This window comes from Topomyia yanbarensis, chromosome 3 (assembly GCF_030247195.1).
Source record: "Topomyia yanbarensis strain Yona2022 chromosome 3, ASM3024719v1, whole genome shotgun sequence".
Lineage (NCBI taxonomy): Eukaryota > Metazoa > Arthropoda > Insecta > Diptera > Culicidae > Topomyia > Topomyia yanbarensis.
This window is the reverse complement of record NC_080672.1, coordinates 405,065,146-405,137,234: the sequence shown is the minus strand read 5'-3', so window position 1 is coordinate 405,137,234 and position 72,089 is coordinate 405,065,146. Positions and strand designations below refer to the sequence as shown.

Genomic DNA, 72,089 nt, shown 5'->3' with positions numbered 1-72,089 from the left:
GGCAAAACCTGGTGCTTTTGAACCATGGTGGTCCATTGTCCATTAGTATGTACTAGAAGAATTTCCGGTTCTTTTGATAAATAAAGAACCTTGATTGGGCAACTCTATCTAGATATTCTAGAAAATTCTGCTAAAATCCAAACCCGACCGTTTAGGTGTTTATGTCGTCGTGGTCGTGTCTTGTACACAACCCTTTAATTTTAGAAGTAGAGTACTTCCAACGTTTCAAAATTTTCTGCTGAGATATTTTCCCAATATTTAAATGCGAATAACTTTCGCTGTACTTAACGAAATCATAATATTTTTGCACTATATCATCGGAAAAATGTGCACGTGTTCTTTATTCAATTTTGAAAAATGTACGACTGCTATAAATAAAGTAAAAACGGATTTTTCAGAACATCTCTATTTCGGGCAGAGCCGTCAAAAGGGAGCATCTAAGCGTTTTATCACATACGGGAAGGTTATTTATATAGGTCCCGCGAGCTACATGTTGACTGTATCGTCCGGACGGTACCACAAGCGGTAGATGCTATAGATTTTCAGCAACATTAGAATTTGCAAACGCTAACACCTAAGTGACCCAATCGAATATTGATAGTTTATAAATAGAAGTGCCGTGTGTTCGTTTCAATCGTTCGTCGCTCGCATGTCAAACGAGCAACATCATGACTATATCGTCCGGTGCAATCGTTCGTGTACATGCAACGATTCGGTTCGTGCGGCGAGGTGAGTAGCGTACGATAGACTGCATACAGCAGGGAAACGGGTTAAGTTCTATATTGTTTAACTGTGTTCGAGGTGACATCGCTGCTGCCGAAAATTTATGTCGTCTACTATGGGGTTTCGGCAGTAACGAAATTGACTAGCATACATTTGTTGGACTGTGTGGGGCTTGCATGTTTTTGATTTGCAACATTTTTTAGATTGCGTTCAACACTGCACGGTGCGACGTGTGTGTGTTGCGTTGTGATAAATCAATATTATTTTTCAGCTATAGGGGGCGGGCATAGCGTAGTTGGTGAATCGTTTGCCTTGTACGCAGCTCAACTGGGTTCGATTCCCAACCCCGTACATAGGGTTAGAGATTTTTCCAAGAGATTTCTCCAAGCCGAAAAGAGGCAAAATTTAAAAAAAAATATATTTTTCGGCTTGTGTGTTCGTTTGGTTGATACGGGAGAAATCCTCATGCCAACATGTTTTCGGCGGTTTGTGGGTGCCTAGGGTAATGAGCCCGTTGACACACACACGTTTCATATTTCGCATAAGCGGTTTCCTTTTTTTTATCAAAGAAGCATCTGACAACATGCTTTTGTAGGTAATTCGAAAGCACGGGCGGACTGAACTGGATTTGCTAATCTAAACACGTTTAGAGCTCTGCTTTTAATTTATAAAGAGCATTCAGCACATACGCTCAGGCTCAATGTAATGGGGACAAATAATTTCGAATCAAGAAACAACCTAAGAGCATGTTCTGGAGTGGTTGATTTTTAGATTTATAATTTTGACAGTTCTATAACATCAATCTGAAAATTTTAAAACTAGACCTTTCTCCTCTCAGCTTGAGCAGGCGTTCTTTTTAGTTCAAAATTTATCCCACGTCGTGTCTTAAACGTTACTGGACTCAAAACTGATTTTCCTCAGTTTATCCAGTCTGAATATCTTTACTGATTGTTTTCTACAAAGCTGCTGTTTGTGATCGATTAAGGCTAAAAGATTGTTGAATGATTGAAATAATAGATTAGTTTAAAAGAAATGGCAGAGTTAGTTTAAAAGTATTGTACTTGGATTTTGAATTTTGTTACATATGAGAGCAGGACAGTAGACTATAACAAGACGTAGCATGTTTCACTGAAGATTATTTAGTCTTCAGACCGGCTCCAGTCGATGGTTTGGAAGATTGAGATTCTTTCGCGAATTATATTGCATGCTCTTGAAAGCCCGCACATAGGGTTAGAGATTTTGCTTAAAGAGATTTTCATAATTCAAAAAAGAGGTTTTAAGGATAAAAACTCGATAATCGAAACAAAAAAAAACTGAAATACAAACAATAACCGACTGCTGTTTAGGATATAATGATAACTGCCAAAGCCGCATCCAGTACCTCAAAATCAACAGTAAGTACCATCAACGAACAAGCAATTGCGACATATGCCGGGTTTTCACCAGGAATGCCATCATGGAAGATAAATCTAACACAGCCATAGTTTTTACACCTTCTAGCCAAAAGACAAACCTCTCTTTCTGCCAGATTTTTAAATTATAGAAGTTCTTACACACAAATTTTGGTTATATTTGCGAATTGATGCACGCTCTATAAAGACTAAAATATCGAATTTCGATGACTTTGAGGTCGCTGTCAAGTGACACATTTTGCCAGATATTTTTAGTTGAACAGCAAGATAAAATAAATTAATCAAAACATAGTGGCAAACCTGGTTCTCACTCGTGACTTGTATGTGCAAAAAGCATGAACATCTGATCGCAAACATCAAGGCAGCATTAACGCTGACAGCATCGACGTGTACGAGAACGTGAGAGATATGCACGACGCCGAACATGCAGTTGACGACGTAACACATACTTCCACGATGCAAAAAAGTCTCCATATCCGTTTTACTTGTTTTCATTTGGCAAATATATAAACAATCCCGGCTCCAGCAGGATAGCTCACTGAACCAAGCCGGGAAAATGAATTATATAAAATATGGTTAAATTTAAACGGCTGAATCTGTGCAGTATTCTTAATCAATGTTCAAATAAGAAGTCATCCATAGTAAAGCCCGTCCGTAACTTAAGCTTCGGGGTCCAACGCAGCTCTCGACGGCCCTGGCAGCAGCAGTCCGGAAACTTTAGAAAAATAAAAAAACCTTAAAATGGATGTTTCATTTTGGTTAAACTATTTAATTTAATTGTTTACGAAAATACGAGAATAATGGTAGGCACACTTTGGCTGCCCTGTAACTTAGGGTCTACCGGGCAGGTAACAATAAGAACCTGAGCAGTGGGTAAAATAAATTTACAGTATAAGACACATTTTACTGTATGGAGTTGACTGTTGCAAGCTCATTATTTTTCACAAATACTATGATATTTGTTCTAAAATGACAATAATGTTTCGATTTAATCCTCTGTCTTGGAAATACAAGACAGAGGATTAATTCGAAAAATTAACAAATGGATTTGCCATGTAATTATATTACGGTCCAAAGATTGGAGCCAACCGTATTTGTCAACTCCGACAATAACGCACTACAATTGTGCTGCAGATGAGCTGTAATTTAAAAACACCAAGAAAGGTATCTCTCTCAATCTTTTTGCTCACAGTTTCAATTCATTACAATACGCTGACACCCTCATATGCCTTAGCGCATATTAAATAAAAATATCTTACGTATTGTTCAATTCCAACACTCAATAACAACTTGTGTTTCATCTTGATCTTATTTTTCAACCAGAGTATTAACATGTGCAAGAAATGAGTTCTTAAAAGTTTAATTAGTTACGGCACGAGAATATGTGCCCATCAAGTTTAAATTCGTTAGCACTGAATAACACACTTGAAAACTTTTGATCTAGCAAGGAATCTGAAGCCGCTGACGAAAAATTAAGATTTTTCAAACAAGCAAAACTATGGATGTGAAGAAGTACCGCGGAGCAGAGTTGCATTTGTTCATTATTAATGATTAATTTTGCAAGCTAGAAACCAACACTCTGCAATAAACAAATGTTATCATTGTCTAGATCTTGCATACATAGCCTCAATGATGTTCTGTAATTAGCACACAAACAAAGACACATCCACGGTATCAAAAGTGTGTAAGTAACAATCTGCTCAATCGCTTTGTCGTTAATTCTACTCTGTTTGAATTTTGATAACAATTAGCATTCTGCCCAAAGCTTGCTTATCATCCAGCCAAATGCAGCTCTCATGGTGACAGAATGTCACCCCTAGTGGACTAGAAGCGATCAACACACACCCACACGTTCTAGCTTCCGTGCATCACATCGTCGCCTCGGTTGACATGCGGCTCTATGAAAACTAATTTTGTTTATGTTTTTGTTTGCATCAGTCATCCGCCCGCCTGCTCGTACACTCACCACAATTTAACTGACCGACCTTTTCTTACGCATCGTCACGATACTGTCACGACACGGAAAGGCTTCTATTTGAACACTCATCATGGGTAAACCATCCCTCGTCATCCTCCATCGAGAACAGCCCATATTCATACATTATAATCGTTTTATGAATTATGTAAATATTTGCGGTTTGAAAATTTCAACGCTCCATCACATGACACGTACGAGCCGGCGGACCGAGGCTGCTCTTGCTGATCTATCGGAATGAATTTCGTTGTGGAAACGATTCCAGGATCTGAGTTTTATAGCCATCGAAGTGAAATACCATGTCAATCTAGTGGTGGAAGCAGTAGTATCACTTTTTTTCTCAACTTAATATAGAACCATCCTCGCCGGAAAAGCTGACCAAAAATGCGAATGACACATACAGACAAACACACACATACATACACACAAAGCATACAAGCCGACAAAATTTTTCGAATAAACAACTTTCAACAAAAGTAAGTTCTGCCCACAATCCCATTCTCGGCGTTAGATGATACCGGTCCTGTCACAGGAAAAAGAGGGCAACCAAGTTCGTTAGTGATATGTCTGCTTTGTGAAAAAATAAACTTTTAACCAACAACGAAATTTGTACGACAGGAAAGCACCTTAAATTATCTTGGTATCGTCACAAATTATTTCCGCAACCCTGATTTCCAGAGTACCCGCCCTAATTTACCGTTCCTTTTTTCATGAACCAAGATTATCGATTTTTCCATCAATTCCGGATCCGGTATGGAAACCGCACTGCTACGCCACCGTCGTTGGAGTCATTCACTTTGACCGTACGTCGGCCGCGCGCGTAACCGGAAACGTCGACCAGTAATTTTTCCCAAATTACAATAAAAACATTCATAATGTGTTTAAGTAACAATAAGTTCCCACTTTTCTGTTGTCGTCCCCCTCTTTGATGCTATTGGGCGGAGATCGCGTTTCCCGATTAACTACACACTTCGGGTTCACCCCTTCCCAAGGGATTTTACTTTCTTTTCCCACTCTCCGCTATCCGGTTCAGTTAATATTTATTTATTCACCTATCGGAAAACATTCTACCTTATTATGCTTAGCTGCTGTCACTCTATCGGCTAAAGATTTATTACTTCGCAGTGTCCAATTTACTGGAGTTTCGATACTGCGGGACTAAATGGCTGTTAAGTGGTGTTTAATATCTTATGCTATTTTTGGCTAACTGCTGCTGGTTACTATGTGTTATTGACGCTAAATGGCTGTTTGAACGGTGCTAACTTACGGCTAATTAAGACTACGTGATCTGGTGGCCGTGCGAACGGATGGTGGTTTTGAAGTGAAGAGGCTTACCACCTTATCGGTGGGTTTCATATTATTTAGAGAAATAACGTTTCATGGAGGAGGAGGAAGATAAAGACCAAAGTTAACATTCATTTCGAAAGAATATTCTGGACGAACCCTCTTCGTTGAAATTTAAAAATGTTATTACTTTCGGATTTCAGACTCGTATCGACATCATAAGAAATCTGTGGTACTTGTTCTGAATTTAATCGTCTGAGTGGATCACTTAAACTGTTTATTTTAAAAGTTGTTTTAAACGGTGCAATGTTCTGTATACCATTTGAAGTTAACTTTCTAATGATGACTGAAAATGACACAAATTTTAACTTCGTTGCTGTCGTATTTGTTGTCTTGTTGTATATTTTTAATTATTTTGAATTTATATTATTATTTTGGGATTACTTTTCATTTTAATTTTGAAGTCAAAACAAGTGTCAATTTTGTCAGAACTCTATTATTTTGGATGAATGATTAGTGTTAGCTGGGTAAAACAACTAATCTCATATTGAAAAATTTGATGTTCAAAAATTGTGCTTAAAATTATTGTAAAATACAATTGTTTAAGCTGTCCGCAGACGAGGCAACAGGACGCACGTCACAAAAAAATTCACTATGGATTTAGTTCTACCTACTCAATAGTTCGAATATTATCCATAGTTTCTGTGGCTAGTTTTAATGTCAATTATAGAGAAATATTTTGATTGCAGTTTTCTTCATTGCTGTCAGTTGAAGAAAAAATGTTGACAGTAATTTTAATGTGAATAAGATTAAAGTTAAATTTCAATTCTCGGGACTGGTGAATCGAAATTTTTTTTTCAAGCTACCATATTGTACCAACTCAAATAAATTAATAGATAAAAAAAAGATTTCAAGGCTCATGGTGAATTTTGACAAAATTGAACATAATTTTCTGTTTCTGAATATTGATATTTTTGATAAAATTCAGAGTGATATTTGATAGTTAAACTGTTCTAAAATTTCCACAGATATGATAAAAGTAGAAAAATATGAAAAATGTAGCATCAAACATAACACAATTCAAAAATAAAATAAATTATTAATTACTTTGCCACGAAATATAACCAAAATAGATCAAAACCAAAAACTTGGGCGCATGCACTATATTCTTCATACTTCAAGCATTCCACGATAGAATGTGTCAATTATAAAAAAATAGTACAATGCATTGGTATTTTTGACAACCAAGTTCATAATAGATTTTGAAGAAATTGTGAAAATTTTAGAAAAAGACAATAAAAATACTAATTAAGTTCAAGATAGAAAATATTAAAAAAATATTAACAATCAATATCATCATTTCAATCAATTAGTTTATTTCAATTATAATAGATGTAGCTTCATCTGTGGGAAATTTCAAAATTATCTCATTTGAAAAAAATAAAATAGACGATTTAGTTCAAATTTTCTTATTTTTTTAAATTATTTGAAATAACTAGAAATCATTAAACATAAATGAAAATGTTGGAAACTAACAAATGCATGAACATTTCAAATTTAGAAGACATATACAATTATAAAAGTTTCTTAAAATTTATTAGAAATCTTTAAAAGCTGAACTGAAAAAACTGAAAAGTTAACAAAAAATCAGAAAATTCATGAAAACTTATACAGATTTGTAATTTTTAAAATCATTGTATTGGTAAATAGTTTATAAAAAATGATGAAAGTTGCTAAAGATTAATAAAAGTTCAAAATCCCTATTAATTTTAATAGCAATTTTTTTGGAATTTTTTAAAGGTCTAGAAAAACAATTGTTTACGAAAATTTTATAAAAATTCTTAATTTATAAAAATTAAAAATTAAAATTTGTGAAAATTCATAAAATTTTAAAAACAAGATCGTAAATTGCAAAACAAAATGGGAATTTCAAAATATTTGAGCTTTTTAATTTTTTTGGGATTTTTAATCATTTTTAATAATAAAATATTATCCATAAACATTTTAAAACACAGTCCATTTTATCAAAAAATCTTGTATTACTAAATATATCCAAATATTACAATTTAATATCCAATATCCAAATATATTTTTCTTTCTAAAATTATAGAATTTTTCTATTTCTAGAAAATTTTAAAAACTTGTAAATCTTTTGAAAATTATAAAGAAATATATTTTTTTTTTTAAATTGAGAAAGTTTAGAAAAGATTTTGAAGTTTACAAAAATTTATAGCATTTTTGCCCTCGTATAGGCCGAATAGAGTGACGGTAATGCAAACATCTTCAAGCAATATTACAAGTATCAATTTTTATTATCTTACGGCATCAATAAATAACAATTTATACAAGTTTTATCGTAAATATACAAATAATGCATCAGCTAGGAAATAGTCGTTCATATGGTAGTCAAAATAACTATAGCTCTTGAAATTGATCTCTAACAGAAATTTACTTTAAGATGTTGATTGCAATACGCCTGATAGTGGTGAATCGAGGAGACCCGGAAAGCTTTTTGGACCTCTTTCATGTTGGATGCTTTTCCAATTCTGACCTGCTCAAATGAAAGTTTCAGCCATTAGTTAGTATTATTAGTATTTGTCATGTGTTATAGGTTTTCGTCTTTCTCACATTTTATTTCAAATTATTTTTTGCCATTCTGCGTATGATTGTCACAATATCTAATTTCTTCCTTTGATATATAGTTGTATATCGCTCGTACGTCTAGCCTTTACTCGGAGACACTCAAAAGCACGCGGGAATATGCAAACGACCACACGGTTATAGAAACGCATAAGTACACGCTAGCGTCATTATAACGTATATACGACAGATAAAAAAACACCTAAAATAACATACAAGCGTTCGAGCATTTCGCGATAATTCAAACCTAACAATACTGGTGGTTAAGTCAACGTGTTGGCACTTACGAAGCGCCGACTTATAAACACCCGCTCTCACGCGATCATTTTTCGGAACCTATATACGTTTGACAACAAGCCTTTGGGTGCTGAAGTTGGAGTGAGATAGTCCCGGTCGACCATTCAAAACATCGCCCGAATATGCGAACGGCTACACTAGATTGCCCAGAAAGAAAACCGAATTTTTGAAGTTTTGTAGTACGTTATAAGTGCAATCTAAGTTTTATGAGTGACTATAAAACTATCATAAAACCAGAACTCTAAGTTACTGAATAAGATCTGTTCTGCAACTTTGTAATACATTTGCACTAATGTTGCATTAAAACTCCATTGCAGCGTTAACAATGCAATTAAGTTCTATATTAGCATCATTAATGCATACATGTATAGCCGAAATATAGCATTATCACTTGTTCTGTATACGTATATAAAGCTGATATAACGCGCACATGCTCCAATGATCTTTAAAGCATGTATGCTTGCTTTACATGTGTATTTAGTGCCTTTATAGAGTTAAGAGAAAGCCGATGTAATGCTATCGTAGTGCTGTGAGTTTATTCGTTATGCAGCTCTTGTTGCAGCTTATATTCGGCATATTTCATATCATTCGAACATATGTAATATAGTCCAGGCAGTAAAAGCAGTGCACTTATCGTAAAACACGAGACAAGGTACCACTGTTCAAGACTTACTTGAGGTAATTTTCATAAAACATTATTCATATCAAGTTGGAACGAAATCCCATTAAGGATATTCACTACAATGCATTAGAATTTAAATGTTTTTCTTTTTTGTTCATCATACCGAAAGGAAACGTAAAAAATGGTTTCAAAAGCATTGCGGAAAATGCTAGCCAATTGAGGCTTTATAATAGCATGAGTATTAGGCTTTCAAATCTGACATTTGTGCGCTGAAGTTATATAATAGTATTAGTACCGCAAAAACGGGCAGTCCATCTGCACAGTAACAGCACAATATTTCTCCTTTTCTGGCATAATACCAACATTATATCAGTATATAGGGCTTAACGGCTGTTTAAGACTGACCTATGTGACTAAAGCAGATATTAGGCTACGTTATAATGCTTATTAGTTACTTTGGTCATGTGCTAAAATTCAGCTAAACCCAACCATTACGTTGCAAAAAAATTAAGTTCGTGGGAATCGATTACTGATTTATCACCATGTGCCCCCATGTGTGTGTGTAAGGCCCCATGCAAAAAAAAACTTAAGGCATCACTTCCTTAAAACTTCTGTCAAATAAGTTGGATTGATGTGGAGTCTTCCTTCTTATCTTGCGGTGATAAATTGCCCAGCGGTGAAAATGCGAGCTAGTAGGGTTTCTTCATGTAAATTGACGAAAAATCCTGTACCAGCTTCGAACACATTGGTCCGGTATCTTGACTTGTCCGAGTTGGTTCATATTTGAAGCAGACACTCCTAGTGAGACTAGAAATTGACTCGGAGGATGCCTGATTGAGATCATTTCTTCCTTGTTACTCTTGGCTACACAGTTATATACACAAGTTCAAACACGCGAAGCTATACGCATTATAGCATTCGCGTAATAAAAATGCCGACCCGATCAATCACGTTAACGTTGAAACGCTTGTGCCTTTCGCGATAATTCAAATCTAGTTACGCATGTGAACATGCAAACGCGAACATCCTTGTACACCTACCCTAAGGAAACAGTAAACCCATAATACTCCCAGGCCATGGTTCCATTTTACCCCGTGTGTAATAAATAGTGTTTTGTCCTCCGCCAATAGCGCAGCAATTTTAATTTATCTAGGTATCTAATTGAAAAAAACTCATTCCTTGTACAACAAGGAATTTTGTGATGAACTAAAATAAGGTATTGTTCTTGCATCAGACGCGTTTTTTGTGCTCTATTTATGCACATCACATATTCTTCCAACTCCAATCACATAAAAATGAACAATATTGTGAAATAACAAATTATTTGCTTCTGAAAGTTACTGAGTACATCAAAAATCAAATTAGAGGAAGTGTGCCTGTTAATTTTTTAAATTATTCGCATGATTCTGACCATGATGCATCCTAATGGTTTACATTGATTTATGGTAACCGGAAGACGCAATCTTGAATTTCAAAATGGTGCTAATCATCAATTTCTGATGTTTACTGTACACCCCATTATAAATGACATCCATATTGATCACCATCTCTTGGCTTTCACAGTGGCGACAATAAACAATTTCCGCTAGCTACTGACCTATACGCAGACCAGTAGCGTGCGGTTGGCAGATTGGACCCCGCCAAGAGCGCCATCCTTAGGGAGGCGCTGTAATCTTGATCTGCTTTGTAAAATAAGTGGAACTAGTGGAATAATATAAAATAAGTGAAATGAGTGTGTCATTTTTAAGTAAACACTAAACTATTGTCTGGAAGACAAATTGAAAAAGGAAGAGTTGAACTATTCTTGAGCCTAGAGAGCATAATGATTTGTCTTGGAGAATGGTGTAACTCACTTTAGTATTTCTGAAAATGTGTGCTTAAAGCGTCTTTCAATGGAACACTTCAGATTATTCAGCCGATTTTTGTATACGGGGCAGGGTATTAGATGATGTCGTCTTTCCCCACAGTAGACACAGTCTTGTCGAACAAGACGTAAATTGAGACATTAAAGGTCACTCGATACGACTGTGTAGGGACATACTATTTTGCCCCACCCTGTTTGCTTATAATCTTCGCTCACTGGAGCAAGAGCTCTACGAAAAGGCCAATCCCGTGCTTCAGAAGATCCACACATGAAAAACTCGAATCGATAACCACACCTTCAATCTCAACTTCGTGGACGGGCATGTAGGCGCGGCAGTGCTTCATAAAATATTTGTCTCCAGTAATGTCGATTGCTTTTTAGAGAGACAATCATCAATCTAAGAATATCTGGTCAAATTTTTGAGATACTTAGCGGAAAATCTTTGAACCGACCGCACATAAGATATGGTCCGATAGAGTTCAATGTATATGAGTTTGAACGGGAAGCCAAAGCCTTTGATGACGAATCTCGTTCCCCATCCTGGAAGATGGGAATTATATTCCCCAATTAATCGCCTGTTTAGCGTACTGAACATACTGTTTGCTGGAACAATACTCCGCCTTCAAACATCTAGCGTCGACTGAATTTACAAAGTCTCCCGAGAAAATGCTCCCTCTGTCGCTTTCGAATATCGTAATGATGATAATACAGACAAATTTGCCGTATACGTATGTTTCAAATTTCACAAAACGTTGGTGGACTGTTAGTGCTCCACAGTGATGGCTTTACCCAAAATTAGCTGGGAAATTTCGGTTATCCACATTTCTTAAAAATTATTATTTTTTTCGAAAGTGAATAGGAATCGATTGAAATTTCTTCGGCCGATGTGTTAATTCTGCTCAATTTTACATCGGTGCGTGTCGGCCTCTCTGCACTTTGTGCGAGGAAATAATAATCCTGGGAGTCTGCAAGGGGAAACTTTGTAAACGTTTTTCAACTGAAACTGTCTTGCCAGGTCTGCAAAACTTCTTATGAAATTATCTATAACAGAGGAAATAGCAAGCTTAACGATATTTCTACTGATCCTCCTAATTCATGAATGAACTTGGTCCTATCGAAACGAAAGATCTGTTGATCGAGTCAGTAGAATGCTATACAACTTCCGCTACATTCCTTTGTCAATGTAAACAAACTTTTGTTTTGCTGATTTCTCTTAATTTGTTATATTTTCAACACAGAAGACATTTGAAATTGAATCTACCAAGAGTAAAGATATTGATTCATGTGTATCTTTCATGAAATTCAACTCGACAGCGGAATAATGAGCGAAATAAGTTTGTTTACAAAAATCTCATTAGCCCTTTTGAAGAAATGATATTGAATCACAGAGAACAGACATATAAGCTAGAACAAACTTTCCCGAAGAACCTGTGTAAACATTTAAATGAAAATACGTTGAAAATCACCATCGCATACAGGTTTGTATGCATGAACCATCATTGTATCCAAGTTTGCATACAAGTCCCGTATAGCGATTGCAGGCCGATCAAAGCGCCGACCAGTGGCAAGTTGCTACTTGCTGTTGTCATTTCAAAGCAACAGTTTAATTTCTTACACATGTTGAAAACTTTACTTGTATGTCAGTTCTCAGTGATTGAATTGTTCATTTTTTAAATTTAAAGTTCCTTCATGGACATTGTAAAATCTGTTACTTATGTGTTAAATTGTTTTAAGGACACTTAATTTCATATTCACCACGGTATATTCGCTGACATTGCTGCTAGTGTCGACAAATGCCGCAACTTCAGTCTGCCATCTGATCTCGTTCAAAACAGAACGCAAATGGTCCCATTTACACACAAAAGGATCTCCGAGTGTGTCGCTTTGTCTATTCTTTAGTAAAAAAAAACTATCGTTGCTTCTATCTACCTATTAAGGAGCGATAATTGACGATCGACAGGAAATAGTTGCCCGCTATTTTATTCGGGCTGTGGAAAAGTTGATAAAAGTGAATATCAAGCGTAAGCTGTTCGCACCCTGCAATTTAACCATATAATGTACTGATCATGTTAAGGACCATCACTCAAACAGAGTCGTTCATCAAGCGGAACAGCATGCAGTACGCCGTCGAATACGAAAACGTTAAAGTCAACATACCCGTATATATGGATAATGATTTAATCGAGGTACAACTGCACGATCTGACACCATTTACATCTTATCACGCAATGAATGAGTACTTTACGGAGAAGTGGTCTCTGTTAGAGAAACCTTTTCTCGGATGTTCTCAATGATGTTCGTGTGTTGAGAATGTGTTCGAGAATACTTATCCCCTCCTACCTGACTCTTCTAATCAGCTCAATGGAGTTCAATATACTCACAAAACGCTGGTTGCACGTCTGGGGCAGAATCCTATGTGCAAATTCTGTAGTAGGCGCTACAACACGGAAAACCAGGTGAAGCAGTTACGGAAAATTCAATGACTGCAACACAAAATCAACCTATAATAAATAACAAGCGGTTACTAAAATATTAATTGCAGGCCAGCAAGTAACAAACACTCACTCATCAAGGACAAAAATCAGCAAAATCAACAAAGTAGCCAACGTCGACGACAAGTAATACACAATAGTGGCTCGTAAGAATAATAAAGCAACAAAACCATCCAATCATGAACAATAAGAAAGCGATGGGTATTTAGCGACATCATAAAATTTCATAATTTTGGGTAAGGTCGCCAAAATTTTAAATGACGTCGTTGCGATGACGCGAGAGACCCCCAAGTTGTAGTGATTAATGCAGCTAATGATTCACCACCAAAGTGCAGCTAATACTTCACCACCAAGAAAAAGAATTTAAACAAGCTGCGGCAAACTGCGTCAATAGGATCCTTAGAGCAAGAAATAAAAGTAGTTGTTTTATTTGTAATTTTACCCACGGCTCAGGGGCCAGCCTTAGCCTTTATCTGCTTTATAAACATAGGTTCAGTGAACCATTTCTATATACTTAATAAAACATTGTTTGAACGTCTAACTGAGAGAAAAAGTCAAAGTTAACACCAAAGGGGCGTAAAACTGAGTCTCCGCCAAGGGCGCCAGAAGACTACGCTAAGGCTCTGCCTATATCTCAAGATTTCTAGGGCGTCGAATAATTTACTAAAGTGTTATCACCCACAAGTCTGAATAAGAAATATTCTTAACGTCTGTTATGAACCTATTTATAATTTTTTTTAGCTTGGGTTAATATTATATGCACTTCTTACCCTGAAAATTTTGTCGAACCATTTTAGCGCTAATTAATATTTGACACTCATTTGCGTGTGGTTGTGATAAATATACAATTTCTTATCAAACAGAATATTTTAACCCGCTTTTCTTATCATCCTCTCTAGTATGGTCTCAAATACAAACTTCGCCAATATTTGTATAAATTCGTGTTCATCTATTTATTTAAATTTTGTAACATTTTTAAAATTTACCAAAATGCCTAAAAATACCATACATTTGAAACTATTTCACAATTGACTCTTCTAGACTGAACAAAACCTAAATTGACAAAAGCAACCACATTTTCAATCGAGTTTTAACCAAATTAATTAAAATTCATATAATTATTTTAATTATCCTGCAACCAACTAGCGGTTCGTTCGCCCATCGAGAAACGATCCTCGGTAGCTACAAATCAACCGACATTACCCGATCCCGGTTTAGCCGCATTATCACTGCGGAGTAAATTGACCTTCAACCGCGCGCGTTAACTACTTACTTACGAGCGCGTACAACAGTTTGTGGATAAAGTTTCACAATCCTGCCTGCCTTGTTGTCCGAAAACGCTTCCGGTTGCCGGCCAGGGCACACCACATTTCCATTCTTCTCTCGGAGCGGAGGCGGCGAAGCTGAGGACGCTTCAAGATTGCGATAATTACAAGATCCTATTATCACCGCGCTACCGCAAACTGTTTCTCGAAGTTTCGAGAAGGTTTGAACCAGCTGGGCAGCAGTTTGTTGTTCGCATGCTCAATCGCCAGCCGGCCCATCCCATGCGACTGACTGCCCCACAGATGTTATTAGAGGTCGGGTAATAAGATTATATTGGAAACTATTTTAATTACGATATTTGCATCTTCATTTTCTGCTGGTCGGTGGCCGACTCGTGTGCCGTTGAAAGCCGTTTGGAGGTGCTGCTCGCGGTTCATGTTATCAGTCGGCCGGCTGGATGGAGGTCGGTTTTCGAATGGTCGATAGCCGAACGCCGAAGATAATTATGGCGTCGAGTGTGTTGGTGATTAGGATTATGATGATGATTATAATAATGCTACATACTGCTTGCTTTGCGCCGCTGAAATTATTCGATACTGCAGGTACCAGCGATTATTGGATTTTGTAATAGCTCCGCACTGTTATTTAGGTGTAACCAAAACTGTAATCTCACCAAATTTAAAAGCGCACATTGAAAGCTAAAGAATTGCGGTTCAACTGAAGGAACCAGTTCCCTTGGAAACCACCATCATTCGCACGGCCTTTTTCCCATAGATAGTGATCCACCCCACTGTACTTGTATTTTCCTATAATTATAACTGCTTGCGGTAATGCTCCGCCGGACGGTAATATTAAATTGCTCACGGGACAGGAGTTTATGACCGCCTATTCAGCGCTAACAAGTTCGACTGCGCGTCCGTTGAAGCGGATACCGTACCGGCAGCAGCGGTTGATGCCGACTCGCACACACGCTACTGCTTGGAATAACGATAATATAATTATTCAATTTTCAGCTAGATTAAGTAATCCGGTAAACACCAACCGGCTGGAATAGCTAAGTAGATTAAGATTTTGGCGTCAAATTCAAGCATGTATAGACCCCGTAAGGGAAAGAGGTGGGGGGACGAATTATCTACGCGAATATCGATTTTCTAAAACCTGTTTACAGTGAACGGATCTACGATAGATAAATTGTTAATTTACGGATTAAATTCTTCGACTAATACGTGTGTTTGATATTGAGTTCCTGATCATTACTGGTGCTGGTGCTCATTATCGCCGTGCCATCGTCTGACGACGATTAAAGTTTACGCGCGGAATAATGGCAATCACCTTTTCACCGGCTTCCTAAAATCCTAATGCGACTCTGGCAGATTACACGCATCCTCACGTACCTACACGTGATAATACTAATCAATGAGATGCTAATCATCCGTCGCGCAGTTCTCTTTCCAACGCGGACTACATTTTAGTGCTAGCATTAACATTAATGTTGGGTACCGTGCTATCGCCGCCCGATTGAATGGTAGCCACGTGAGTCGACGGCATCAACGAGCTATCAACGTCGATCGGACACGGTGCCACACTCAATCGATCGAGTGCACATTAATTGGCCTAGGCTAATCGAATTTGGAATCGGTGCTATGGGAAAGGGTACTTTGCAATTACTTCCATAATGGTTGTGTCAAACATTCTAAAACTGTATAATTTTTTTTGTCAAGTTTCTGTTAATTCTAAATTCTTACCCTACAAAAAATGGTATAATTGGCGTTCATTGCGGAAGGAATTCGTTCAATGGGAAAGCAACACCCTCATTCGAAACTTGCCCTTTTTCCCCCCGTCTCCCGGACATCTCTCAAGGGGGACAACAACAGTCATCACAACAAACAAAACAGCAGCAACAATCGGAACTAGCACAACAGTTGAACAACTTTTCGCCGTCGCCGACGGTTGCGAGCGGGTCGAGTCCCCCACTGGCCACCGCCAACGGTTGGGATCATTTGTTTCGTTCCTCGGTCGTACCGCCCCCCTGTGGGTCGGAACGACCATCGCGTTCCAACTCTTTCCGGTCGGAGGCACGTGTCTTCTTCTCACAAGTTCACAAATGCATCGTCGTGTGACCCCCGGGTGTGGCATGGTGGTGCGAGAATAGACCCAAATGTTCGAACGGGTGATGATGATGGTGATGGTGGTGCAAAGGATGACAGGTGGACAACAGGGGATGGTGATGGTGTAGGGCGGCGGCAGCTGCAGCTGCTGCTGCCGCTGCCGCCGTCGACGGGTGTTGGTGATGGTGGTGGGATGCTGCGGCTGCCGCTGCAGTGGCGGCCACAGTCGAGGAATTAGTGTGATGGTGGTGGTGGTGTCCACCGGTAGAGGCAGCGGCGGCCGCTGCAGCTCCACTGACGCTAGCCGCCGCCGCCAGGTGGGCGTGTAGTGTGGCCAGATTTAGGTTACCTGTGGGGTACGGTAGTCCGAAGCTCGGATAGCCGGAGAAGCCACGGCCGGCTGCGTATGCAGCGTATGCGGCGGCGGGAAAACCTGCAACGAGAGTTTCGAAGAGAAGAGAAGAAAGGAGAAGGGGGAAAATCGTTAGTCGCATTTTATAAGCTGAAATTTTACGAAATGCTTTATAGAGTTTGTGCGAAAGTAGTAATGGAAAAAGATTGTGAAAAGGAATCATTGTAGATTGATTTGGTTCTGATTAACTCGTCTGACAAATGTTTTGGCCTAATGTGTTCCAATTTAATTCCCGAAAATTGCTACTGCTCCTTACTCATTAATATTATTTTGATTACATTTTCATCTGTTCTTAAAATTAATGTTGACAATACAAAGGAATGTAATGACGCATAGATCTGCTGTGCCTTATGTCATGTAAATATTTATTAATAAAATCTGAGTTTTACTACGCACTTCTGTAAATCGATAACAACTAGAAAATCTCGCTTCTCTTGATTCTTCTGGAACCGAACTATTACTGCTGTAGGACTGTGTTGTAAGCAAAATATTAGTTGGTCCATTTCGATTTTGAAGTTCTTAATCTTGAATTATAGACTGATTTGATTGGTTGATCCAGGGGCGTAACCAGATATTTAGTGTTTCGAATTCATCTCGTCAGTAACTAGAACAAACTTGGGGCGGCATGCCTATAAATCCAAACTAGCGCTAAAGTTGACACCAGTTAGACACAACTTGCGTGAACGCCTAAAACCAAAACTATTATGTACAAATTGGTTCATTCCAATTCCTTACCTTTAGGGCGTAACTTTTGCATAGACTTTAATTGTTTTGTTAATAAGCTAAGAGATAGTATTCATGTTAATTCAAGACAGTTGGAATCTCTCTTTAGATATATGTTCGCTGTTTATACAACTAGACTAATTCATAGAAATTTAAAATGTTCCCACGTGTATTTGGCAATATTCCAGAAATTTGCTAAACCGATTTTGATAAAAAAATAATAAAGTATTCGGGGAATGTCTCACGACTGCTAGGAAACCAGGATCAAAAGAAAACAGAAATCAAAAATTTGCAGCAACCGGAAGAAGGGTGAGTAGCACTTTCAAATGCAATCCTTACTGTTACATTAGAAATGAAAGTGCAAGAAGATTTAGAAGGGCCTTTGCTCCAAGTGAGTGATGCAAGAATGTTTTATAATCTTTGGTTTGGTTTAGTGTGTTTTAGAATGTACCGAGTAAAAATATTGTTAATTTTTTGTAGTTTCTAAACTTGGAGTAGCCGGTTACCAAAAGAAATCTATGTCTACTAAATAATGGTATTTTGTACTCCATACAGCCTGCCTAAATCAGTTAATAATTTCTATGGCTTTGACCGGTTTCCTGTTAATATCAATGGTATTTGAAAAAATCATACATCATTTCATACATTAATTGGTCGTAAATTCTCTGTTCGTCCTACTTTTAGAACTTTGCATGGTCTATATTAGTACCATAGCAACTAAAATTGCTTTTCTGTTTGTAACGTAATAAACATTTTTGCTGAATTACCAACATTATCAAAAATTAATTTTTTTTATGATAAAGCGATTTTTTCAAAAACTTATGAAATTTCGATGTATTAATTGAAAGCTTAAAAATGTATTTACAAACTTTGCTTTTCTCATATTGAAAGGTTGTGCAATCATTCTGAAAATCGTTAACCTAATCCCGGTCCGGAGGGTCGAGCGTCTTATACCATTTGACTCAGTTCGCCGAGATCGGAAAATGTCTGTGTGTATGTATGTGGAAAAAATGTCCCCTCTGTTTCTCATGTACATTCCTATCGGATACTATTGAATTTTTTATTGATTGGTCTTCCGGTTCCAGAGTTACGTTTGATCACATAGCAAATTCCCATATAAACTGGTACCACCATTATATCAAAATGATGGAAAACTTATTAAAATGAGCGCAAAATTACTTTGATTTGTCAGTCTAGATAAATAATAAACTAACCAAAGTCGCTTTGACCACATTGGTCACCTATGACGGTTCTTAACCTTAAGTATTCTATTCTGACTTTTGAATTAAAAAAAAAAACAAATTAAATTCAACCAACAAACTGACAGTTGTCCTACTGAATGACGTATCAGCAAATATCTCGTTCGCCATATTGTTAACTGGGACAGCACCTCACATAGCCTGATCTGGTACTTTTGCAATCCGCTAGCAGCTTGCAATCCCAAGTTTCATCTGCAAACTATATTAGATCTAATGAGGCAACCTATAGAGTCGTGCAAGTCGCATGGGTTTGGATGTGTTATTATCCCAAAAAGAAACAAACTAAAAATGTTTTTTTTTGAATAGTTTCGAGTATAGAAATAGAAAAAGGATTGTGATATGGAGTACTAATCTGCATCAGAAAGTACCGTAACCCGTACACCCCTAAAGATCCCTATTACACCATTATGTGGGATAAAACAGGTTTTTGTTATAAAAATCGCTAACAGTTGTCCATAGATATATAAATTTGATAATTTAAGCAAACTTATGCGCCGATAAAAGTTGTAAAAATCTCTAGACTAAAATATTTGCGAGAAATAATCACATAATAATATATTATAAAAGCGAATCATTCGAAATAAATATCTCATTTAGAGTTCATTGTTTTATAAATTTGGTGTTAAAACTGTGGCGAATAAAACTGTAATGTTTAGGGTTATAAAGATTTTGATGAAGAGTACTAGGTATATTCTGCATTACGACGGATCGCTTTTTCCAACGAATTTAAATCGTATAGTAAAATCAAACGGATGTAGGGTTCGATCGAACTATATCTGTACGAAAATGTTAATCATATTCCGTCGCAAAGTAAGGATGCATATCAAAAATTTCTGACCAAGAGCTCATTTCAAAATATCGGCCAACAAGGTAGCGTTAACAGTTTTACGTAAACAAATCCCATTGTACTGAATGAAAAAATGATAATTTGTTGCACTATTTGGTCGAAAATATTCATAATTGTATCAAATTCTTAATTATGCGCATATTTAGCATAAAATATGAAAGCTAAATATATGAATTTTTTTTCAATGTAATGTTCTGATTGGTTTCCGTTATTCGATGTGTATCAACAGAATAGGTTCGTGAAGTAAGTTACGCCTTTATTTGATTTTCCGTTATGTGTTTATCTATAGAAGAACGAACACCGACTTCGTAGCTGTCCATTCTGGATTTGGTGCAGGAATTGCATAGAACGGCGTGACATCGTCATTTGCTGGTAAGCGGAAAAGACAGTAACCAACAAAAACCAAGATGTGCAGGAATATCTTGGGAGCACCCCTTCGAAAAATCACGAATGAGAGGGGCATGTAATCAGTGCAACTACATAAAGCTGCGTTGCACTCGACTGGCGGAAAATATGTGAGATACCAATGTTTAACAAACCAACGATATTGAGAGTAACTTCGAGTAACCTGCTTACGTTTTACTAACATTCTCGCTTTGCTTTGCTGTATACAATACGATCTCTTGGATCTTGTAGTTATCAAAACCGAAGAAAGTCGCATCTCTAAAGAATAATGGATACCAAAAGTGCTCTAGATCTCAAGGTCACCAAAGGTGCCAGTTTCGAAAAATATCCACGGTTTGCTTTTAGCGCAATTTTTCCACTCTACAGCGTATCTCGTTATTTTGAGAGAAAATATTCCAGTCGCGTGTAAATTATTGGGATTACCGGTATTTCGGGGTTCAAATGGGTTGATAATAGGAACTCTAGCAAGCTTTCGGAGGCGGTAGGGTCACACTACATTTACCAGCTATCCGGGTTTTTTCACGCTTGTCTCCAGGAGAAAGTCAGTCGGGCAGTATTCTCTCACATTGGGCAACGTAATTCGTTGCGCAAGCGAAGACCTGGCGCTACAATCCCGTTGCGGAATTTTCGCCTGCTATTTCAACAGTCTTAGCGTGCATTGCCACTTGCTAGTGCTACACAATCCTACTGATAGTGAGATTCCTTCCTGATCCGGGCTCGAACATGTGACGAATGGCTTATGAGACCAACGCCACACCTTCTGAATCGCCACATCGAATGGATCGTGAATATCGAGCAAAGCCAAGTATAAAAAAAATCGATCAAATGGGCGCTGAACAGTTTTTCTCCGTATAAGTGTAAATTATATGGACAACGAATATATGGAAGTCGAAGTTTATTACGTAACAAATTTGCAGCAATCGAGAGCAATAGAATTGTCATTCCTGTATAGAATCCATATATTGGTCATGGAGTACCTACATCTATAACAAACTGGATCCACGTAATGCTTAGCAACCGGCATCTGCGCTTATTGTTAAGACAAATTAAGATAAGGACACTGTGTGTCTACGGGTGTGCTCAAGGTAGTGTCACTATTTTTTTTGGAACCTTATCGCCGATGACTTGTTGAGGAAACCTAATCAAGTGGGGCTTCTGACATATGATTTCGCTGAAGATTATCATATAATGATCACCAATATTTACATTACCACACTTATTGATTTAATGCAGTAAGTCTGAAGAAGCAATGCTATATTCATGTTTGTCATTGGCGGTATTTACGTAACGAAGGATTAAAATTAGAGCTCATGCGTTGTAGTTCTTTGACTCTGAAATTATTGTCGCAGATCAAGTTAAGTATGTTGTGGTAGTTCCTTACTCAAAACTTAATTGGTCTGCTCACATAGATATCACAATCAAAAGAGCTGGAACGACCTTCAGTCGAGGTTCACGAACTTCTGGCAAACCATGGGGACTCTAACCCAAGTACATTCAGTGGATCTACACAACAATTGTTAGACCAATACTATCGTACAGAAGCCATGTGTTGTAGCAGAAGAGAGAAGTTACTACAATCCAACGTTAAACCATCTTCAGATGATGGTAACGATGGCGATGACTGGTGCGTTCACGACAACACCTACCGCTGCTCTAGAGGCACTCTTGAACATTAAACCACTATATAAGTTTCTGAAGAACAAAACACTTTTTTGTGCATACCGCCTTAAGTTTGCTAGGTTCTGGAACGATAATCCAGTAGATCGTACAATGAGTCACACATGATTGTGACCCCAAAACGGTTACTTGGGATGAGTGTATTCTTCCTCTCAGTGACCTTACACTCACATGTGGTTTTCTTTTCATAATTTTCATTGTGAGAATTCTTCCTAGCGAAGAAATTTAAACAATATGTAGTTTGTTACACTGACGGTTCTTTGTTGGAGAACCGAGCCGATGCGGGTATATACTGGTGTGAAATAAGATTAGTTCTATCCCATTCGCTTGGTAGATACTACATCGTATTCCCAGCGGAAATCTTACATCTTCAACTGAAGAAATCTTCAAATACTATCTATTTCTTACGGGTACTTGGTCATTCCGGTTTACTGGAAATAAATTGAAGGACGAATTGGCTAGAGCAGGCGCAGCGACGGACTTCGTTGGTCCAGATCCAGTTTTACCGCAGACGATTAGCTTGACTAGATTAGCGTAGCGTCCAAACTTGCGTTCAAACAAAAAGTTTTCTGCCGGATGTGACTCCGAAAATGTTAAAGATTTTGTTGCATTTTCCAGTCATAATTGAGGCATTCTAGTCAGGGTACTGACTGGACATTGCAAACACAGTTTTCACATGGCTCCGATACAATGTGCTGTGTATTACTCATGTGATCTTTGTGAATCCGATTACGGAAGTTCATATCGTATGATAGGTAACTGCTATGCAGTAATGCAATTGCGTATCCGGATTTTTGGTTCTTCATGCATAGGTTAACCTGTGCGAAGTGGTCCCAAAACCCAAAGAGGGGCCTTTTTTGTTGCGCCAAAACTATTGATTTTAGCGATATCTTTGAGGAAGTTTTATGGAATAAAACTACCCTCCTATTTGTTTCATCGGATAGATGATTAATCTTCTCTGTAGCTGTTTCAGTACAAGCCAGCCTTGGGGCGTTCTGGTGTTTCCAGCATTTAGAGCATTTTATTGCACTTTCATTAAGTTGCAGAATGGTTTGTCCGTTGGTTCGACCTTGGAAAACGTCATTTTTTCAATGTCATGGGTGCATTTCGACTTCGTCGAACCGACACTAACTTATTGTCGGAATAGATTGACGCCGGCTTGACGCTAAATCCCTAAAACGGAAACACACGTTGTGTTTCAATCGACCAACTGGTCAAACGGCGAGATTTTTGAGAGCGTTACCAAATTTCTGATTGTTATATACGGATTTCTGTTGTTTTGTGAGTATTTTATTTTGTGCTTCTTCGTTGGGGCATGTAAACGGAGCTTACGAAAATTTATATTATCCGGTTTTATCATGCCAGGAATGTTGTATCAATATCGTTCCCAGGTTAGGACGATGGACAACGCTTTATATTGCGTTACCAAGGAACATTTCACCAAGAGTGACGGTTGCATATGACGGAAAAATCAATCGCCTCCTAAACGATATGGTACTTGTTACTCCAAGTAACAAAATCAATTTTAAGGTTCACATGAAAAAGTATTCTTGGCCTGCTTGCTTAAAATCGAACTTAAAACCATCCATTCATTATCTAAAACTAACATAAACCTTTCCGAAGAGGAGTAAGGTCAATATTCAAGAAATGCTTGCAAGGTTGCCTTAGAACATGATAATAACTCTACCGCTGATATAACATACACTTAGACTCATAATAAACGTGTCTTCAAGTACCTCTAACTAATATTTCGAGTAAAGCGAGTCTAGATGTTCTAAAAGCCGATTTTAAGTTGTTTTACTTTATCTAACTGCATAGATCTTAGTAAAAGCGATGTCTGTTAACTAAACAAGCTGTCCTAAGGCCCCTCGGGGACACTGGGTAGTATTAAACTGAGGGGCCTCTGTAATTAAAAAGGTGTGAACAGATGTATAGATAGAAGATAACCAAAAAATGATCCACCGCATCATCCACTATATTCCTGATATGTGGTAATCTGACCATCATAGTTGCATGAAGTAGTTTGAGGATCGCGAGTGCTTTCGCTAAGAAGAAGCAAGCAATGATGAAGTGAGACGAGTTTTCCGTCCTCCGATAGGACGCAGATTTGACAGATGGCTTGCCAGATAAAGATTTTAAGGCCAATTTCGAAAGCATTTTCTTCGATTTCCTGCACAGCTTACTTGCATGAGTTTTTAGTACCGAATACAAGCGTTGGTGTGAATAGTTTCGTCCTTAGTGTGATCCGATTAGTTGATGGAAGGAAAGAGAAACAGTTTAACCTACTCTTTTCAACATCATGCTAAAACGTCTATGCGTACCATCATCGTCCGTACCGCGCGAGCGCCTTTTCTCCAAGAATGTGCAGTAAACTGGCTCGAGACTGCATGGAAAAAATATCCTAATTAGAGGGAACAACACTTTTTGTGTTCTTTTTCTGGTTCCAAATGACTATGCCAATTACAGGAGCTATTGGATGATCCTTGACATTGCGCATTGCGTTTAAAGATTGTATAGAAACTAGTATGCCAAAAATGTACTTTTTTGAAACTCCGCTCATACAGGTCACTTTAAAAATAAATGTAATAAAAGAGTAGCCCGCAATTAGGTTAGGTTCACAGCTTTTTCGAAAACTGTAACTTACCAGCATTTCTATAAAAATGTTATTACGATTTTATGATAGGAAAGTAAAATTAATAGCAAAAATTAATTAATTCTGTCAACACTGCAAATGTACCCGGAACACCTGAGTTCCAATCCTAAATATCTCGGAATACGTTCATCGCATAGACTTGGAATTTTAGGAAGAATTTTTTTGAATAATTTTCTGATTGACATCAATGCAGTTGGGAAGTCAAAAATATCGATTCAATTCACCTAACAATAAGATCGAACATAACCGATACTATTCATCACATGTGTTATTTGCTTTTGCTCAATCAATTGCTAAGGTTTGGTGTTACAATTATTTCAAATAAGCTGTTATTTATTCGAATTCTCGTTGTGAAACATTTCTACTATCAGTATAAGCATTGGTTAATTGTAATGGTCAAAAGTTCGTTTGCGAATAAAATAGCCTTCCAATAGGGCATTGCAAAATTTTTTTTTTTAATTCTCGAAGGCCCCCCTCTCATATTGTGACAAATGCCAAAGTAAGCTCAGATGCGAAATTTCACATCATTGGGCAATTATGGGAAAATATGGAGGAAAAATACATTAAATTCTATAACTTTTGAAGTAGCAATCAGAAAATTACAATTTATACCTCTTTCGAAAGGAAATAATCTTAGTATTTGAATGGACATATTTTTGTTTTCTGGGTCATTTTGTACCAAAAATCCCATATTTTTAATGATTTTTCTGCTCCGTGATGCAAATCATACATATTTTGTAATTTCTCTAATGTGAAAAAATCTCAGAAATCGATCGGAATTTTTTTGACCTTAGTCCGAATACGAGAAGTTGGGGTTATAGGGCTTTTTGTCATTCATATTAAATTTTATCATTTTCTCATGCATACATCTCTATTATTCTTCAATCAATTTTCAAAAAATGTAACTTGTTGAACGTGTAAAATTCTGAGGAATAAAACAAAAATAAAAATGTTAAAGGTAAAATTCAGAAACATCAAACTTTTTGATATTTACTCTACAAATCTCATTTTTTTCATTATTTGTCCTAATACCTCAACTTCCCCTATTTTTCCAGGAATGAAACTTTTCTCATGTGATCCCTAAGCATATTTTACACTAAAAGTAGTAAATTAAATAGGAATTTTGTTGTTAAATGGAGTTAATATGTGCGATTTTATGATAAAAATGTGAAATCGACACTATATGTCAGATAATTTGATGTTCCTGAATTTTACCGGTAACGATTCTATTTTTGTTATAATCCTAAGGATTTTTCACGTTCAACAAGGTATAGTTTATGATAATTGAGTGAAGAATAATAGAGATATATTCACGAGAAAATGATGAAGTTTAATATGAATGACAAAAGGCTATATAACCACAACTTCTCATTTATAGGCCATTCCTCCAATGAAAAATGTTTTCTTTCGAGAGGTCAATGAAGTATTCAAATTGAACCATTTCCAAATAAGATTGCATGCAGTTTTGAAAAATTATGCTTTGAGATAAACGCGTTTAAAATTTCCAGAACACTTTCGATTAATTATTCGTGGTAGAATGTCAATATTTTGTAACAATTACATGGAATTATGGGGTTTGGACATTGCTGATTACATTTTGATTTAATACTATTTACTACTAATAAAATTTCTTTTTTAAAATTTGACCATGTAATCAAATAAATGCAAAATATTATTGATATGCCTCATAGTTATCCTATCAAAAAAATCGTTAAAAAGCACTATTTTCTTATGTGGAAATTAGAGTGGTCCTCTTAATCCTTTATTGGTTCTTCAGGGATTACCGACACCTTGGGAAGTTTATTGCAAAAATACACGACACTAGCTGTAATATTTTCGAGTATGTGTTTGCAATTTATCTATCTTCTATCTATATAAAAGTCAATGTTTGTATGTATGTGATTTATAGACTCCCAAACGGCTTAACTGATTGCCGCAAAAATTTATACGTACTTGAAATTTGTGATGGAGCGTGTTTGTGTGTTATTAGTTGGGAATTATCTGCCCGCCAGATGGCGGTTCGGAGCAAATTGTGTTTTCCTTCCACTTTGTTGGAAGTCGCAGAAACACGCGACGGGTATTAGCTAGTAATATATAAAAAACTAGGAGTGGGTAATGTCCGGGACGTAACCGCGGTGTTGACGTAGGACTAAACTTGGGCATATCATATGACATTCATGGATAATTTGAGCCAATGCATTTTTTGAATGAATGTTTACTGGAAATTTCATGTCGAATGAGATTGCCACATTCACTGATTTTCTAGGACTTGCAAAAACCTTCGGGTTTGTAGATTAATTTGATAAACATTTGCTTATATGAATCACTGGTAAATGTATACAAGAATTGACAGGCGCAAACTCAATTCAAGTTATTAAATGGAACTTTCTAATTCAATTCTTTCTCCATTATGTTTTCATCCTAAAAAGAACGGTTTGTAGATAACTGTTTGGTGATACCAGACGAGAATCCTTGCTAACGATTCGAACCTTGCCCGAATTCGCTTCTGCTGCGTACATACACGAACATTCCCCTTTCGCAGCTCACATCGAATGAGCATTGTATATCGGAATGCGATCTCTTTTATAAACTTCTTAGTGCAGATGGTAGTCCATCCCTTTGTGCGACAAATGAAAATATTTTCATCATTCTTTTTGGCGTGGCATTCGCTTAGTAGCAGGGTTTCCACATTCACTAATGTTCTAGAAAGATTTGCAAAAACCACCATTCAAAGCACGGCTAATTAATGCTTTTACAAAATCATTTCTATCAAAATTTACGGTAAAATCTACGGAATCTACTACACAATTGTTTTAATTATTTCCCAACAAATCGCGCAAAAATCTGTTCCGTACAGCACAGCGCAAATAATTGACGTTGGAAAACAAATCGGCAACTTCAGCTGCCAAACACAACGATCGAAGCATTTTTCCGTTAATATCACTTTTCTGACTCAAATTGTTGTAGGTATTTTATTGCTTCCGTCCAATTGGTCAGTTTATTGGTTTTATTGCACATTTTTCGGATATTATTATAGAAAATAACTAACCCGATAAGAGGGAAGTTATTTTCCAAAGCACGAAATGTAAATTTCAATTGTAATTCTTCTGAGAACGATTTTGTGGTCCTAATAAGGACCGTTTGTTGTGAATATTATTTCGCCGTTTCCCGCTCGGCATGATGATTATTCGCTTGGCATGGATAGCGCACAGATTGGTATTTTCCAACAAACTAACCAGGCAGGCCTCGCTGGCTTCTTAAAGGGCCATTACGGCTGAGCTCCGGAAGAGTAGGTTTTGAAATTCTGTGCAATCTCACGGACCAGGCACTGGAAGAGCAGCTTGCGAATTAGTAACTCTGTCCACTTCTGAGAGCAATGAATTTCACGCAGGGCGACGACTGTTCTTGGTTGGCAGCGATAAGGCAGTAGCTATGATTTGGTTGGTGGTCAAAATGCAGCTTCTCGTTGAGCAGCACACGTACGTGTGTTCTGCTCTGTGGCTTACACACGTCTGGCTTTAAGAAAAACTGTGACACCCATATTTATAGGTTTTAGCATTAATGTTGATTCGCATTAAAAGTAGTTTTTGAACTTTTTAAACAAGTTTTACATAGCAAACAAGGTATCAATAGCAAGCGTTGAACGTTTTCCTTTCGATTTATGAAACAAAATTAGTAATTCCTTTAGTAGGAGAAAAGTTATTAGAGTTCAAAGTGTACGTAACGCATCCGTTTTGAAAATTTTGAAATGACACCCAGTATAGTAAAGAAAGACGTAAGTCCTACGTCAAAACCTAAGTCAAATATACAACGATAGTAGATACCCGGTTGATAGCATACAGTGATGTACTTCTAATCAGGCAACCACAACATTGTAAAAAAATATATCAAAACTGTTCTCGTTGACATTTGTTGCAGTGTTTTGTTAAAACCTGTTTTAAAACATCTTTTGTAACATTGTGTTGTGTAATAATTTTAAATTTATTCTTGTTTGAGTCATATGTGTATTGGGTTAAAAATGTGTGTCCTAGTGGTTCGACGTTTGACAAGTCAACCCATACGACGAATGATTGGTATCACTCATCCCCAATAATTAACACTAACAACTATTGGCATCAAATCACATTATTTTCTCTCTAAACTAGCAAAAGGTGCTGTAAGAAATGACCAACTTACATAATTTTATATAAAAATATTTTCAAAGGTACGTTACATCATCTAACAGCTATCACGGTTTTGGAACCATTTTCAGTCGATTTCAGATGACGTTTCTAGCAGCTCTAAACCCCAGGAGTAAAACTGTATTAGATCTACTATATGACTCTAGAAGGTAGTTATCTATTTATTCTAATTCAATCTATTGTGTTTATCATTATTGATTAAGTAAGAAAAACGACCAAGTGGAACTAGAACTGATACTATGGACTTACAGGTAAAAACTCAACAACTCTAATGAAACTTTCTTTCAAAATGCACCATCCATCATCGGCATCCTTACTGGCAGCAACTTATTCTATCTACATTTTTTTTCTCTCGCTGGCTGATCAGATCAGGCATCTAAAATCGTTGGCTTTGAAGGTTCAATCTAAAAAAAAATGCATACTTACGTCTGAACCAAACAACACAATATCTAATCTGCAAATGATTCCTTTTTACATTCTTTTTGTTTCTTCGGAGAACGTAAACAGATTGAAAGAAACAGTTTTCAAATGGTTAGTATTGGAAACAGAACTAATCAACACTGGCGGCAAGTGAGGAAATAAAACAAAAACAAAGGGAACAATCAAACAGTAATTAGCACTATCGACTGGTGTTTTTTTTGTTTAAATTCGGTTTTGGTTAGAACTGGAAAAAAAGAAAACATCTAAAAAAGAATGTGATAGCGAACACTGATCGACATCTATGTGTATGAGAGTGTGTGCAGCGCACCCCGGTGGCTTTGGAAAGTTTCAACGCTAATCGCTAGTACGTGTGGAGGAGAGTGAGTTGATTTCTATTGTTTTCTATGTGGCAGGCAAATAGTAGTAGTAGTAGTAGCGAACAAACTAGTTTCCGGACAGTAAGAGGTGGTATGTTGAAAGCTAGATAAAAGTGACTAAGCTGTGTGTGATTTTTTTATTTTAATTCAATTTTGTGGGACTAGATCGCGAATGAGGTGGTAAAGATTTAGTCTTTCAAGAAATAGAGACATAGATAATAGGTTTATCAACTATTTTACTCGCTGACGGTTTGCTTTTGATAGTAAGAAAAATTTAAAATTTTCCCGACAGTCGTTTGAGAATTCAGAGAGAGAGAAAGTAAAGCAACACTAATCACCAAATGCGGGTAAGAAATAGGCGTGTCGAATCAGTTTGTCCAATTTTGCTTCACATTTGTTTTTGTTTCATTGAAAATAATTTCGAGTGAAAATTTGTACTTTAAAAATTAGAAAGAGCGAATTAATTTCGCAGGAGAAATCAAAGTTCAAAGTGAGATAAAAAACAGAGTATATTTTTTAAAGAGTTAGTAAAAAATTTAAATTTTCTTACCATCAGGTAAAGTCCCCAGCGACCACATAAAATCTAAAAATGCAGAAAACAAAAAAAGAAAACTACGTTTAGATTCACTTCTCGGTTTAGCCTAATGATAAGGATGTCCAATTCGGTCGGTTAATAGTTAGGGATATGGGGATCAGGGAGGATGTCGGGAGAAGGTGGTTTCTAAAAAAAATAACTAACAAGGGTTAAGAATGCGGACATCGAAAAATGGAAGCAAACAAATTAAGGGAAGAAAAGAAAACAATCGTTGAAAATGAAGCAAACACTGATGGCAATTTCGTTTTTGACAGTGCACTACACCGGTGTAGTCGGTGCTACACTCATTCAAACTTGGGTGTAATCAGTCTATCTCTTTCTTTGCACTACACCGGTGTAGCACCAAGAAAAAACGAAAACGCCATGAGAAACAAAAAAATTTATGTCGAAAAAAGTAGCTTCTAAGCAATCCCGAACGTTGACGCTGTGTTCCTTTCCTGGCCGGCTACGCACCGAAGAAGCATGGCCCACTTGGTTCGATTCGAAGACGCTTCCGAACCGTTTAAACTCACACCACAAAACCGACTCGGTTCTAATACTGGAAAAACCGCAAACCGCAAATGAAAGGAAAATTTGTCTATAAACTACTAATATTAAACAGTGTCTAATAACCGGATGTCTATAAACTACATAATTCGATATAAATATGCATATGTCACACTAGAGAACTAGAAAAAAGTGGATTGGTTTTGATTCTGTCTTCTTCTCACAAGATTGTTTATAACGCACAAACACACGCTCACACGCAAGCAAACTTTGTCGGGCTGAACCATCAGCACCCTTGCTGCTGCTCATTAATATTTTATTGCACGTCCTTGTTGCGGTCGGTTGGAATAGTGGGTGGCGGCGAAACGACGACAGAGCATCTAGGCGGCACGAGCAGAGGGACAGAGCAGCAAAAACACACCGATCGAAAACAAATTATTACACAACTAGTATCACTCGGGAGTTTCTCTTGTTGCCGTTGCCGTTTTGATCGATACCGAAAACCTCGGGGGGGCAGTGGACTGTGAACTGTGGGCTGTTGAGGGTATAAGAGTTTGTTTATTTCTTTCTTTCCGGGACGTCGATTGAGAGAAGGGTTGTCGCGGTGCAAATTAGAGTCGTGGCCTAGGAGGCAAGTATGTGAACAAGTGTTGGATCAGTTAGTTGGTAGGGTGATAAGTCCGTAATCCATGTTAATCTGTTTATTTGTCAATCAGTAAATTTGTGAATTTGTTGACTGATAATTCCATCAAATTTTCCACTATGTCACTATGGTATTCTGACATTCTGTTAACATGTCAATCGAACAATCCCTCAATTTGTTAATCCGGCAATCTGTCAATTTTTCAATCTGTCAATATGTCTATTTGTCAATCTATCAATCTGTCGATCTGTCAATCTGTCAATCTGTCAATCTGTCAATCTGTCAATCTGTCAATCTGTCAATCTGTCAATCTGTCAATCTGTCAATCTGTCAATCTGTCAATCTGTCAATCTGTCAATCTGTCAATCTGTCAATCTGTCAATCTGTCAACCTGTCAATCTGTCAATCTGTCAATCTGTCAATCTGTCAATCTGTCAATCTGTCAATCTGTCAATCTGTCAATCTGTCAATCTGTCAATCTGTCAATCTCAATCTGTCAATCTGTCAATCTGTCAATCTGTCAATCTGTCAATCTGTCAATCTGTCAATCTGTCAATCTGTCAATCTGTCAATCTGTCAATCTGTCAATCTGTCAATCTGTCAATCTGTCAATCTGTCAATCTGTCAATCTGTCAATCTGTCAATCTGTCAATCTGTCAATCTGTCAATCTGTCAATCTGTCAATCTGTCAATCTGTCAATCTGTCAATCTGTCAATCTGTCAATCTGTCAATCTGTCAATCTGTCAATCTGTCAATCTGTCAATCTGTCAATCTGTCAATCTCAATCTGGCAATCTGGCAATCTGTCAATCTGTCAATCTGTCAATCTGTCAATCTGTCAATCTGTCAATCTGTCAATCTGTCAATCTGTCAATCTGTCAATCTGTCAATCTGTCAATCTGTCAATCTGTCAATCTGTCAATCTGTCAATCTGTCAATCTGTCAATCTGTCAATCTGTCAATCTGTCAATCTGTCAATCTGTCAATCTGTCAATCTGTCAATCTGTCAATCTGTCAATCTGTCACTCTGTCACTCTGTCACTCTGTCAATCTGTCAATCTGTCACTCTGTCAATCTGTCAATCTGTCAATCTGTCAATCTGTCAATCTGTCAATCTGTCAATCTGTCAATCTGTCAATCTGTCAATCTGTCAATCTGTCAATCTGTCAATCTGTCAATCTGTCAATCTGTCAATCTGTCAATCTGTCAATCTGTCAATCTGTCAATCTGTCAATCTGTCAATCTGTCAATCTGTCAATCTGTCAATCTGTCAATCTGTCAATCTGTCAATCTGTCAATCTGTCAATCTGTCAATCTGTCAATCTGTCAATCTGTCAATCTGTCGATCTGTCAATCTGTCGATCTGTCAATCTGTCGATCTGTCAATCTGTCAATCTGTCAATCTGTCAATCTGTCAATCTGTTAATCTGTCAATCTGTCAATCTGTCAATCTGTCAATCTGTCAATCTGTCAATCTGTCAATCTGTCAATCTGTCAATCTGTCAATCTGTCAATCTGTCAATCTGTCAATCTGTCAATCTGTCAATCTGTCAATCTGTCAATCTGTCAATCTGTCAATCTGTCAATCTGTCAATCTGTCAATCTGTCAATCTGTCAATCTGTCAATCTGTCAATCTGTCAATCTGTCAATCTGTCAATCTGTCAATCTGTCAATCTGTCAATCTGTCAATCTGTCAATCTGTCAATCTGTCAATCTGTCAATCTGTCAATCTGTCAATCTGTCAATATGTCAATCTGTCAATATGTCAATCTGTCAATATGTCAATCTGTCAATCTGTCAATCTGTCAATCTGTCAATCTGTCAATCTGTCAATCTGTCAATCTGTCAATCTGTCAATCTGTCAATCTGTCAATCTGTCAATCTGTCAATCTGTCAATCTGTCAATCTGTCAATCTGTCAATCTGTCAATCTGTCAATCTGTCAATCTGTCAATCTGTCAATCTGTCAATCTGTCAATCTGTCAATCTGTCAATCTGTCAATCTGTCAATCTGTCAATCTGTCAATCTGTCAATCTGTCATCTGTCAATCTGTCAATCTGTCAATCTGTCAATCTGTCAATCTGTCAATCTGTCAATCTGTCAATCTGTCAATCTGTCAATCTGTCAATCTGTCAATCTGTCAATCTGTCAATCTGTCAATCTGTCAATCTGTCAATCTGTCATATTCATCTGTCAATCTGTCATTCTGTCATGCTGTCAATCTGTCAATCTGTCAATCTGTCAATCTGTCAATCTGTCTGTCAATCTGTCAATCTGTCAATCTGTCAATCTGTCAATCTGTCAATGCATCTGTCAATCTGTCAATCTGTCAATCTGACAATCTGTCAATCTGACAATCTGTCAATCTGTCAATCTGTCATCTGTCAATCTGTCAATCTGTCAATCTGTCAATCTGTCAATCTGTCAATCTGTCAATCTGTCAATCTGTCAATCTGTCAATCTGTCAATCTGTCAATCTGTCAATCTGTCAATCTGTCAATCTGTCAATCTGTCAATCTGTCAATCTGTCAATCTGTCAATCTGTCAATCTGTCAATCTGTCATCTGTCAATCTGTCAATCTGTCATCTGTCAATCTGTCAATCTGTCAATCTGTCAATCTGTCAATCTGTCATCTGTCAATCTGTCAATCTGTCAATCTGTCAATCTGTCAATCTGTCAATCTGTCATCTGTCAATCTGTCAATCTGTCAATCTGTCAATCTGTCAATCTGTCAATCTGTCAATCTGTCAATCTGTCAATCTGTCAATCTGTCAATCTGTCAATCTGTCAATCTGTCAATCTGTCTCAATCTGTCAATCTGTCATCTGTCAATCTGTCAATCTGTCAATCTGTCAATCTGTCAATCTGTCAATCTGTCAATCTGTCAATCTGTCAATCTGTCAATCTGTCAATCTGTCAATCTGTCAATCTGTCAATCTGTCAATCTGTCAAGTCTGTCAATCTGTCAATCTGTCAACGTCAATCTGTCAATCTGTCAATCTGTCATTCTGTCAATCTGTCAATCTGTCAATCTGTCAATCTGTCAATCTGTCAATTCATCTGTCAATCTTATCTGTCAATCTGTCAACTGTCAATCTGTCAATCTGTCAATCTGTCAATCTGTCAATCTGTCAATCTGTCAATCTGTCAATCTGTCAATCTGTCAATCTGTCAATCTGTCAATCTGTCAATCTGTCAATCTGTCAATCTGTCAATCTGTCAATCTGTCAATCTGTCAATCTGTCAATCTGTCAATCTGTCAAATTATCAATCTGTCAATCTGTCAATCTGTCAATCTGTCAATTTACTAATCGATGTGTTTCAGTCCTTTTAGGTTATCAGTTAGGCTGTTAGACTGGTTTATCATCGCAAGAGTTGAGTTGCTTTATTATTCAAACTAGTCAATTGCCCCTTTCCCAGCCCACTGTCTACTACGATCTATAACAAATATCACAAAAGAGCACTTCATGTCTATCACTAGAAAACAGCAACAAACGATAGATAAAATCAATATTGGCACCAGCTAAGGAAACTCCCACTTGGAGAAAATACACTCTAAACTCTGTCCCGCTGCACGCTCGTTGACTCCTCCGACAAATAGTAAACGTTCTAATCACTCGCTTATTTTATACAGAAACATTTCGCTAGGCGACTAAGACTTACAGCTAGTAAATATATATGTATTTGAACATAAATTTATATATGAGAAAAACAAAACAATTATCTCGACTAAAATCACTCTCGCTCATCAAACAGAGCAGCACATAAAAACAGGAAGAAAACCACTAGTCTCTAAGATCTATCTATCAATCTATCAGTTTGGCACTCTAGGAAGTTTTCTAAAAATTGTTGCGTTTTTTTACACATAACTATGAATTAGCAGAGATAGGAAACGAGACTCTCTTACTTCTTTCTTAGAAACTTCCACCGGTCATCATCATCGCCATCGTCGTCATCACCAACAAATTGATCGAGAATCAAACTATGCTTCTAGTCAACTAATCGAGATAAGTTTATACTTCTTCCGTCGTTTTGTGATCCACTTAAAGTTAGTTGATTATATTTCTTTTATTTTACGAGCATTTTTAGTGGTATTCAATCCAAGCATAGATCCTTTTATAGTTATTTTTCGAATGAAATAAACTCACGTCGTGTTTGTGTGCTGCAATAATTACAGTGCTAGTTTCGATTACACTTCGATAAATACAAATACATAAACTTTCAAGCGACACGATGCAGCACACTTTCGCAGCGGGAGTCTGCTCGCCCGTATCAGAAGGAGTGAGACGGGGAGATAAAACAATGCAGCAGCATCGCTGCTTCTGTGTTTGCGAATAATATTAATTTAAATATTTTATTATTATCACATTTTAAAGCTAGAAAAAATAATTTGATGGTATGCTTTTAATTACTACATATAACGTTACATCGCACACGTACACTCACACGCACACGTACATCGTTTGCTGACCAGCCCCTCTCGAAGCGCAACAACCCGGCTAATAATCATATTAAGCGCTCACATGTTCCCATCCTTCCCCTCCCGCTTTTCCCTCGTCAGGAAAATCATCCAGCGCAAAAACTTTCGAATCAGTTAATGTGGTTCCAGTTTCACAGTGGATGGCGTAGCGAAAAAAAAGCGTGATTACAGAACCTGAGCGTGGAAACTATTATTAAAATGGATGTGGTTTTGATATCAGTTAATTTCGGTATTTTCGCACAGTCCGCCGAAACGATGATCCATTTTCATTAGTGTCATCCTCGGCGACTACGGCGGCGATGTTCCCCCTCCCTCTCTTTCTCTCTCATCAACCAACTCGGCAGACGACCGACAATCGGTACGGTGAGGGGAGGTGGTGGATGGAAAATGGGAGCTGCTTTAAATTTACAACTTTACACGTACACGTGCCTCGCTGCACACTAATGGAGACGAATGGTTATCCGAAGCGAAGCGGCAGTAAGCGCTCAAAAATGGCAGCGAGTCGCGGAATGGCTGCGGGGGGTTAAAATATGGCTACTGAAATGAAACTTTACACAGCTTTTTGTTACCGGTTCAGATTCCGTGATTCTGATTGTGTTTTCGATGGGATAGCTATTGATTTTGACATTGAATTTGTTTTTCGTTTCGGGTGTTTTTGGCCAGGGCGACAGAAGGAAGACTGTGGTCGTAAGGGAAAACGAAACTGGATGCGGAGAGTGCTGGAGGTTTGTGGGTTTGCTAATCAAATTCTGATTCAGTTTGATATTCTTCGTTGCAAATCAGATTACGTCGGGCGGGTTGGTTCCAATGGTGTAGCTTGAATGGTTCGATATTTTTGTATGTTTTCCTTCGGGACATCAATGTTTATGGGGGAGAACGTCATCGGCATAGCAGAAAATGTGAAATCAAGTGAGACTGTGAGTTAGTGAATTAGTGAATCAGTGGACAATTGATAAGGTGATTAAGTGAATCAGTGAATCAGTGAATCAGTGAATTAGTAAATCAGTAAATCAGTAAAGCAGTCAGTCAGTGAATCAGTCAATCAGTCAATCAGTAAAACAGTCAATCAGTCAATCAGTCAATCAGTCAATCAGTCAATCAGTCAATCAGTCAATCAGTCAATCAGTCAATCAGTCAATCAGTCAATCAGTCAATCAGTCAATCAGTCAATCAGTCAATCAGTCAATCAGTCAATCAGTCAATCAGTCAATCAGTCAATCAGTCAATCAGTCAATCAGTCAATCAGTCAATCAGTCAATCAGTTAATCGGTCAATCAGTCAATCAGTCAATCAGTCAATCAGTCATGTCATTAACATCGAAAGTATCGCCAAATTTTGTTTTTATTCGCAGATAGACATTCCATTGATCCTTCGGGTGGCTCTCAGTCTTTCGCAAGCAACCCAATGAGTCCAATTTACAAACAAACAACAAATTCGAATTTGAACTTCAGACCCTGTCAAATTATTCAAAACTATAATCTTTCAACTTGAACCTCATCACCACGAACCCCTGCGGGGTCAAACCACTTGTCTCAAAGGAGTACTTGATTTCTTTCGCATCGCCAGCATCTGCTTTGAATAAAAAACAAAAAAAAAACAAAGCGCAGTCGAAATTTGCTTCCAGGAACAAAATTGACAGTAATTTTGCTGCTTGAAGATGCTCGGAAAAACCAAATTTCACCCCCCCAACCCTCCCGCGGTCAACCCAATGTTCGGGACATAATTACTTGTGCCATTACTTTCCGACAGGCCAGCCCGTCGCAGCTGGGTCTAGTCGTCCCGTTACGGGGTGGGAGGGAGAAAGAGTAGAAAAGAGCAACGTAGAAAAAAAAATCGGGGCAGATACATCGCGGGAAAGTTGAACGTAACATTCTGCTACTTGCCGGTAGAAGCTGTTAAAATCTTGAGAAAGTGATTAAAAGAAAACCGCCCAGCTTGCTAGCCGGGGAAGGTTTTGGGGTGGTAGAAAACAGCGGTTTTTTTCAAGTTTCTTTGTAGTGGTTTAGTACACACGAAAGGAAACAAACTTTAATCCTGTAAAGTTTGCGCGCGCTTTTTCTCGTCAGAAGTTGGCTGCTTTTCTGTGTTCTCGTAGATTATAGCAAAGTGGGAATACTTCACTTTTCATTGAATCTTTCGGGGTTTTTTCATTTACTTTAAAGTGGTTTATCGTCGGAAATTCATAACATGAAATGGGATGGAAAATTTGAAAGAATTAGTGCCAACGGAATCATCGGGTATGGGGAAAGCTACCTGGCAGAATCTTGAATGAAATTTGAAAGGACTCCCGCTTCTTAATTTAAAAGCGTAATACGGAGTTTTTGGTTCATTGAGTAAAAGGGTCTTCCACCGAAATTTATGTTTTTCAGGTTGCTTTTTTGAAAGTGTTTCATCGCTGAAAAATGAAAACGAGATCAAAGCAACAGCAGCAGTACAAATGATGGAATTGTGTAGTTGTTGGGAATTGTTCAAAGCTTTTCGCTGCTTTACAGGCCCGGACGGTTTTCTACTGGGAACAAAACCGGGACAAGAAAACAGCCCACTGACGAGAAAAAAGGATTGCTTGTCGAAAGGGTTGTAGTCGTGTCATGTGATCTGTCATTTTATACTTTTAACCTTCGGGACTTCAAAATTTATTACGCTCTTGACGACTATATTCGTGAAGTTAGTTAAATCGTTAGTTAGTTAAATCGTTTAGTTTTAACGTTGTTTTTGTTTTTCTATCGAGACATTCAAATTTAATAGGCTATTGTTTGTTGTATTTGCCAAGCAATATTATTGCTAAGACTCTCTTCAAATCGTTAATCTGGCAATTTGTCAGTTTGTTAATATACACGGTTGCATTTTTACAATTTTACTATCAGGACATCAACATTCGTTAAGCTTTGTATTAGTTAAACATTTGGTAATTGCTGAGAAACTCCTCAAATTGTTAATCAGTCAATCTGTTAACTTGCAAATCTGTGCGGTTGAATTTTTCGTTGTTTTACTATGGGAACATCAATATTTTTTACAATATTGATGGTGCATTTGAAATAGACTGAAAATTGCGTCTCATGTCTATCCATATATCAATCTAATATGAATATAACAATCTGCCAGTTCGTTATTCGAAAAAATCTGCTGATCCGTTAAATTGTTGTTTCAAGATGTCAATCTTCTAATATGTATCATCGTATTTTTTACTGTTTTACTCTAGGGACATCAAAATTGAGAACCTAATTGATGGTTGAGTCCGGACTGCATTAGGGAATAACTGATAATTTCCTCGAATAGCTAATCCATCAATTTGCCAATCTGCCAATCTGTCAATCAGTCAATCAGTCAATCAGTCAATCAGTCAATCAGTCAATCAGTCAATCAGTCAATCAGTCAATCAGTCAATCAGTCAATCAGTCAATCAGTCAATCAGTCAATCAGTCAATCAGTCAATCAGTCAATCAGTCAATCAGTCAATCAGTCAATCAGTCAGTCAATCAGTCAATCAGTCAATCAGTCAATCTGTCAATCTGTCAATCTGTCAATCTGTCAATCTGTCAATCTGTCAATCTGTCAATCTGTCAATCTGTCAATCTGTCAATCTGTCAATCTGTCAATCTGTCAATCTGTCAATCTGTCAATCTGTCAATCTGTCAATCTGTCAATCTGTCAATCTGTCAATCTGTCAATCTGTCAATCTGTCAATCTGTCAATCTGTCAATCTGTCAATCTGTCAATCTGTCAATCTGTCAATCTGTCAATCTGTCAATCTGTCAATCTGTCAATCTGTCAATCTGTCAATCTGTCAATCTGTCAATCTGTCAATCTGTCATCTGTCAATCTGTCAATCTGTCAATCTGTCAATCTGTCAATCTGTCAATCTGTCAATCTGTCAATCTGTCAATCTGTCAATCTGTCAATCTGTCAATCTGTCAATCTGTCAATCTGTCAATCTGTCAATCTGTCAATCTGTCAATCTGTCAATCTGTCAATCTGTCAATCTCAATCTCAATCTGTCAATCTGTCAATCTGTCAATCTGTCAATCTGTCAATCTGTCAATCTGTCAATCTGTCAATCTGTCAATCTGTCAATCTGTCAATCTGTCAATCTGTCAATCTGTCAATCTGTCAATCTGTCAATCTGTCAATCTGTCAATCTGTCATCTGTCAATCTATCAATCTATAAATCTGTCAATCTGTCAACCTGTCAATCTGTCAATCTGTCAATCTCAATCTGTCAATCTGTCAATCTGTCAATCTGTCAATCTGTCAATCTGTCAATCTGTCAATCTGTCAATCTGTCAATCTGTCAATCTGTCAATCTGTCAATCTGTCAATCTGTCAATCTGTCAATCTGTCAATCTGTCAATCTGTCAATCTGTCAATCTGTCAATCTGTCAATCTGTCAATCTGTCAATCTGTCAATCTGTCAATCTGTCAATCTGTCAATCTGTCAATCTGTCAATCTGTCAATCTGTCACTCTGTCAATCTGGCAATCTGTCAATTTGAAAATCTGTGGGGTTGAATTGTGAACTTCAGCGAAAGCGATCGTTATTCTCCTATAACTGAATCAGAGAATAAGTTAGAAGTTGAATTAATGAAACACATAAATCATTGAGTCAGTAAATCAGTGAAACAATGTGTCAGTTTATTAGTGAATTAGAGAAGCAGTCAATAAATCAATTAGTAGTCATGCAATCAATCGATCAGTCTGCCCATCACTAGTCAGTCAGTCATACAGTCAATCAGTGAATCAGTCAATTTTTGTACCAGTTATGCTGTAAATCTGTCAATCGGTAAGTCAGTCAATTAATCAATTAGTCGTTCAACCAGTCAATTAGTCTACCACTTGATCAATCAGTTAGTCATTTAATTAGTCAGTTAATCATTCAGCCAAAATCTCAACTTCTCACTCAGCTGATCAATTAATGCACAACTTTCAGAACTTCATAACGCCATACAACCAATTGAAACATTTACCGAAGTATCAGTGCAAAAACATGAATATGGGTGTCATTTGAAAGGCGATGGTTAGTACACAACGGAAACGGATGGTTAACGCCATTTTCAAATCATCATCGGAAATGATGATTAACGCTATTTTGAACTGCAAAATGGCAACTTCTAGTTACCAGAAAAGGGAGAATCATCATTATATCATGATGTTGATTGATGATGATTCTCTCTCTATTCTGTTGATCGGAAGTCGCCATATTGGATTTCAAAATGGCGATAATCATCGATTTCCGATGTCTACTGATCACTCCCTTCCATACGACAACCCTATTGATGATGGTTCTCTGTATTTAATGGTAACCAGAAGTCACCATCTTGAATTTCAAAATGGCGTTAGTCATAAATTTCTGATGCCTAATAAAAACCCATTTTCAAATAACACCCATGTTAATCATGGTTCGCACTATTTTGTGGTTACCGGAAGTCAATTCCCAATGTCTACTGACCGCCCGCTTTTAAATAGCACCCATTTTGATGATAGCTTTCACTGTTTTGATTGTAACCGGAAGTCGCCATCTTTGATTTGTATAATGGCGCTACTCATCAATCTGCGATGTCCACTGACCATCCCCTTTTAAATTTTAAATTGAAAGTTTTCAGTGTGTTGTGGTAACTGGAAGTCTAAATCTTGCATTTCAAAATGGCGTAAATCATCAATTTCCTATGTATACTGAATACCCGTTTTAAAATGACACCCATATTGCTGATGGTTCTCTCTATTTCCTGGTAACAGGAAGTCGCCATCTTGGATTTCAAAATGGTGTTAGTTAGCAATTAGCAATTCATGAAAATATTTAAGAGTTGGCGCTGCTTCGGTAGTGGCTAACTTGAATTTAAATGCATGGGAAAGATATTAAATTGTAGTTGTAAAATGGATACACATTTCATGCATATGGGAACAGTTTGTAGAAGTTTATTCAGATAATTGCTTGAAAATTTTCAAATAAAATCTAAGAAAACTGTTTGCGCCCATACATTTTACTCATTAGTTTCCACCAAGAAAAGCTGAAACTCTCTCGCAACTATCTGTTTCACTTGTTTTGACTGCAGATTCCCAAATCACTGCAATCGGAATGTTTTCTTTTAGAATTTAAGCGCAAATTCAACAACCGATTCATTCAGGATGGGTAGTGATGTCTTTTATTACTCGATTAACTCAAATAATCGATTAATTTCCAAAATAATCGAAAAATCAATAATCGATTACAAGCTTTCGGTATAATCGAGCAAATCGAGTAGCTGATATCAATTAATAGAGAGCATAATTAATGAAGGGTGGCATTGAAAACGAAAGTCGCAGAGCAAAAAAATATGACCAGACTTCTCCAAATTTTTCAAAATGTGTCGAGCGACCTTTTTTTTTTGGTTGACAAACTAGGATTTACTAAGTAATCGATTATTGATTTTAATCGATTATTTTTGTCGATTAATCGAATGAATTAATCAATCTCTCAAATATTATTCGATTAACGGATAATCGATTATTTGCAAAAATCAGACATCACTAAGGATGGGTTGTTGCCTTCGGTTGGAATTCCAAAATAAATCAGAAAAAAAATTCCGAATCTCATTCCGGATGTAATCTATTGGGATGAGGATATTTTATGGTGCGGACATCCATATGTCGTCATAAAGAAGCTCTAATTTCATGTATATTGCCGCAAGATTTTAACAATATGGAAAAGCGCACCCTAGCATATAACGTAAGCAGAAACGACATAAACTACTAAATTTCCGATATCTACTAAGCACCTGCTGTCAAATAACTCAGTTATTCATGATGGTTTTCACTGTTTTTTGGTAGCCGAAAGTCGTCCTATCGGATTTCAAAACGAGGTAAATCATCAATTTTCGATGTCTTCCGACCATCTGCTTACAAATAAAACCCAAATTTGTGGTAAACGGAAGTCACCATAATGGCGTTAATCATCGATTTCCGATGTCTACTGACCAGCTTTTAAATAGCGTCCATATTGATGACAGTTTTAACTGTTTTGTGGTAACCAGAATCAAAATGGCGTTAATCATCAATTTTCGATGTCTACCGACTTTTAAATAACATCTTTATTGATGGTGGTTTTCACTGTCTTGTGACAACCGGAAGTTGCAATCTTGGATTTCAAAATGGCGTTAATCATCGATTTCCGATGTCTACTAACCACCCACTTTTAAATGATACCCTTATTGACGGACTGGAACGACCACTCTGTTTGATTCAAAGATGACTTTTTGGTCTCGGGTTTCAATCACAAAACATTTATTTTGCCTCAAAGTCAACGTTGTCCTGAGGGATACTCTTTTGGAAACGTTGACTTTGACGCAAAATAAATGTTATGTGCTTGAAACCCGAGAACAAAAAGGCATCTTCGAATCTACTGTTTTGTGGTGACCAGAAGTCGACACCTTAAATTTCAAAACGGTGCTAATCATCAGTTTCCGATGTGTACTGACCATCTCTTTATAATGATGCTTCTATTTTCTGGTAAACGGCGGTTGCCATCTTAGATTTCAAAATGGCGTTAATCCTAAATTTCCAATGTCCACTGATCAGCCGCTTTCAAATGACACCTATAGAAACGATGGTTATCACTTTTTCTCTGGTAACCTGAAGCAGCCATCATGGATTCAAAAACAGCGTTATTCATCGATTCACTGTATTCGCTTTCAAATGACTTCCATATTGATGATGGTTTTCATTATTTTGTGCTTATCCCAAATCGCCATCTTGGATGTCATAATGGTGTTAATCGATTTGTGATGTCTACCCGACCATATTCTCATGGGTTGAAATACCATACAAGCCCATAAAAATACCATAAATATGGTCCGCGCCAAATTTTACAACCATTAAGACACTATTAAATGGTTTCCAAAACCCATAAATAAACCAGAGCATGGTTTTTAAATGGGATCTTCTGGACCATGGTGATGGTGTTGGGTTGAACCCATTTCAAACATTATCAAACCACCATGCAGTGGGCGTGAATTTGGACCATAAGTATGGGGGAATTATGGGCTTTTCGTTTGCTCGGGTACTGACCATCCTCTTTCAAATGACATCCATATTGATTTGTGGTAACCAGAAGTCGCCATCTTGGTTTTCATTGCGGCTTCAATAAACATTTTTCTTTAGCTGCTGACTTATACTGATCTAACTAACGCCTGTTATGAACCTATTTACTATTTTCTTTTTTCTTAGCGCAAAAATTTTATTTATTTTCCACCTTTCTTGCAATGAAAATATTGTCGAACCATTTTTTAATTTGACCCATTTTTGCCTGCTGTTGTGATAAATATACCATTTCTGATCTAGCAGAATATTGTAACCAACTTTTAATATGAACAAAATTTTAACCCACTCTTGCTCTCAGTCTCTTATATCAATCCCACATTGTTATTCGAACAATCTTCTGATCGGTTTATTTCTTATTGTTTTACTATCGGGACATCAAAATTGATAAGGTTACTGATGGTTGTTTCCGGAATGCATTAGGAAATTACTGACAATTTCTTCGAATAGTCAATCTGTCAATCTGTCAATCTGTCAAACTGTCAAACTGTCAAACTGTCAAACTGTCAAACTGTCAAACTGTCAAACTGTCAAACTGTCAATTTGTCAATTTGTCAATCTGTCAAACTGTCAATTTTAAAATCTATTTTTGCGTTGTGTACCGATGAAAGCAATCCTTCAGTTAAATCAATGTATGAGTGGGAAGTTCGGTTATTGAAACAGTGAATCTATCAAACATTGAGTCAGTAAATCAGTGGAACAGTTTATCAGTTCATTAGTTAGAGAATCGGTCAATCAGTAGTCACCCAATCGACCGGTCATTTTTTCCATCACTCGTCAGTCAGTCGTACAGTCAACCAATCCATCGATCAATTTGTGTAGTGATGCTGCGAAACAGTCATTCGGTAAGTCAGTCACTAAATTAATGAGTCTCTCAATTAGTCAATCAATCAGCCAAAAAGTCAACTTCTCACTCAGTTGATCAATTATTTCATCAATATAACTTCTAAAACCTCATAACGCCATCCAGCCAAATCTGACATTTACCGAAGTATCAACCCTGCAATCCTTACGTAACATTCTCATAGCGCCAAACCACCCCTAGACTAAAGTCACAAACAGAAAATGATGTAATTCACCTTCGTCGCCCCCCCCCCCTCTGTTCTCGCATGACAGGTTCTGTAATCACTTATGCTCGGTCCTTATCAAAGCCGCGCTGGAAGGAGGAAGGAGGTTGCTTGTAACTTCGAGGGTACCGTTCCAGTGCAATCTAATCCCATACACTCAACCTACTACTCGTACTCATGCCCCATTCGACCCTCATCACCCTGTCCTGGGTCTTGTTGGAGAGCAAGCATACAAGTGATGTAACTACTTTTTTTTTTCTCCTCAACTGTCTTTCTTTGTGCGATATGTGAGGGTCACGTTACGGCTACGATGACGACTGCTGCTATGCTCTTATTTTTGCTTCAACTCCACGCCGCACCGGTGGAATTTACGGCCGCTGAGTCCTTACACGCCTTCTAATGCTAACAGTTTAACACCACCCTGTACGTGAACTGTGGCCGTGCGGCTTCGGAATACCTTCGTTACTGTTCTTCCTTACTTTCGTTTGCTCTTGTTTTTCCTCATTTCAGGAGATATTTCAATTCACACACAAATCTCCCGTCAGAATCTCGCTTTTTATTACTACTGCTATAATATATACTTTTTCTGTGTTGACACAAACAGAACAGAACAAACAAACAGAAAAGCGAGAGGAAAACTCGTAAAAAACACAACAGTTGCTTACTTAGTCTGCTTTTCGCTTGGAGCGCGCTATTTTCTTCTATTTTCCACCGTGTGCAAGTTACTTCGCCACTGTGAAACTTGGAATGGTTATATTTTTCTTCAAGATTTTTAATTTATTTATTTACACACTTTCTGAGAAGTTTTTCTCCCGGTTTGCTTTTACTTCTGCTTAGCTTTCTTTTCACTCTTTTGCCGTTTTGCGTGAGCACCATCCGGAAGATTTTGCGTCACACATCCTACTCTCGTCAACCTCTGCTTTTTTTCTTCTTCTTCCTCTAGTGTAAATCCAGTAATGAGACACTGAATGATATTAGGAGGTGTGGCTTAATTTACCGGCTCACCAGAGTGCCAGTAGGCGGGGAGGGGACCTCCAGCCACCACCGAGACAGCAGCATTCGCTTGATAGTGCTGGTGACTGGCCGACCCGGCCCGCCACGCCGATCACTCTAAGTGGGGAGCCAGCACGATCATCCCGAGACAAATCTTCCTCTGAATCAATATAATTTAATTAGTTAATTTGTGTGTGTTTTTCTTTCCGAAAACGCGCTTTGATGTGCCCTCGATTCGCCATTTTATGCGGTTCCCTTCTTTTTATTATTGTTATTATTATTCTTATTTGCGTTGCGCCTTCCACCCGAACGTCGCTGGGCGCACAGATTGTGCTCCTAATTCTGTTTTACTTTCGTCTTAGGCAACCTTCGAGGAATCAACCAACCTCAGCATTTCGCCCCCCTCGTGGCCACGGTCCGCGTCCGGTTCGTCAAACTTACGAGCTGGAATTAAACACGCTCTGTCGGGGGACCGTCCACCGCTAGTTTGAGTTTCACAACTCTGAAGCTGGGAAAAAACTTTGTCCACTCTTCGCTGATTTCTATTGTGCCGAGAAGCTGTTTATCTTTCGCCAGCAGTATCCCGAAAGTAACTAAAAGTCGCGAATGGTGATGGTTCTCGGTACGACCGCACCAGCACCGACGGCAGAACAAATGATTAACTAGAAAGCTTCCGGATCTTTGAGTCCGGCGGGAAAAGTAGGTACTCCACCAATTGGTGGTTTATACTGCCGAGCTGTCACTAGAGAGCTAAATGCCGCTGGTGGAGGGTGAAAATGATTAAAAAAGTTTTTCACTTGTCCATAAATTTGAGCGGAACTGCGTCGAAGCAAGCTAAAAATTTAGTTCTCAATTCCTGGCCTACTGCGGGTGCGGAACTAGTGACTCGAAAAGTTTAATCGATGCTGCCATCAACCAGCAAGTTGCTATCTACAGCTAAAAGAGCTTCTTGGAATGTCCAATCTGTTGTGTACTTAAATACTGTCTGGCTTCGAGGTTAGTTCCTATATATTTGACATCTACTAAACCCTTGCAAGGTTTTCTACATTGTGGTATACAACTCTTGGTTTTCTCGAAAATCTACTTGGCTTGGCAGTCTTTCCGGTTACATGATTTGTTTTGTGTTCCTTGTCTCGGTTTGGTTCTTCATCTTGCTAAGTCAAACTGCTATCTAACTAAAATATTCTACTCGAAACAGAACGGCAAAAATGCTACGGGAATCCTACTGAGGTCGCTGGACCTGAATGATGGTGGTAGTTGGTGGTCAGAGACCGAGTGCCGCTGCCTGCAGCGGATAGAGAGCGGACAGATCCAAACCCTGGGCACTTAGCAAATCCCCGATCGGGTAGGTCAGGGTAGCCGTGGCCCGCGGTTGGTTGTGCACCATGGCATGATGTGGTCTGAGACCGGCTGCCGCGGCATTGGCCGCGAACAGCCTTTTGTAGGTCAAATCCAGCAGGGACGGGCTGGCGTGAGCGTACTGAATGATCGACGGGGAACCGGCGGTAGCGGAGAGGGGCAAAATGTGGGTGGTTGTGTGACCTGCGGTGGCTGCGGCGGCGGCAGCAGCAGCAGCAGCAGCGGCTGCCGCATGCTGACTCGTGATCGTAGCGGGCAATGGGTAAGGAGCATAGCGTAACGAGGCTGCTCCGTGTGCGGCGACGGCTGGAGCACTAGAGGGACCCGGTCCGAGGCCGGACACGGCTCCGGCGGATAGGGCACTGGTGGTCCCGGCAGCGGACGGACCGGCACCACTATATACTACCAACTCACCGTATGTCCCACGTCCAGCGGTGCGCGTTTTCGCCAGGTTCGCTGGAAGCATCACTTCTTTGGGCTGGGCTTTTTTGCATTCGACCTGCAATGGGAAGGAGAAGTGAGAAAAATCCGTTAGCATCTATTTGGTTTATTCTACAAGGGCGAAACAAATGATATGTCTGCAAGTAATGAATTACTTAATTCCTTAGAATAAGTATACGTTAGAAATAAAAAAAAAACATCGCTTTCAAAGTTTACAAGTTTACTAAGAGAAGCGTGTTTCTATTTTCTTATCATTACCAGAGTACCTTTTCAAATAGACGTAACGAGTGTTCAATAAAAAAAACCTGTTTTAATCCACCTAGAGGTGCAATTGTGCCTTTCTCATTTCTACAAACTATGATTTAATAGCTGGTTCGTACAATGTAACATTATGGAAATGGCTTTCATTCTTATTATGCTTGGTAAGTATATATAAGAGCACCTTTTTGCATTCATCGCGGTATCGGTTTGAATCGGAGTTTTCTATGTGATCGCACTCCACAACCGGAAGTCGGATGGAGATGGAGTTTAATATCAGTTTCCGGGGACGCAACACCTTTCATTTGAGACTAAGTTGATCAAATCGGTCTAGCCATTTTCGAGAAACCAATATAACCGTTATTCTGAATTTGGATGCTTCCGGATCCGTCGTTGGTGGCCAGTGTGGCTAAAGAGACTTTGTATGACTGTTGGTGACCTCGATCTACTAATTCAACAGTTGTGTTTACATTTTGGAAAAAAATCACCTTTTTACATTCATCGCATAATTCGTTAGAATCTAGATTTGCTGCGTGATCGTACGTATCACCCTGTAATTCAGGAACCAAAACTCCGATCCACACAAAATTCAGCAGCAGCTGATGGACCTTTCATTTAAAATCAAGTTTGTCAAAATCGGTTCAGAAAATTCCGAGAAACCGATGTGGACAAATCAACAAATTTTGTTTTGTAACCATACTCTTCAACTCGTAATCCGAAACAAGATGTCGGTTGAAAATGAAATTCAATAGCAACCTATGGGAATATTATACCTTTCATTTGAATCTTAGTTTGTAAAAATCGGTTCAGCCACCTCCGAAGAACCGATGTGGACATTTTGTTAACAAATCCGCACATACACACACATACATACATACATACATACATACATTCATACATGCTTCTCGAGCTTAAGAAGAATACTACGACTAGTAGCTCTGCCTTGCAGGAGACTATAACTAAATCAACGGGTGGAAAGGCAGAAGTTAAAGCCTTAAGCCCGGAGATGGTAATTATGTGCAAGGACCTCGACGAAATAGCGACGGAAGACGAGCTGAGAGGTGCTATGAAGCAGCAGTGCAAACTGGGCGCGGTGCACATGACGATCCGGTTAAGGAAGGGATACGGAGGAACGCAGACAGCGATGATTCGTTTACCGGTAACCGCTGCAGACAAGGCGCTGGAGATAGGTAAAGTTACAGTTGGATGGTCGAGATGCCTACTGAGAGCCGCCGCACGAGTAAATAAACAAGCAGAGAAATGCTTCAAATGTTTAGGCTTTGGACATTAGCAGGGGCTTGCAAAGGCCCGGACAGATCCGGGATGTCACATTCTGTAGTCCCTCATTGACGGCGAACATGAATTGGAGAGTATGCGAAACGTATACGCATAGTGACCACCAGGAGATTCGCTACCGTATCGGTCAACGGAACCCCGCGGTAGTACAGAGAAGGGTGACCGGCGAACGAAAGTGGAAGACGAAAGCCTTCAACAAAGACTTCTTTGTTGAGGCACTTCGGCCGAACGGCGGGACCGAGAACGTGGATGCGGCTGACCTAACAAGAAGGATTGTGGCGGCTTGTGACGCCACAATGCCGCGAAAACTGGAACCACGCAACAAACGGCGTCCAGCTTACTGGTGGAACGAGACGCTTAGTACGTTACGCGCTGCTTGTCTCAGAGCCAGAAGGCGGGCCCAAAGAGCAACGTCGGAACCAGATAGAGAAGAGCTTAAGGCAGCGTTTCGGGAAGCTAGGGCCGCTTTAAAACGGGAGATCAGACTTAGCAAGTCAGAGTGCCACAAGGAGCTTTGCCGAGAAGTAGACGCCAATCCCAGGGGTGACGCATACCGAGTCGTGATGGCGAAAATGAAGGGTCCGACGACGCCAGCCGAAATGTGTCCGAGCAAGCTGAAGATAATCGTCGAGGATATTTTCCCGAAGCACGATCCAACTATATGGCCACCGACACCGTACGGCGAAGAAGAAGGAACAAGCACGGATCGGCAAGTGACTAACGACGAGCTAACAGAAGCATCGAAGCGCCTAAAATCAAAGAAAGCCTCTGGTCCGGATGGTGGTACTGAAAGCTGCGATCCTGGCATATCCGGACATGTTCAGGATAGTGATGCAGAAGTGCCTAAATTAAGGCAACTTCCCCGAAATGTGGAAGGTCCAGAAGCTGGTGTTGCTGCCGAAGCCAGGGAAGCCACCTGGCGACCCGACCTCGTACAGGCCCATATGCCTGCTGGATACACTCGGAAAACTCCTGGAAATGATCATTCTTAACAGGTTGACGAAATTCACGGAAGGTGAGAAATTCACGCGGACTGTCCAAGATGCAGTTCGGTTTCCGCAAAGGAGCATCGACAGTGGATGCAATTCGGATAGTGCTCGAGAGTGCTGAGAAGTCATCTAAACAGAAGCGAAGAGGAGATCGATACTGCGCTGTGGTCACGATAGATGTGAAGAACGCGTTCAACAGTGCCAGCTGGGAAGCCATCGCTGCAGCGCTGTATAGAATGAGGGTTCCCGACTATATATGCCAGATCCTGAAGAGCTACTTTCAGAGCAGAGTGCTGCTGTACGAGACGAGCGAAGGACAGAAGTCATTGCGTGTCACAGCGGGCGTTCCTCAGGGCTCCATTCTCGGTCCAACCCTTTGGAACGGGATGTACGATGGGGTCTTAACGCTGCAGCTGCCTAGGAAAGTGAAAATCGTAGGTTTCGCGGACGACGTGTCACTAACGGTGATGGGTGAGACACTTGAAGAAGTGGAGGTGTCGGTGATGGAGACAATAGACGCGATCGAGAGCAGGATGAACGGGGTCAAGCTGCAAATAGCTCACCACAAGACGGAGGTGTTGTTGGTCAGTAACTGCAGATCGGTTCAACGGATGCAGATCGACGTCGGAGGGCACGTGATTGCATCGAAACGTGCATTGAAGCAATTGGGAGTTATAATCGACGACCGGTTGAGCTTCAACAACCACGTTGATTACGCCTGTGAAAAGTCGGCGAAGGCAACGAACGCAATAGCGAGAATCATTCCAAACGTCGGCGGTCCGAGAAGCAGCACGAGACGTCTGCTATCTACTGTTTCGTCATCGATACTCCGATATGGGGTTCCGGCCTGGAGTGCTGCGCTGAAAACCAAGCAGAACCGTGAAAAGCTAATCAGAACATTCCGACTGATGACCGTACGAGTCGCGAGTGCCTACAGAACAATATCGTCAGAGGCAGTATGCGTTATCGCCGGGATGATCCCCATCTGCATTACCCTGGCGGAGGACGTGGAATGCTATCAGCGGAGAAATGCACGTAACGCTAGGAGACTGGTTCGAGCGGACTCGTTGGTTAAATGGCAACAGGAGTGGGACAACGCGGAGAAAGGAAGGTGAACCCACCAACTCATCCCAAATGTATCGGCCTGGGTACATAGGAAACATGGAGAGGTGAACTTCCATTTGACGCAGTTTTTGTCCGGGCACGGATGCTTCCGGAAGTACTTGCATCGGCTTGGACATGCTTCGTCACCCCTTTGCCCGGAGTGTGCGACGGTGCAGGAGACACCGGAACACATGGTCTTCGAATGTCCTAGATTCGAAGAAGTTCGTAGGGGTATACCTGGTATGACAGTGGACAATATCGTCGAAGAGATGTGCCGTGACGCTGTCAAAAGAGTGGTCTCGAGCATACTCTCCGAGCTGCAGAGGAAGTGGCGAAGAGACCAGCAAGAAGCCGCAAATCGGGTTTCGAGAGAAATTCCGCCGCCGGGGAACTCTCCAACTGTGTAGACTAGGTCCACCGCCGGGGATCAGTTGAGTAGTACGTGACGCAGCACCGAGTTGGGTCGTCGGGGCGCCTGGGAACCGGACGTCAAGCTTCACTGGAATCGCTGAACCGACCTCGACATCCTACCGGGTAGCTCGTGAGTAGACTAGATCCACCGCCGGGGATTAGAGTGAGTAGACCGCGTCGCAGAGCTAGCAGTGGGTCGTTTTGGCGCTGGTGAACCGGAAGCTACGCTTCAACCGGAATCGCCGGATAGACCTCAGCACCTACAGTATGACCCGTTGAGTAGGCTAGATCCACCGCCGGGGACTAGATCGAGTAGATCGGGACGACGCGGAGAGATAAATGGCTCACAAAAACGAACATCGGAATCAGGAGAAATCTACCGCTCGGTTGCAGGAGAATAGGCTAGATCCATTGTTGTGGACTAGACTGAGTAGTTCGCGAACAAGTGAGGGCGGGAGCTGAATGGGAAAGTAGAGCGAAACGAAACGAGAGGAAGCCAAAGGGCTCAAGAAATTGTGGTGCTAAAACAAAAGAAGAATCGGCATCGGGAGAGCCTCCTTCGCCGGGGAACTCTCCGTCGGAGTAGGCTAGGTCCATCGTCGGGGACTAGACCGAGTAGTTCGCGAACAAGTCTGGTGCTCAATGAGTAAACGGCGCTGAATGGTGCGAGAAGGGAGTTGCGGTGGTAACTAGCACAAGGGAGCCGCAGGGCTCGGAGAATTAGACAGTCTGAAGTTTGCCGCCCAGACTGTACTCGTAGGGGAGGAGTACTAAGCCTCGACTCACAGCCAGCTTTCCGACTGCCATGCAAAACTTGCCAGTCTGTGTGGATGGTAGAGAATTGGTGGTGTGTCGAGGAGTGGGGCTGTAACCCTGCGGAAGAAACGAACTAGTAAGTAGTTGAATTAGAGTGTGTACTATGCACATAAAAACCCCTCCCCGAAGTAATGCGTAAGGTAGTCCCGGGGAGGAATCAGGTTCTGGGCAAGAGCAGTGGTTTTTAGCGGGTCGGGTGATGGCAGCCCAAACCCGTTCCCTGAGACATTGGGGTTTTTGTACATTTTCCCTCACTCAGGGTTTTCCTGAAATTTTTTTTACTGCTCTCTAAAAAACATACATACATACATACATACATAGACACATACATACACAGATATTTTGCGATCTCGGCGAACTGAGTCGAATGTTGTATGAGACTCGGCCCTCCGGGCCTCGGTTAGAAGGTCGGTTTTTGGAGCAATTGCATAACCTTTCTATATGAGAAAGGCAAAAGAATAATATTTAATTAGCTTAATCAGCATGAATTCAATGTTATCTTCATGTGATTATATTTTGAAATGTTGGTGAAATGGGTTTGAAAGTGGAGTGAATGGGGGGTTAGTAGAGTGGGAGTGGAGGATGCGTCAGAAATCCTTCATCTTATTTCGGTATACGGGGTGGATGAAGGAAATTCGGGCGTGAGGGCAGTACCGTCTTTACGCATGGGCACACTGGGCCAGGGCCAGGGGCCCCGGGATTTTGGGGGCCCCGCACTTAAGATGAATATAAAATCCTTCTGTAGACTATATTTCAAAGAAAAGTCGCACTCAATTGTTCATTACTTTTTAATATGTGGGTAACAATAGATCAGTAGCAACTCGGAATCGCACATTGTACTGTATTCCAGGTGAACAAGATGTTTGAAAAGCATCAGAGCAGCAGGAAACGAGGCACTGCATGCCTATTGAGCCAATTCAAGCGTAAATCCAACATTTCGATTCAAGTTTCAATTTATTTTCAACAACAGCAATGAAACGTTTGGTAAACCCTCTATAAAAAGTTTGGAAGGCTCCGGACGTTAGCCAACCAACCAGAAAATCTTGTTTGGCAAGCGATCTGTGGATGTGGCAAAATATTAATTATATTTCTTCGTTACATCTGAGTCTGTCAACGAAAAAATCCACATGGAAGCGTCCAAAAGAGACTTCTCGAGGTCTTACGAAGAATCAACACTTTTTGGGCGGATTTGGCATGTTTCCCTCTGCCCAATCAGTCTTAGACTGGCACAGAACCAATAATATTGTTTTTGCAGTATACTCCATCCTATCACAACCATTTAATCCATTTTGAAGACAAATGTTCATGAAATCCCAAAAAAGAAGTTTAAAATGCCCTTGTGAAAGTACCTACATGTATCAAACCTACCTTTCTCCTAGATTTGACTAAATGTGTCACTGTCAATGTAAGTGCATTTGAGGATATTTGTAGAATCTTGGACATTTATTAGTGTCAATATTTTTAAAAATATTCGAGTATTGTGGTGTGTCCTCAAAGTATGTTTCACAGAAGTAGAACATTCTTGTGCTATTGGAATAATTTAATTTTCAAAATTCAGTTTTTTCTTGCTACATTCAAAACCTCAGTTTATGGACAAATGACGAAAGCATTGAAACGAATTGAACAGATGATATTGATAGATTCGATTATTTTTATGTTTCGTTTTGAACGCAATTTTAAACGAACGAAGTTAAAGTATTGAATACTTCTAACACTGAATAGTGAAAATGTTGGGACGCAGAAAAAAGTATTTTTTGTAGATCCGAATTGTTTTGTACGAACGGAACAATACCTAACCTAAAGTTGGTTTTTAACGTTTGGGATTCTCCTCATCAGTAACTAGCATAATGTTGGTGTCAGTGAGATTGTTTTAGCATCTAATATTAATCATCTAACTGGCACCAAGATGGTGCTAGTTACTGACGAGGAGAATCCAAAACGCTAAAAACTAACTAACTAATGTTAATATTCACATTTCTTTTCCATCGGTCCCTCTTCTCACTGGGAAGCGATTCTACTAACTGAACCCTAGATATCACACCGGTCGGCTTTATTTCTCCCACGTAGGAAGATGTAGCCAGAGAATTTTCAAATCAAAGGATCTCAACGGGTTGTACTGGGGATGAACCCAGACCCACATTCCGGCTTGGGACTCAACCACCAGAGCAGTCTTCAAAACACCAATTTGTTGAGTAGGTATACTATTATTATTACTTTAAATGCTACGCCTCCCCGAACCGGTCACAATAAATGAATGCTCAACACGTCTGTCGGAATATATAACAAAAAGCAACTTCACCAACAATTCGTACAATGAATAAATAATATTTTAAAGAACCGTAATTTCTATTCCGGCTGAAAGTAATGAGAATAAAATGAATGAATTTCAAGGCGATTCGCGCGCTTAGATTGATTTCAAAGGTTCCCGAATTCAACCACCTATAAGTAAATTCACAATATTCGATTAAAAGAAAAAAATGTGCATTTTTCCAAAGTCGGTGGTCGACTCTGTTTCTATTCATCATATCAAGAGCATCAAGAAGCTATCAAGATCAACACTAAACGAAACAATGTAAATGAACATGTGCAAACTACACCAAGTATTCCAAAAATCATGAACAGCAGTGCGCTTGGTTTTTGGTTTAATGGACGTTTAACAGACCATGCTCCAACATCCCTCCTTCTTGATTGAGGCACTTTTAATCTTCAAAGAACGTCTTACAACTATGAAAGTCAGATAACATTGTCTAGGAAGACAATTGCGTAGTTGGTGAATCCATTACACTATACGTCACCTGAGATCGAACTCACACCACCGCTTTTAGTGATTTGGACATCAGCAACGGCACCTGGTTGTGAAAACCTGCAATACTCTTTGTTCTCAATACATTTTGAGTCCCGCTTTATTTTTTAAAACATTTTCAACACGGTTGACTGATTTGGCACAAATTTAGAAAAGAGTCTCAGGGTGACATGGAGTAGAAATAATTATGTAATGCTGGGAATCATTTTTTGATCATCCTACTCTGCAGCTGTTTACTAGAGTGGGACACGGTTATATAAAAAAATTAAATTTTGCTCCGAGTATCTTTCTGGGTTCCATTTAGGTCCCAGAACTAATCAGAAATTTTTTAGCTCAAGCGGTGAAACTATATTTTTGCGCCCACAGTTTAAAGTTTATATGGAATTTCATATGGGGAAATCGACTTTCGCAAAACAATTCTTCCAAGAGCCGCCCGTTACCACCTAAAAGTAAATAGATCTATAGGCAGGAAATTTGTCAAGGAAACAAAGTCTCAAACCGCGAAATGATCTGATACTTGTGGAAAAGGTTGTTAAGCAAAAACCTATTGACGCCCTGAAGATTGACGAAAATCTCAGTTTTTATAGCATCATTGCTGCTGAAGGTCGAATTATATACAAAAATTTTAAGTGTCATTTATTATGTACAAAATAAGCCTCAGTTTATCTCCCAAAACTCTTGTGAAGTGGCCAAACAGTTTAGATAATTGAAATAGACACATTAAGCGGTGATCAAAAAAATTGCATTTAATTGGAGAACCAACAGCAGTGGTGCTAGAAAAAATTAATAATTTATCAAACGTCAGAGTATCAATCAGTTTCTGATGCTTAATAACTTTTTTTGAAGCATCATATCGTATCGTTGGCTTCGAGACTTTGTTTCTTCGTTGTATTTCCAATAAAAGCCACATAACAATTTATTTTTAGGAGGCAATGGGCGACTCTTGGAGGAATTATTTTGTGAAAGTTAATTTTCTCATACAAAATCCCATATAAACTCAGTGGGCGCAAAAATATAGTTTCAGGTATCAAGCTAAGAATTTGCACAGTTGATCTAGGACCCAAATGGTACCTATAAAGTTGCTCGGAGCAGGAATCTAATTTTTGTCGCATCCCACTGCTTACACGCTTTCAATTATTGGGCCCCTTAGCTCAATAGTGCCCAGGGGCCCCGTGTCGTCTTAAGACGGCCCTGCGTGAGGGTGGTGCAAGGGGAGGGGAGTGATGAAGGAGGGAGGTGTAAGAGCAAGGCGGGGGGAGGGGCGGCAACGCAATACTCAACTACATATTTTGCCTTCCATTTGAGACTTGGTTTGAGAAAATCGGTTCAGTCATCGCCGAAGAACCGATGTGATTTTAATTGTGGAATCTCCCCGGAATTCCGGAATCGTCGATAGTGGACAATATATTCAAAGAATGTTTGATTGGCAATCAGTGATCTAGATCTGCGATTAGAAGTAATTTGGTGACCATTTCAATAGTTTTTAGCCTGAGGTATTACGATTGTACTGATTTATATGGGAAATTCCAGTGCATCCTTACTAATACCCCTGTAACTCGTGAAGCAAGAGTCAGAACCGAATGAAATTCAGCAACAGTCAACGGTATTACTGTATCTTTCATTTGAAATCAAGTTTGTAAAAATCGGTAGAGAATTCGTTGGGGAATGGGTGTGATATTAGCTTAGGAACTTGGCGGGTTCCCCGGGGGCGTCATGAACTGTCATAGGTGGCCAATGTGGTCAAAGCCGCTTTAATTGATCATTAGTGATCCAGACCCGCAAACTAGAGTAATGTTACACCAATTTTAATATGTTTTACATCATTTTAACATCACGGTGGTACCGGTTTATATGGGAATTTGCTATGTGACCGCACTCTTCAACCCGTAACTCCGGAACCGGAAGTCGGATCAACGAAAAATTCAATAGCAGCTTATGGGAGCGTTATACCTTTCAGATGAAACTAAGTTTGCGAAAATCGGTTCAGCCATCTCTGAGAAAATTGTGTGAGTTTAAATGACACACACGCACATACACACAGACATTTGCCGATCTCGACGAACTGAATCGAATGGTGTATGACACTCGGCCCTCCGGGCCTCGGTTAAAAGGTCAATTTTTACAGTGATTGCATAGCCTTTCTTTATATGAGAAAGGCAAAACGTGTATAATTTGTATATCTCCATTGTATACAATGAATTTCATGCTGGGTTCCATCTTGGTTCAATATCAAATTATTCCAAGGACCAAGAATCGGTACAAACTACAAAAGAATCCAATAGGCAGTGTTTCGAAATTGCTTGCATAATTATACATCGACCGTAGTATGGGTTGATCTACGAAGAATACATCACCCGATCCATGTAGAGAGGGATGGCATTTTATTGCACTATTGCCGACAATAAAAGAAACAGCAGTCTGTTTGTAGCGTATAGATGACGTTTAAAAGGAGCAATACTTTGGTGGTGTTATAGACAGTTGAAGTTATTTCGAGCTGGTGTTCTGGTAACCTACTCTGTACCTTCCGTATTGGCGGCAAAACGTCGAATAAGTGTTTTTTGTTCACGTAGTTTAAACATTATGCGTAACCATTGCCATCCAATGGGGCGGTACTAACAACGCAACAAAATGCTCGCTCGCCGATCAAACAGTAGATGAAATAACTGCTTTCACAAAATCTATTCTCGTTATTTGTACTAGTCGTATATTCAATAAAATTAGAAACGGTTGTGCAAATTTAAGATCAGCTAGATAATACAACAATAATCTAGTTATTTCCTTTAGTATAACGGCAGCCATTTACGTTAAAAAATTCAAGCAGTAAAATAAACACCGTCTTTCTAGCCTCTTTTGACCTGGGAGCGGAATCTTAGTGGATCACTTCTTGCACATGCCGCATTATGCTATATGGCCTCCAGGTTAACTATGTTCAGAGAAAGATAATTCTTTGGGGCTTCAGTCCCTAGGAACCCAACCACAACTGATTTGGATTTAAAGTTTTATGTCGATTTGTAGTGAATTGTAGTGTTGTCGTTGGTTCTGATAATCTTCCAGCAACTTTCATGCTTTGTCATGGAACACTTAAGTAAAGTTACAGTCAGAGCCTTCTAGTGAAAACAAACCTTAATTATTATTCTATTGTATTACAAACTGGGGCACCAGTTTCTACCGCGAATGGTCGGTAATCGAAAATCTTACTCCTATACGACATCACTTATAACTAGATCACTTACCATTTTGTTATTGATTTCGTGGAAGTGAATTTCGCAAACTTTATCCACCACGTCTTCGCTCTGAAATGTGACGAATCCAAAACCTGTAACGAGAGAAGCGAGAAAAACTTAAATTAGTTCGCTTGTTTTTTTTTACTCCATCACACCTTTCAGGTTGCTAAGTAAAGCGATTTTCACTTTTTTCCATTCGATACCCGAAGCACTGGATGCCGCTCCAAATCGGAGAAAAACAACAACTTTAATGACTGTTAATGATGTCACTTGCCAAACTAAGCTACTCCCTCCCCGCACCACCACCTTGTACTGTGGGGTGAGAAAGTTTCGGTCGCACCGCTCTGGTCGCGTCCCGGCCAAGAAGCGCCACGATCGCTAGTTATCACTTTATTTAGAAAGTAGCTCTTCCGGGACCGTCCGTTTATACGCGGACGGCGGCGGATGGTGCTGATGCGCTGATGCGACGGATTCACTAGGTGGAAAGCTCCTGTTGCGAGCTGCGAGCATGGCGCCAATTTCGATGTTTATCGAAGTACTTAAAAAGTAATTTTATGCACATACTTTCAACCCGCGCGGGGGTGTGGACTTTCTTCGCCGCTTCGAACGGGCAGCGTGTGTCGGTATTTTTTCTTAGAGGAGTTTTATCGGAATAATCTTGAGGATGGTATGAGGGGAGAAAGTGATGCCTTTTTGCAGTCTAAGAAGTTTTATAGCTTTCCAGGAAGTTTTGCACTTTTGCGCCTTCCATGGGTAGAGTGGAGATGGTGAGGTCGACTAAGTTGTGAACTCCTTGCGCTACCGGTAGCGATAGTCGATTGAATTATTCTCAATTCGTTTCTATTGTCATTCAATTCAATATTTCAATTGCTTCAAGTGACAAACGAACAACATTTTTTTTTCGAAAAGAGAGATGGAACAATTTATATTATTATTGTTAGGTTTTTAAACTACAATTCGAAAGGTATTTAAAGTCTAAAACTTTATCCGCAAAACAAGCTGAAACGTCCCAAACCGATCCAACTGAAAACTTAAAGTTCCAACAAACTGCTCCGAAACCTGCACGCATCGCTCGTGCACTCAACCGGAAAACTGCACAATACTGAATTTATTCAACCGCTCTGGAAAACTTGTGCAAACACACAGCAGAAGAAATCACTCTTCCGTTCATAATTGTCGTCAAACAGAATAGCTTTCTGTTGCTCACTTGTTGTTCTGTACATGCATGTGTATGTATGTGTATGTATGTATGTATTATTTGCTACTATGCTCCCACTCACCCACCGAACCCGGTTAGGCAGCCCGGCCGGCATCCAACTCCGGAGACGAGCAGGAATCCACTTGACTAGCGACCGGCCGAAATCGTTCAAACGGGAATGCTCCAGTAAAGCTCCTGAACACCATTCCTGAACTTGAGGGGAGAGGTCTTCCAGATCCTTCGGGTGGGTTGGGTGGCATGGTAGAAACTTTGTCACATGCAGCTGACCCGATCTCGTCTTGTTTCACGGCACCAAGAGCTGGGAGCGCTGGGTGAGGGGGAGAAACTGTCGTCAAACCGACCGACTTGGGCGATATGCGATGGCCCATCATGGCAGTGAAACACACGTGTTCACAAACATTTTTTCCGAATGGGAAAATTTCCATAAAAGCTTTTGTTGAATTATTTTACTATTACTTCTTATCTTGATGAAAATGTTCGTTTCTAGATTCGCTTTGCACCGGCAACCGCGGCGGCGGCGACAGTCAGCAGTGTTTCGCTATTCACTTTGTAGCACCTATACCAGAGTAGACCGTCCCCGGCAGCAGCTGCTGCTGCTGCTGCGTGTGTGTGCCACAAGAGGGGGTTGAATCGTCCTCGTCGTCACCGACTCGCATAAACACACTACCATACACGGTTTGCCATATGAAAATTGCTTTTATCAACAATAAAATGTATTTTTAGAAGATTCTTATTTCTTTTGTGTTATTCGCTCTCTTCAACGGTTCGGGATTCTTTTGTTGTGCGCCCGAATGTTGGCTCCGATTTTTTTCCTACTTTCAAATTTTTGTTTTCCAAGGGAGAATCAGTCAACCCAGTCACAGTCGGGGCTTCAATGGTTGTTACGAGATTCTGGTTGTGCCGGGATGGGACAAAAAAAATCCAGCGGCGGGAGAGATGGAAGGGGAAAAAATGTAACTTTTCTCCGACAATTGCGTCACCGTCGCTTCGTTGATGGCGGATAGAACAAAAGATTCTTCGCGATGAAGGGCGTGAGGCGGTACGGGGGCGCGTTACGCCCGCAGACACACTTGCAACACCATTAGCTTCTACAATAAGCTCGTTTGAGAAATGGTACCGGCTTTTGAAACGTTACATTCGTAATTTCAAGATTGAGTTTTTTCGAGTCTGCATTCAAATCTGCATTGTTCGTTTCCAGGGTTTTTCTAGATACAGTGGGCTTTCCAATGTTAAAACGAACTGTAAACGATACATGGCGCTAGAAGATATTTTAAGTTTCATAGTACACTACAGGTGTGTAATCTATGTTTTAAGAGTGACTTCGAAAGTACCATAAAACCTACATTGTTTCTTGAAACACCAACCCCGATAATTTAAGTAACAGGATAAGGTCAAAACATTCCCATATTTTGTTCCAATTAAAAAATCTTTTCCCACAAGATAACTGCAACGTCAAAGTTGTAATAGTTAAAAATTTCAACACTGACTTTCGGCTCTCTACTTCAAAATAATTTATTATTGGCGGTGGTCAGCTATTTTCGTCCGCGTCCCTTATCATTTATTTTTATAAAATGATTCATAAACAGTGCTGTCTTTGAAAATGAACCACCTCGGTTATGCAACTATATTTTTTCGCCCTTATTTTAATGCAAATAATTAAGCAGTCTTCATTTCGTTATATTCTGAATTGCACATATTTGGTCGCATGTAATTTCAAATGTTCTTTGATTTGATAGCTTCGTATCCGCCGGTAGATGCCAAACGAGCTGACACTTTTTTAGACTGAACACTGAACTAATTTATTTGTTTGTTTAGTGTTTATTTGACCAACTAGGAAACTAATCCACTGGGTATTTAATGCGCGTGGGGAATACGCATGGTCTTGTCTGAGTGAGTGATGACTTGAATTATGTATGAGGGTTGAGAATTACTAATTCGTAAGAAGAATTCAAAACCAGTTAGCAAATTTTCGGCAGTCATATCAGCACGAAGAACAAATGTTTTACAGTCATATGCATTGGTTTACTTTTAGTCCATTAAATCATCAATGAATTATATTATTTGTTCTTATTGTATTAAGCACTTGCAAATGCTTTGGAGTAGTACATGTACTATATTACTGTGACGTTGATCATATTTCTTCATGAATATAAAAATATTGTAGGTTAATTATTGAAGCAAAAAGTGACAAGATAGTGTCTTTTCGTTCTTATTGTTTTCAATGTTGTTCTAGTAATTAGCGTAAATACGCGCATATGTCATCGGTTGTATATCCGATATACAAAGTTAGTCGTTTCAGGTATTTCGGTAGGGCTTATTTTATACCGTTTCAAATGTGCCTTAGATCGCATCACAACGCGCGCAAATAATTATAACACAAGAATCAATCATCCGCAGAGAATGAAACCAACGCGTAATTGTCATTAATAATAATAATACCAAAATTTATGCACCATAAATAATGCGTGTATTACGACATCTTTAATTACATAGATATATCGACAAATATCTCGAGACACTAAAGTAATCGCTTTTCATTACACTGTATGGTTTTTGAAATGTCGTGTTTCGCCGGAATGAAGGAACAAGGAATGATAAAATCGTTCACCTGCCGTTTGATTAAATTAAACATGTGCAACACTCTGTTCAGAGCTGAAGTTGCTTTTTTTACAAACCGAGCACTTCAAAATTAATTCAATGAAAGATAAATCTATCATAAATTCTCAGCAGCCGGCTGCTCAGAGCAATAAACACATGGTAACACTACTGAGAATTTCATAGATCGTATCACTCATCAAAGTGAATCCAGATTTGTGTAACTCTTTACCCAATCCTACTAACAAAAACTGCTTCCCGTGGCAAACGTGAAAATGCAGAGGTATACACAGGGCCGCCGAGAGGGGGGGGGACCGGGGTGTTTCCCCCCGGGCTCTCAGTTTTGAAGGGGGCCCGGATTTTAAACAGAAACCAAAATTTTGACAAATACTTTTTCGACAAAACTTTATTTGAGAATACAATTAAAAATTCAATATCTTGTGTATGAGGTAACTAGAATAGCGAAAATTCTACTAACATTTTAATAGTTTTGTTTTGAATTTTATATGTCATGGAGCATGAAGAGAAGATCTCTCAGTTCACAATCCTGCAGCTGCCAATGATTCTAAGATGCATACGTTCAACTAAATTGCTAAAATGTGTTTGATTGATTTCGAAGAGAAAATTTAACTCTGCTACCAAACCAAATCAACTAGTTAGCAAGATTAGCTAACTAATGTAGTAAGTTAAATCCGCATACAAAATCTTTTCGTTTTGGAGGAGTGAGCGTGAGATTTTGAACGTCGCTTCCTGAACGTAACGATTTTATTTTTATTTTTGAATTATTTTCTAGAAATCAGTTACAACATTCTTGTAAAATATTTTAAGGTGTGCTAACACACCAACACAAATAAAAGAACAATTCTTTTTTTATAGGATTATGAATGTTTTCGAAACCAGCATAGCGTAAAATCCAACCAAAACCCTTATTTGAAATTTGATGGATGTTTCTCATTTTTGTTCCATTTTTTTATTCCTACATGGATTTGTATTGTATTTGTATTTCTACAATTGTAAGATTCTGCCTTTTTTTTATCTTTTTGCATACTTTGATTTTATCCACCTTTTTACGTGCCTTACTTTTGCCTTTTTTCTATTGCTAACTCTATCACTTACTTTAATTTATAGTTTTTTCTCTGTTATTTAATTTTATTCGCAATTTTTTGAGAAAATTCTGCTTTCTTAATTTTTTTTCTTATTGTTTCATATTTTAATACCTTGCTTTTTTATTTGTTTCTTTTGCCATTCCATCTAATTTTTAGAATTTGTTTATTTGCTACATTTATTCTTTTTTCTATTTCCTTTTTATTTTTCATATTTTTTGCATTTCCAAAATTTCCAATTTTACTTATTCAAATTCATTCCAATTTGTCTTATTGTTTATTTTTTTACCTTTCTCCTATTTTCTTCATCATTTTCTAGTTTTTAGCTTTCCGTTTATCGTAGTTTTATTTTTTCCCATTGTTCATCTAATATAATTTTATTTATTTTTTATACCTTTTTCTTAAGATTTAATTCGTTATTGTTATTTCTTAATGATTTCCATTTAACCTATTCTGAAAGTACTTTCTCAGTTGACCATTTTCCTATACGTTAACATTGAATTCTTTTTATTTTCCTAAAAAAAACATTTAATTTATCTTTTCTTGACACTATGCGTACTTTTTCTTAATTTTACATTTAGTTCGTTGTGTGAATTTATTTCAAAATTCATTTCTAGTGCTTTTTCTATTCTTTGAATAGTATCCATTTTATTCATTTTTTTTCGTGTTAATATCTTCATTTTTGTGTTTCTATAGTATACCATGTTGGCTTTTTCCTATTATTTTTTGTTTTTCATTTTGTCTGTTTGTTCCGTTTTTGTTCAATACTTCCAATTTTCTTTACTTTTTCGTCTTTTCATCATTTAAATTTTCCAGCTTTTCAAAACTTTCTGGCTTGTCAATTTTTTTTAATTTCTTTGTGGTTATTTTGTTCTTGTCTTTTATATATACTCCTCTAGTTTTGTGCATTCTTAACGTTTTATTTATTTTTTTTTCTATTGCTTTAAATATGTCTTGTTTTTAATGTTAAATAAATTTTTTTATTTTAGATTTATCGAGTTTTTCAGTTTTATTCATTTTTTAAATTAATGTTTGTATTCTTTTTAGTAGTTTTTTTCATTTTCATTGATTCTAAAAAAAATTCCTACTTCCCTATCGATTTTTCAATAATTTCACCATTTGTTCAATAACGTTCGACTTTTTTAATCTTCGCAATATGTTTTTTCTAGTTTCCTGTTTTCCTTTATCAATTTTTTATAGGTTTTGTTTTGGTTTTTCTCGATTAAATATTTTTTGACAATTGACATTAATTTGTTTATTTGGTTGATTTTGTTATTTTTAGCTCTTTTGTACATTCTTTTAATATTTAGTTTTCCTATTGTTTTTTTTTATCTTTTGCCGTTGATCGCCCTTTGGATATTTTTAATTTTTGTTATTACTACATTTTTAATCTTGCCATTTCCTTACTTTTATAAATACTATTAACAAAAATGGCACTCTACGTTTTTTTTCCTTCATTGGCACTACAAAGAACTAGAGCAAAAAATTGGTACATGAATATAAAATTTCAGTGTACTATACATAATATCAGTGAACTCCAATGGATTTTAAACATTGACTTTTTTGTACTCAGGCAATACACAGTGGTGGGGGCCCGTACGATGGACTCCCCGGGCCCGTATTTTCTCTCTGCGGCCCTGGGTATACATGGTCTCCATAACAATGTTTATTATATTAACATTCCTTCCCTGCCGCGATGACTGTAAGAAAGTTTCCATGCATTTTAAAGTATAGCTACTTCCCCAGGCCAATTCGTTGATTCTCTGTGCAATTTCGCTTGTTCTGGTCAATCACTCATGCTCTACTTCAAAATAATTAATTATTTAAAAAAGGAACTTTTTCGTAGCAAATTTAATATGATAAAAACTCATTTGAAATGTTATTCTCAGAGATGTTTTGGTTGCCTATCCATAAGGACTTCTGTAAAATTACGGATATACATTGATCTCCAAATTGAAGTCGCCTAATTACCATGCGGGTATAGGAGCAAAATGTCCAATTAGAAGCACGCTTATTGCTAAAAAGATAACATAGCTCATGGTCACACGGGCGAAAACTAAACCATTTCAACCTACTTTGCGTTACAACCACGTACAATAAGAAAACCCGGGGATAATCGGACCTACCTAAGCAATTCGCCCGTTTAGGTGGATAGATTTTATAGAATTTATCTGTCAAAGGTCCTAATTGTTAGTTTGAAACCTCAGCTACATTTTGTAGGGGTAATTTGGAGTTCTAAACGGGGCAATTCAGACTGTCATTTTTTAAATTGATTTTACTATGGAATTTTTTTCTACCTATGAAATCTTTATTGGAGAAACTCCATAGGAATTTTTTTCTACCTATGAAATCTTTATTGGAGAAACTCCATAGGAACCAAAAAAAAAATGTGAACAAAAAATAATCTGGGTTGTCACAGCTGTCGATTGGCGCATCATATATTTTCTTTGCTGTAGCGTGTGCAATTGTATGGGCAGTCGCAAGCCGCTGAACGGTGTTTGATGGAATAGGGGGTCCGTACGCTCACGCATAATGGACGATTGGCATAATTCACAAAAATACAAAAGTAATCGCAAGGCTTTCTTCATTGTAGAGATTCAACTTCACGCTCGTTTTGTCGGGTTAGAAAAAAAACTTTGCCTTGATATGCCATGCCTTCGTATAACTTTAACGAGAGACTGCAAAATGAAAATTAAAATAGATTAAAAAAATTTTTTTTACTTTTTCCGCGGATGAGCTAGATGCTTGCCACATTCAATGAACTGTTTTGGTTCAAGCACATTCAAAGCCTATTAGATGCATTACCAATACAATTTTCAAAATAGTGAAAAATAAAGCAAAACAATGAACATGGATATGGATCGTATCAGCATTAGGCTACGAATGTTTGGTTTGTGACCAGGGGCGAAGCCAGGGGGGGGGGAAGGTTTTTCGGGTTTGGATTTATTGGATTGAAAAAGAAAACTTGCTGACAAATTTAATAAAATATTGTACAATAATAATTTTGGAGGTATATATTGTCTGATCCTATTGTTTTGAGAATCATAAGGACACTTAAAACACTGTGGGAATTGGAGGTCCATAGTTGTCAAATTATCATGAGCTCTTTTTTGTAGAGATGTTCTGAAATATAGATTAGGGGCAATTATTCGAAAAAAAACCTATAAGCATGGTTGAAAATATTTTTTTTAATATTTCAGGTTGGTGGCCATTAATAATGTATCTTTAAATGTTGAATTGAATCGTGTAATAATTTTGTATGTGAGGACTCGTTCTGGAGTTGTGAGCTTTATTAGTGAAAAAAGTAAAATTTATGCCCGAAAACATTTTTTACGGTCACGATCACATTAATTCGAAACAGTCAGCTTTGGATGTTTAGTATTTTTGAAGAATATAACAACGTAAAGCAGCACCTCTTCTAATAAAATAATTTTTGGCGGTTAATCTTCACAGAAGTAATTATAAAGTATTTATTCTACAAACAAATTTAGTTCGAGATTTAATGTCTTCAGTAAAGTTTTTGAAAATGCCGTTTTAAACAATTTTGAACAAGGTGGGCAAACCGTAGTGCACAGCTCACCTAAGTTCAATTCCCAATACCCGCACATAAGGTTAGAAATTTATCTAACCTTAAAAAAGCGCCAAAAGGGCTTATGGTTGAAGCATCTATAATCCAAATGAAAAAAAAACTTGTTGAGTACATTCCATAATTAATTTTGTTGAAGACATGAATACTTCGTGTATTCAGAATATAGAAATATATTAGACTATATGTAAAAGAAAATCTTTGAAATAAATTATTCTGGTATTAATATAATTGATAAATTTCTTCTGCCTCGTATAAACCGAGGAGAACGACACTCAATGATTTGTTGATGAAATTAACTTATAATTTAAAAGTTTGATTGGATTGATAAAGATTGGCATTGTTTACTTTGGAACGGAATCGAATTTCCAACATTACTTGATAATGGTTTGGAATGGCCGAAGATCGTTTGTGACGGCGTCGGTGGTTGAGTGGTAAGCGTGACTGTCACTCATTCCAGTTGGTCTGGGTTCAATCCCAGCCGAGGTCGTTGAGAATTTTCTGAGGTGAAAAAAAACTGTGGTCACATCTTACTTCGGAAAGCCGTTAATCCCCGGTCCATGAGTTGATGGATCGATATATGTAGTCCAGATAGTGGAATCTCACCACTATGGCGTCGGTAATGAAAAAGTAGATTCCAACTTCTATACTTAGTAACAAATATCCTCCTCTCATGATACTTGTGGAGTGCGCAATAGTATATACGGCCTCTAGAAAAAGCAAGTATCAGGCTAACATTCCTTCCCTTTCCTTCCGCGATCTACGTTCGGGCCTGGTCGGTGCCGATATTGATCAATAAACACTTTAAGATTACCAGGAGTTGCACATTGAAAGATGTTTCGCTATTTCCAAGCATAATTATCTACTCATTCCCTGTGAAACTTCAGCTAGTCCAGATCGATAACGGAGTAGCAGCCAGGGGTGGTCGCACAAGCTCAAGCTGGAATGGCCGAAGATGGTTTGAAATGCGTCAAGAAAAAAAAAATAATCGCTCGAGATTCACGTTTGAGTGCTCGATGAAATCCAAGCAAAACATTGCCAGCGGTATAACTGCAGGAACAAATCAATTTAAAAATATAAATTTTGTTGCCAGAATTATTGAAAGATTCGAAAATAGAGTATGCAGAGTTTCTAGTTACACCAATTTGGTTGGAATTCGAGGAAAATTGGATTTAGAGGGGATAGATTTGTTGCAATTTTTAGCAATAACGATTATTTTAAAGTTCCTCTCGGTATAAACAATAAAATTCACATTCTATTCATAGTAGTTTCTGAAGCTTACAATAAAGTTTTATTGAAAAGAAGTTGCTTTAGAAAAATTTCTTGAATATCGTTTTATATCTCGGTATATTGCATTTATGTAGCCTTCATATTTTCAAAAAGGTTAAGAAATGACATTATCAACAACTTTGCTGAAGACATCAAGTCTCTTACTATTTCTGAAGAGTTATTCCTCCATGATTACTTCAAGGAGATTTTATTACCAAAATTATTTTATCAAAAGATTCATGTTTCTTCAGTTGCTGCATTATACACCCAATCACTTCGACTGGTTGTCAAATGATGAAATTGTTGGGGGTAGGGCCGCTGAAATCTTGACCTGCTTCACATAGAATACGTGAGGATAAGTCGTAAAATAGGTCAGGATAGTAGTGCCATTCCTAGGAACACACAAAACTATTGTTTGAAAGTCGAACTGAAAAAGTAAGTCAATGTAAACACAAAAGAGTAGCATAACTGAGATTCTACCAAAGACGCCAGAACTTATGCTACGATTCTGTCAGTCCCATTCAGATTTATTCACAATATGTGGTGGATGGGTGAATAAACATGGAACAGGACAAAGACTTCAAATAAAAAAAAATCAGCGAAATTATTGCAAACCTTTTTCGCTCGTTTTCTCAGTTTCATGGAAACCCAATCTTAACAGATATGTGGTCTTGGGGATAGTAAAGCTGTAGCGAAGATCGTAAATCAATTTATCAACAGGAAGACAACCCCATGCCGTATCGTGAGAAATGAAGTCTCCTCGATACCTGGAAGAGTTCCGCAATATCCGTTGCCCGTTCCCAACCTAGACGCAATCTAGTCTGGTTCTGCACTACGTTGAATCTCTGGTTAAAAAGTCACATGAGATTTTTGGTGCGGGAAACTCCTTGTTTCAATTCAAATTTCCAAGACCAGGAGCTGTCTGCTTCGGTTGTCAGAGTTTTCTTTGAGCTGGTATATTTTTAGTAGCCTTTCAAGAGCGAAATTTAAGCCTTTACAAGAAATCTCATCTGCCTATAGTTTTTAGGAGCAGTAAAAGATGGGATTGATCAGCGTCACACTCTTCATGAGCCAAGTGAGCATATTGGTTTATCGTGGTGAGTGACGAAGCTATTTACTCTTTCTGCAAAAGAGTACCTCGAGCGCCGTGTAAGGGAATGCGTCATTGTCCTCGAGCCCCGTTTTTATGCGGGCGTGGTACTAGATCATGTGAGCTCTCTCCACAATAGTCACACCAAGCCTTATTGTTTCAACGGTCCATTTTATTGTAATTAGTGAAATGCTGCAATGCATGACAGGCAATGCTTGTGGAAGAAGACGTAATTAAATGCAGTCCCGCCAAACGTCACCCTACTCGAGATCGAAGGGACACACCATTTTGTCTCATCCAGTGCCTGGACGGTTGCCATTTAAAACCTTCGCTCGCTGGAGTAAGGGGTCCTTGAAAAAATAAATCTCGTGCTTCAGTAGATCCACAAATAACAAATTCGAATCGGTGACTACACCGTCGATCTCAACTTTGCGCGCGGGCATGCATGTACGGTAGTTCTTCATCAAGGCTGGCCGTCAGTAACGTCATTTGCTTACTTTAGACAGAATATCACAATTCTGAACTTAACTAGGCAAACTTTCTGGATATCTGTCATAGCTGAAAATGTCTGCGTCAGTTTTTTCGAAGTCTTTAAAATACTTAGCGGATTGAGCTTAAACGGGAAGTCGGAGTTTTTTTTATCACAAAACTTGTTCGACATTCATCTAAGCATCAGCTGCGCCTTTTCAGGGGAGTTTATTCATGCACCGTCATGGAGCCTGGCGCAAAGCGTAAGCGTTCATAAGATACAAAGGAAGAGACAGAAATTATGGGAGACAAAATAAATTGAAAGACGAATCAGAGGATCTCAAGGGTATAAAGTGCTCAAACCGGAAATAATTTTTTACGACTTTGAGAGAAAGGCCACAATGGACCTCTTGCGTAATGTTAAGGTTTATTTATACATTCAGTATAAACGAATTTTTTCACAAGTCGGAATATCGCAAATAAACATAACGGTTTATAAAGAAACAAATATTCCAATAAATTCTTAGTATTGATGTATAAATGCCGGTAAATCATCATGATGAGTTATGGTCCATCAACGACCATGTGGTAGACTTGAATGAAATGCCCAATTCCTACCAGCAGACGACATTAGATTCTTCACATTTTCCTTTCTATCATGTCCATATGAGCCTGCCTAATTCAGTTAGATGCCTTTTAAAACTATAATAGTATTAAGTCATTTTTTCCTATGAAATGAATATCGAATAATAGCAACACAACCGAAACATATCTTACCTACAAGAACCCTTGACACAGCTATTTTCCCTAACTGCTGCAGAAGCGAAAATTCAAAAATAAACTTTCCCAAACAACCCTCGAAATCCGCCGAAATCACCCTGTTTGAACTATGTTCCAAACTTTGGAATTCGAACCGAAAGAACCAAACCCCGCAGAGTTATGACGGGTGGATAAACGTGTATCAAAAGCACACATCGAAAAATAGTTCCCCCGCAGTCCCAACAAAGACTGCTCCTGCCGTTGATGGGTTTTCCAACCGATTTTTGTTGTAAATTTACCCCTCCAAAAAGATGAAATGTCAAAAACTTACAACACGAAAAGTTCATCCTCTGAAATGTGGAAATCTGTGCAGCCCGTTCTCTCCCCCCACCTCGTTTCGATGCCAGTTGCCACACATCGGCTGCTGAAGGTTACTTGATGGATCCTTCCGACCGCTCCTTGTCCTTGCTTCAACTTCAGCCAGAACCGACCCGTCCTTTAAGAAGAAACTTTTATCTGATATATATCTTTAAACTTAATCCTTCGTAACCGCACTCTTCTTCTGGGTAAACACATACACCGACCACGTGCCCAGCAACCCGATAATGGTGAATGTTGAGGTCGACGCTGATGGGTAGAAGCTTTGATGTTAGTTAAAGATAACATGGAACCGAATTGATACGGATCACCGAATCTTGCTTCGTTACTGTGACCTTAGCAGTGACTTGGCTATTAATCGCCGGGATAGCTTAACTGCGCAGCAAATGTATGAAGTTATTCAATCGAAAGAGGCATTTGACGATGGAATAAGTTACCGAAACACGAAAGTTATCGCTATTGTTCGATTAATGAACCAATTCGAGCAGGGTTTATTTATTCAAAATTTTAATATATGGAAGTGAATTTCACCAGCAGAAGAAAAAAAAAACTGAACTGAATCGAGGCAATTATGGTTTCCGTTTGTTGAAAATGCACTTCATTTTCCAATTCCTTGGAATCACGGATCGGGACTGCGCGGTGGGCGAAAGCTAACCAAAGTTATGCTCAAAATTTTGCCGGATGCCCGTGGAAGGGGAAAGAAGGAAAATGTGGAACGGAAGCAAATTTCAGGATCATTTAACTTTAACGTTCCAATTTATTCTTTTCGCCAGCTGCTGATGCTGCTGCTGCTGTTGATGCTGATGATGCTGTTGCTGCTCGGAGCAGAGATAAAGTTGCAATTCGCCTCCTGTGTGCAAAAGTTCGGCTATTATTTGACTTGTCAGCAATCGCTCGGGGGAAAACGAGTGGAAGCTGTTGCCTAATGAGTGAAATCGATCCTTGGGAAGTA

At 38.6% G+C, this 72,089-nt stretch overlaps 1 protein-coding gene across 1 annotated transcript; it reads right to left on the bottom strand.

Moving 5' to 3' along the window:
• Positions 1 to 16,673: 16,673 nt before the first annotated feature.
• Positions 16,674 to 60,545, bottom strand: LOC131688343 (ice-structuring glycoprotein-like). Its single transcript, XM_058972547.1, has 4 exons — positions 60,452 to 60,545; positions 58,680 to 58,762; positions 47,242 to 47,827; positions 16,674 to 17,116 (listed from the first exon to the last, which is right to left on the bottom strand). The coding sequence occupies exons 1-4, from the start codon at positions 60,543 to 60,545 to the stop codon at positions 16,674 to 16,676; spliced, it is 1,206 nt and encodes a 401-aa protein (XP_058828530.1).
• Between the last annotated feature and the right edge of the window lie 11,544 nt (positions 60,546 to 72,089).

What these genes read in the sequence shown, in the direction of transcription:
- LOC131688343 (XM_058972547.1), bottom strand. Translation starts at nt 60,545, where the DNA reads ATGCGAGTCGGTGACGACGAGGACGATTCAACCCCCTCTTGTGGCACA. An exon ending in GCCGGGGACGGTCTACTCTG is followed by an intron (nt 58,763 to 60,451) that starts GTATAGGTGCTA and finishes CTCTCGTTACAG; the next exon opens with GTTTTGGATTCGTCACATTT. An exon ending in GCTGCAGGCAGCGGCACTCG is followed by an intron (nt 17,117 to 47,241) that starts GTCTCTGACCAC and finishes CTCTCGTTGCAG; the next exon opens with GTTTTCCCGCCGCCGCATAC.